We start from the raw sequence: 59,404 nt of genomic DNA, 5'->3' as shown, positions 1-59,404 counted from the left end.
GATTCCATCAGGAATTCGACAGAGTCATTTCAGCAGAGGTCACAAGAACTTTTCCTTCAATAGAGTCAACTTGCATTAGCTCAAACAGATGTCAAGCCACCATTGTTTAGTCATACTAACCCAACAAGACCACTGCTGCTCTCGGTGAGTAAATCCTTGAAGATGACATGTCAGTCAGATGAGTGACTACAGCGTTGCTGTCCGGAGTTGTGTCCTGTGCTGCCGTCAAGTCCACATCTTACGTATCTTTCTGCTTTCCTGTCCTACAGATAACACAGTGATGTGTAGCAAACATCTATTCAATGAGATGACAGTGTGAAAAAAGCAGTTTAACTGCACCACTCTGCATTTAAAAGAGGATTACTGCATTTCTTCACATTTATGTAGTGAGAGGAGACTTTATTAGGTCATGATTTATGTGTTTCTGTCAATAAATAAACGGTTTTACCCAACAAGTATTGTACTTACTGTGTTAATTTTGCTCCTGTGCTCCTGAACAAACTTCCTGAAAACCTGAGATCTGCAGAAACAGGTCTGAAAATAGCAGTGTTCACTGTGGCTCTTCCATAAAGGTTAAAGATCACTTTCAAATTAATTATGTCATATTTGAATTATGCATTTATCATGCGATAAATTTCTTGTTTTGAATACGATTGTTTTTGCCTTAGCCTCGCTCCTGTACTCCACTGTCTTTTCCATTTATCTGTAAAACACTTTGAATTGTTTTTTGTGTGAGTGTTGCTGTACTAACAAACTTGCCTTTCCTCTACTTTCCCTGAGCCTGTATGTGATTTCAGCAAAGACTGTCATTTGTAACTCTGTGTTCAATCAGCTGTCATCATTTCTTTTCTGCAATATTTTGGCTTGTGCATCCACTTTTAAAAAATATAGTGAATCTTCCTCATGCGCTTTCTTCTTCTTTAACTTTTTTTTTCAGGAGCTAAGCTTACAACCACCGAGTTCAATGCACACAGTGCATGATTCAGAACAATTGAAAAGACAAAAGGCAATTATTCTTTCATTTCATACCGACTTGCTTATCACATTTTCCCCACAATGACGGAAGGAAATAGGGACATACAGACACCTGGTAATTCATTAGTGGAGCTGGATGAGCTTTTTATGCAGTGCAGACAGAGGAACAAATGGGGCTGTACAGTGGTTCATCTAGCCATTACTGCCATTCTTATTCCACATTCGGTCCTGCCTGTAATTACCCTCTCTGCTTCCGATAGGCTCCATTCTCTCTCTCTCTCTCTGAATTCTTTCCATCGCTAACTGGAAGATAAACACAGAATGAAGCAAAATGTGGAGCTCATGTATTAGAGTAGAAAGGCTTTGAAGCCAGCCATGTAATATTGATGAGGTGAACTCATAGAGATTAAATCCAGAAATTTCGCTCCCTTCCTTTATTTTTGCATCATTAAGGTCAAATGCTTTAGAAGCGTGGCAGTTTGCTGGCATTTTCCAGTTGCTTGATCAGCAGACACGTTGCAGAGAGGGAAGCATTAATACCTAATGAATGACATCACATTTATCTTCTTTCCTTTTTCGATGTTTCACGAGATTCACGTGGAAGGAGTCGCTCAGGTTCTACAGAGATATGGGTTTTCGTTGAGGTAAACGGACACTTTTAGCGTCTTTTGACTGCCTTCAGTTTTAACCTGAGCACGACATGTTCTCTGACAAATAGAAAAGTTGTTTAAAAGTCCAGGTGAAGTAAACTTTCTGACGTTTACAGCGCTGTGAAAAGGTATCTGCCCCCTTAGGCATTTCTTCTGTCTCACTGAGGTGTTTCAGATCGCCAAACATATTTCAATGTTAAATATAACCGGAGTAAGATAAGCAATTCACATCGGCAGGGTTACAAAACCACGTCTAAGGTGATGGCAGTGAACCACAATGAGAGCCATTATTCACAAATACAGAAAATGTGGTGTTGAACCTTCCCAGGAGGGGACCATCTTCTAAAATTGCTTAAAGAGGACACTGAAGTCTCATGCAGGGTGTCACAAAAGAATCCACTTTCTAAAAGGTGCGCTCGGCTACGTCTCATATAAAACGTAATAAGGTATTTTAGAAAAAGAACGTCATATTTACTCTCAAAAGTAGTGGCGGTATCATGATCTGGGACTGTTTCGCTGCATCAGATTTTGGTTAACTTGCTGTAATTTGATGGAACCATAAAAGCATCACATGAGTTACGCAGCAGGACAGCGATCCAAAAGCACACTTAGCACACAATCAGAGCTAACTGGCTCTAAATGCAACGTGAAGGACTCACTGACAGGTATCCCAGTCACACTGTTGCTGGTTTAATTACTTTTTTATATTGGAAATTGCTGGTTTGGATAAATTTTTTTGTTAATATATGAGGTCATTATTTGAAAACTGACTTTTGTGTTTACTCTGCTTTTTTTTTTTTTTGTCTGATGTTACAGCTTGTTCGATGATCTGAAACATTTAATTGTGTGAACAAGAAATAAAATCAGAAAAAACTGGGTGCAAATACTTTTTTTTTTTACATTACTATAAACCTGAGCTTCTCTTCACCAACCACAGCATAGTTTCTAAAGGTTTTAGTCGGGTTTGTTCACAGCAGTACCACAGAGAGGCTCTTCACGCATTGTACTTCTTGAGCAGGTCGTTCTGCCAGTGCCTCTTGCGGTCTGGAAACACCGTGGGCAAGCGGATCTTTTTGAAGTCCTCAATGCATTTTTTTAGATCCTCTTCCAGCAGCTTCCGCTCATCCTCATCATCGTCGACCCGATGTGGAGGGCCACCATTCTCCCTCGCAGTGGAGCGCGGAAGTGTCTTTATGTTGAGCGTGGTGGGACGCTGGGGGCTGTCGCCCAGGGGCGGCACTGGAGGGGGAGGAGGGCTGGAGGTGGAAGCCGACTTGGTGGAAAGCGGAGGGGGAGGAAAGATGGGGGGTGATGGAAGAGGAAGGTCAGGAATGTCTGCAGCAGGAGGAAGAGGTGGAGGAAGGGGAGTCAGAGGAGGAGGGAGAGGTTTATGGAGGTCTAGCGAGGAGCTGCAGCCGGTTTCTGGGAGGCTTTTGGTTCTGCCGGTGCTGCCGAGTTCCACAATGGTTGATTCGTGAAGAAGGGCGGCAGGTTTGGGCCTAACGGCTTCGTCAGGAGCTGGTGGATCTGAGGCTACTGCCTCAGGAATGGTAGAGGAACTGCCTGCAGAGGGAAACAAACATGTATTAAGTAAAACTTTAAAAACAACATCACTGAAAGTATTTCAGCTCCCACCTTACACGTGGAAAGTTGGAATATGTGTTGAAATACCGTATGCCTGTTTGTTTTCATAAAATATCCTAGCTTAGGCTCATCTATTACAAGGTAGAAACAGCACTTCTGGCGCTGTTAAAAATAAATATAATTAGCCTAATGGTGGAGCTTTCTGTGAGCCAGCTCTGGTTCACTCGTTATAAACCTGGCTAGCCTATAAATGAGTGGACATAACTTGCCAAAATAAAATTGAAAGCTAATTTTGACATTTTAAAACAACAATCTGATTAAGTTTCAGCCAACAAAATAACCTGGATAACAGGACGCTACCCGTCTTTCACAGTCTACTCGGTCCCTGTTACCTTTACCATATAAATAAAACAGCTAGAAACAGTATCTCTTTGAGTTTTACATTGCCTCCATGTTGGAGCAAAACCTTTCAGCATGTTAAAGCTCAACAAAATAGTAACATTTTGACAAAGTTGTACAAGATTTCAATAAAAAATATTTAACTATTATGGACATCAGGAAGTATTGATTGTCTTGCAAATTAAATGCTCTTACGATAAATGCCACTGGTACATTATTACACCCAAAATATATAATGAACCCGTAGTCGATCAGATTAGGTTTCAAGATTATTAATGGCTTTCTTTTTTTTACTAAACTGTAGTGTTGTACTCATAAAAACATCTTTAAAGCATATTGCATATTTTTTGAATAGGGACTCTGTTTGGGGATAACTTGATAATACTCCAGGTGTTTCATTTTAACAAAACAGGAAGCAGTTCTCAAGCTAACAGTTCTCCAAACAACCCTTTAAAAAAAAAAAAAAAAGTTTATGCTGTTCAGGTGAAAGCTACTTTACATTTTTAATTCCTTCAGAAGGTTACTGATATGGAAACCCCTCGTCTTGGTTCACTGTATGTAACGAGGATTTCTGTTACAAAAGCAAAGTTGAAAAAATAACATAAAGGTTCAACTGGAAAACAACTTTGTTAGTCGCAATCAGTTACTTCTGGCCTGAAAGATATATCTTGTTTTAATTTTGTAGTGTATGTTTCCAAGGGTTAATGATATTACTACTAATTGGAGACCAACAAGGTCACAAACTTCCTTGTGCATAATTGACTAATGTGACATTAGTGTAAAATGTTATGAAATACTCTTTTGGTAGGAGCAAAAGAGCATTATATATAAATAAGTCAATGTCTACCCCTGTTAAACTCGTCTGGAGGCTGAGGCTGTTTGATAAGTCTCTGACATTTCTTAGCTTATACCTGCTTCAGTAAGTAGGAGGTCTGCTTTGCTCTTCATCTGTATCACCACTGTGAGTATTTTATCAGTTATCTACTGCAAGAAAGATACTGATTGCGCTTCACTTCTTAAGTAGGATTCTTAACAGAATCCTACTTCAACCTTGGGGTAAATATAATTAACCTCATGTTACTTTTACCCTGCATCTTTAGAGGGACTGGCAGCATTAAAATTACTACATTACGCTCTGAAAATATTTATTTACATTGCTGTTTTTCATTAAATAATTACAGTATTTCCTATACACTTTTTCCTAGGAGCACTTTACATACACTGCTTTCCTGCACCTCAGTATGAGAGAAAGCTTACTGGGCATATTTTGAGCTTTATACACTATTTTGAATTTGTATGGGTGAAACTTTCATTTTACATTTCCTTCCAGCCTCTACAGTTTGGCACAGCTACACTTTGCTGATAATCCTCTACTTTCAGGAGAATACAGGTGCTGAAGTCTCGTTTATTATTTTGCAAAATACACTCTTTCCAAAAAAAATGCCATACTTTAACTCAAAAAAAGTGAAGAAAATAGTACCGAAATTGCTTTCTGGCTCACCAACTACCATCTGAGCCTTCAACTTTACAATTGTCTGAGTACAAAAGTAAGCATGGTGTTGGAACAGTGTGTAGAATGGCAGCAGAAATTAGCAGAAAAAGCAGCTCATGATGAGGAGATAGCAGATGAAAGACAAGAGGAGCGAGAGACAGTTTCAATCTGTTTTCCAACCCTCTTCCCTTTTTGCTGGCATGCATATTATATCGGATGGAAAACTGTGGCTCCATGGTTGGGTTGAAACCTCCTGACCAAAGCTTGACAAATCATTTTTTACAGCATGTTGATTTCTTATCTCCTCCCTGTGTGAGAACAGAGGTTGCTGATGAGGGACTTCTCAGAAAGAGAGGATTACATATATTCTGCAACTCGAGATATGTGAAGACCAAAGTTCATGCTGTCTCTGTGTTTCTAAAATACTGATTTCAGATCAGCAAGTTAGTAATGCAATTCTTTCTTTCCACATATGTTTTTTTATTTTCTCTAAGGTGACACATGTCAGACTGGATCCCTGGGTCTTACTTTGCATATGTCACCTCTCTAAAGTAGAACTTTAAGAATACTTCTCTTATATTATTTTCATCCCAAAAGTAGGTCCTGGATGTGAAATGACAACAAACACCAAAAATATTCATACCCCTTGAGTTTTTTTCACATTTTGTTACACGACAACCCCAAATTTCAATGTATTTTACTTGAATTTTACACAAAATACCAAACACTAAATATTATACAGTGATATGAAAAGAAAAGCACACATGCCTATTAAATGTTCCTACAACTACAACTCTTAAAAGTGTGGTGGGTATTTGTATTCAGTCCTGGTCTTGTTTTACAGCACCACATTTTGTTGTAATTACAGCTGCATGTGTTTTTGCACATCTAAACAATTGTATTTCCGTACATTCTGGTTGGAAAATAGAAGCTCAATTGTATTGAATGTAACATATCCGTGAACATCGATTTCAAGTCTTGGCATAAACTCTGTTGGCTCTGGCTGGAAAAATTTAAAACAGTCATGTCTATAAGAAAATACATTGTAACATAGCAAAAGTGAAACAGAAAAAATACTTTTGAGAGGCGCTGTATGTTTTTCACTGTGGGGACAGTTTCAGAACTGTTGCTGTAAGGAACTTTAATTACATTTTTTTGTGCGTGTAGATTCTTTTTCCAGAAGCTTTGACCCAATTCATAAACAACTTCCAAGTCATTCACAGGATTTTGGTCATGGGGTGTAGACCTAGTAAGCTGCTAGCATAAGCATTGTTCATTCATCGTTCGTAAAGTCCCAGACATGCAATATTAAATCACAGACGTGACTCTCTGTGAAGCAGTCACACAGAAATTTGCATGCTGCATTGTGTAGAATGCACACAAATAGCTAATCTCTGTCACATGCTTTCATGGATGTTCATGCAGAGACGCAATATGCCACAGACAAAGCTGAGGGCACCCTACGCGAGCACAGGAGTGTCCTGCTTTCCTTTAAAAGGGCTCATCAACCTGCCTTATATAAGAGGAAAAGCTGCTTGTGTCCAACAGAAGTGGTCAAAGATAATTCTCCCCTCTTACTTGGATTTCTGAACACCTGAAAATGACAGAGGTTCTCAAGCCAGTGCATCAGAGTAATTGACTGCCCTGTGTGTGTTTTCTCAGGCGTGCACAGATAAACATAAGCCTGCTTGCTGTATGTGTTGGTGTGGTTGCGTGTGGGTGGCTTGGAGCGTACGACGGGACAAATAAAGGCAGAGTTGCAGAAAAAAGATGCAGATGAAGGAGGGGGTTGAATTGAAAGATGTTCTCTGACGTGTGTTTGCCTGCATGTTCGGTGCATTAAGTGTCTCTCATAATGAATACATGTGTTTCAAAACTGCCTGGACGTGGGAGTATGGGGGGGCTTAACAGTGTGCCAGAGGAATAATCCACCTGGGGATGGGCTCCGCGCTTTCCTTCTCTGTTAAGCCTTATGGAGGAGAACAGAAAAAAAAAAAGAGTGCACTCAACTCTTTTTCCACGGGCCACTTCTCCAGGGATATACGCAAAAGCTAAAGCCTTTTCACACACACACACACATACACACCCCCTGCCCTCCCTTTTTTGCCTTGCTTCTTTTAGTCTCCCCCAGCTGTTTAGCGTTTCAGAGCCCTTCATTACCATCATTACTGCTAATGGTGACGCTAACGTGTCCCTGTTGCCATGGTTTAACACCTCTCAGTATGAAAATGTGTCCTCTGTGGTTCGTAATGGGTTTACCTGAAATTATTGCAACATGTATTACATGTACAGTACTCTCATGCACGGAGTCATAAAGTATAACATGGGACATAAATGAGGCGCTTTTTAAAATTGGCATTCCATTCATAATGAAACCTGACAGAAATGGAACGTCAATCTCAGGAAGGCATTATTAGGCATGTAACTTTGGAAGACATTGTGACGTACATTTAATGGATATTGTTTGAAAGAAAGTCCCTGTAAACAATTTAAGAGTCAGCAGGGGTTGGGACATGAAGAGTGGAAGAGTGCCAAAGTTCAATAAATAAATAACTTATGAAATAATTATTTAAAGGTGCCATTAAATTACTAAACCTGAAAGTAAAAAAATATATATAAAAAATTGTTCTCCGCTTCAATAATCACTGACTTAAAAAAAGCACGAACATGTCCAAACATGACAGCCTGTTGCGCTTTTTTCATCTGCACCAGCAATCAGACTAAACTCAGCATATGTCTTCAACAAGTGGGTCTTAACCAAGACACCCAAAGAGAAACAGGATTGATCCTCTGAACCGTAATTAAATTACCATCTTTGTTAGTGAGGAAGGAGGAATAAAGATGAATGTGGCTAAAGAATCTAAGGCCAAACTGATAAAGACAAACTTGTATTTCTGCAACTTTGTCAACAAAAAGCCCCGTGGAAGAAAATCCATGAACTTACATTGTGGTTAATAGTTGTTGACTTTACAGCAACCCCTCCTACTGAGCATGCATTTAGCAACAGGTGAGAGAAAAAAAACTCTCCATTAACAGGAAGAAACTTCCAGCAGAACCAGAACCTGGTTCAGAGCAAGCAGCCGTCAGCGACGACCGACCGGGGATTTGAGAAGACAGAGCAGAATACACAAAAAGTAACAGATGATGTGATGTAGGATTATTTCTTCCTGCCCTAACTCTTAATATATTTATGTTGTAAAGACTTTAAAGACTTAAAAAAAACAATAATAATCTCCGTCACACAGTTATGATTGCTGTTATTTAATCATAACAGCAAACCATTTATTTAGTTTAATATCCTTTCAGTTGTTCTACACCTGTCCTACTCCAGTTTTTGGCATTAACCAGAATTGGTGCAAGGCTTCATCTCCTGCATGGGAAAGATGTGCTGCCAGAGATCTGCGCCTGAAAGTGCTGGGAGCAGAGCTTGGCAGATTATGGCCACTGGAAGCACATGGCCCTGCAGCAGAGCATGGGCTGAAAAAGCTTTGGTGGAATGGGGTTAGGAGAGAGTAGCTTGCACAAAGGAGGAGAAGCCCCTGCCAGCAATAAAGGGAAGCGGTTCCAGGTCAAATAGTTCTTTACTTTTTTTGTGCAGCTCAAATGTTTAGAACAACAAATTGGAGCTTTTTCAGTGTTTGTAAAAAAGGTTGCTTTCATCATGTTAGGACTTGGTTTATTTCAGGAGAAGTCTTGTTGCTGGGAAGACATTTTCATTTGCTTCAGCCCAGACTTTATATTGTCACCTGCATCGAAAAGACTTGTAATGTGCTGAAACGTGTAAAAAGCCAAGCATATTTTTTTCAAACAATTTCAAGCTTAAGTGTGAAATTCAAATATAAGCATCGTATTAATATGGACTGTAGTTGAGTCAGTATGACCTGATCAATGACGCTCAGGTTACTTTTTAAAATTCACTCCCATCACTTACAGGTGATGTGGCCCTCGAAGGGGGAGACATGGCAAACAAGAGGACATTGCCATCGCCATGGTAACGCCACCATGAAGTGCACCACAAATGCATAGCAATGTTTCACTGAGTAGAAGTAGAATTTCATGTGAAAGGGTAAGTAAGACTCTTTCCTGTGGTTGTGGAAGGAGCTCAGGCTGCAGTGTTTTGGTAACTGCAGCCTGTCCCCAAACTAATCACAACATATTCAGCTCGAATTCCCAACCCTGCTTTTGAGACATGATCTGTGCCTAATGACAGAGCGAGGCTCGCCTCCTACAGCGCTCTCATTCATTGTCTTTTCGCATTCATTTCTGTCAAGCAAATGCATACGGGGAGGGGTGGCGTGATAAGACATGGTAATAATAATAATAATAATGTTTTCCACAGACTCACTTGACATGCTGGTGTATGAGCACAGTTGCCCGTATCAAAATCTCGGGAGTGCACTCACAAGTCTCGGAGCAATTACAAATCTGTCATTCTACATAATGTGGAGGAAATGTCTGACGTAAACAGCTGGAGAGCGAGTGCAGCTGCCAAATGGTAGAAAGCAAACACGAGAGGGACGGTCGGAGGAAATGTTCAAGGAAATTTGTGAGCGAGACATGAATGACTAACAAACAAGCATGAATTGTTTTATTTTAAAAATATTTAAATATAGATATTTAAATATTTAAATTTTAAAATATTTCAACCTATGAAAAAGTGTAGCCTCCTTATTTTACATAATTTTAAGGTAGGATCATTGACAGCAACCTACTATAGCTCTTCTATATTCTTTACAGCAGCAACAAGGAGAATCCTGGCTACACAGATTACCAATAATTAGACGATCAGATTAAAGCCTAAGGCTCCAGATGGCCGAGGTGAATCCCGTCCTAACAACACCTCTGACAACATCTTACTCCTTGGTTACACCACAGTACAAAAGACATATAAACCTTTTACTTATAGAGATTGATGGCATACAATTAAACTGTGTGAAGTTGATGTCATTGCCCACTTCAAGATCTTTTTTAGAGTGGAACTCCACAAATAAAACTATTCTATTTGAGACAACTTTTGGACACTTCATTTCCAAAAGTATTTGCGCATTCATTAAATTCAGTTGTTATTACCACTTCCATGCGCACAGGTGTATAAAATCCAGGCATGCAGACTGCTTCTTCTTTAAACATTTGTGAAAGAATGGGTTATTCCAGGAGTTCAGTAAGTTCTAGCTTAGTACTTGATGGTATTTTTATTTTTAAAAACTGAGTGAAAGGAAATGTGTGGTAGGGTAAGGTGCACTAGCAGCAAGAATAACTGCAGCCTTAAGAGGATTGTTCAGAAAAAAAAAAAAATTCAACAATTCCTGAGATTTGCTGCAGGAATGAACTGAGGCTGAGTCATCGCATAAAGAGCCACTACACACAGACAAATCCTGCACATAAACAAGTAACTTACCTAAAAAGAAAGAGAACTGAACTATTGTTCTGTGGTCCAAAGTGCTCTTTTCATATGAAAGTGAAGCATTTTTTTCCCTCCCCTCCAGGGGGTCTTTTGTGGGCTCTAGTGTCCCTTATATGAAAGTAGGCTGACAGCAAAGGAGAGAGGGGAAGACAAATATCACCGGGTCCGGGAATCGAACCCGCAACGGCCGCATCGAGGACTCAAGGCCTCCAAACGTGGGTCGCGCTATCCCCTACGCCACCACAGCACGCCCGAAAGTGAAGCATTTTAATTGAAAATCAAAGTCCCAGAGTCTGGAGGAAGTGTGGAAAGACCCAGAATCCACATTAGTTGAAGTCCATTGTGACGTTTTCACAGAAAGTGAGAATTTGGGGTCCCCTGGTTTTTCTGAAGCTCACAGTCGATGCACAGTCTATATTTTAGAGCATTTTGTGCTTCCTTCTGTATTGAAAAGCTTCATAGAGATGCTGATTTCATTTTCCAGCAGAACATAACACCTGTCCTTAAAGACAAAAGTACCGAAAGCTGATTTAACAGCAGTGGTGTAATTGTGTTTGGTCAGCAAACTAGCCTGACCTGAACCCCATACTCTATGGAGTATCGTCAAGAGAAAGATGACAGACCACAAACCCAACAATGCAGATGAACTAAAGGCCTCCTGGGTTTTCATCACACTACAGCTGAACCACAGGGTGATTGCCTCGATCCCATACCACATTCATGCAACAATTTGTTCAAAAAAGAAAAAAAGTCAAGTGGTGAGTGCATAGAAATTGACATATTTTTTTATATGACTGAATACAAGACTGATGGTGTAATCTACTAATATTTAGACTCTGAATTTTGGGTTTTGCTTATCTGTTAGCCATAATTTCAAAGAACAAAAGGCGTAAAGAATTTCACTCTATGTGTAAAAAAACTTTTTATGTCTTATGAGGAATATCGGAGATTATGTTATCTTTTTAAGAGTGAAACAAACAGATTTCTATTTTTCTGTTTTAGCCAATTCTCTTGGGGGTTGATGGGAAATGATAAAAACATGCAGAGGTTATGCCTGTAGGGTGACCTGGCTAACCTGACCCTGTTCCCACAATGAAAATAAAAATATTTTGTTCTTTGATCTATTATAGCATCATTGTGACATCCTAACTGGAATCTGCATGAAAGCAACATGTTGGCTGAATTAAGCAGGAAAAACTCAACAAGCTTCCCCAATGACCACACATCAAATTTTATATCCAGTTTTATTTTTAAACAGTAGATTTCATGTTGTTAATTTCCTACACTTTTCTTCGTGTATTCATTAACCATTAACTGCATTGTCTCTCCAAAACAATGAGGGCTGATGCCTCAGCTGTTTTGGGCTGCAGTCCGTTTTGTGACAGTCGCTCTTCGCAGGATGTGGCAGTGAAGTTAAGGTGACAGAACATCTGTGTGCGCCCAAGCCGCAGACAGAACAATATGGTGACTAAGGTTCACATCTGGCCCAAATGCCCGACACACTATAAATAACCGACAGTGAGATGAAGATGCCTCAGGCTAGAGCTACTGTACTGTGCGTGTAGGGGTGCGTGTGTGGGCGTGTGTGTGTGTGTCCTTACATGGCAGCATGGCTGAAACATGATATTGCTAAAGCTCATGTAAGGTTGCATACATGTGCAAATTAGAAATCACACTGCGGTGATGATGAAAGGTTTTCTGAGCTGTATGCTTTCGTCTCATACTCTCCACGTATCCTCATTGGCTTTTGCTAGTTTTACGTGTTTGAAATCCTTTTCTAGAGAAGACTGAAAAGAAAGCAGCCAATTACATCCAAAAACTCACAGCTCCGAGTCATTTGATTCACAACGGAGGCTTGGTTCTCCTAGCAACTTCCCTCCCTTGATGCATGTTTGTGTCGTTTGTTCAAGATTAGAGATGCCAGCTGCCTGTTCGGCTTGTTTGAAAGTCAACATATTTCTGCCCCGCTTCCCCACCTGGCTGTCCTACAACTCCAGCTCTGACCCTGTGTGGGCCACACACCCGTCCAACCTGTTCAGCAAAACCTATGTAAGCACAAACACGAGAACAACAAAACAAGACGGAGCTGGAGCATGCTGGTATACAGATCTAAAAGCAGACAAGGCATTGAGATCGACAGAAAACATAGGTAAGCAACGAGTCACAGATGGTCCGCAGCCGAGTGCTCTGACAAAACATAAACAACAGCGTGCAGACAAATCTGACTGAACAGCCGGAATAGGAGGCTGGGAGGATGACTCACTCTGCGTTGATACTGTAACACGTGCTGCGTGCATTCATGAAAAAAATATGCAGCAAGGGAACCTTCAAAGGCACATCTCAGTTCACTCGCAGATGAGGCAAAAGTGCGATTTCATCACAGTGGTAAAATCCTTTTCACTCTTTTTGATGTAAAACAAAAACAGAGAGCTGGACTTTGTGCACTTGAGCTTATGTGCCTCATTCATTGGTGGTCAAGTTTCAGCCTTCCTTACCTTGGCCGTGTCTCTGAGCATTGAACATCTTGTACTTGTAGATAACTTCAGGGAGGTTACAGGTATGAAATGTGGCAGAACTGGAAGATAATGGGTTAATGGTGGCTTCGTGCTTGATTCTTCTCAAATCTTTGGCAGTTCAGTTACATCTCTTTTTTTTTTCTTCAACACGTTTCCTGCCACCCTGTTGACTATTAGCCACAAAACATTCGATGATTCTGTGATCACACCCTTAGCTTAGCAATTTAGATAGTGTTCCATCCTTCTAGGAGACTTTTAATGACTTCTGACTTTTCACAGTCAGTTAAATTCTCTTTTTTGGCCAATTTGCCTAAAGAAAAGAAGCTGTCTAATAATTATGCACACCTTGATAGAGCGTTGACCTCCTTAGGCCAAACTCTTCCTCATTGCACAGATACACATTCCCTGCTATGCTTAAATGGAAAAAGCATTCAAGTTTATCTAGCTTGTTAGAAAATATGCCTAAAAATGATGATATGGTCAAAATACTTACTTGCCCAGTAATTGTGCAGTAATATGTTGGCTGTTGATGCTGTTTGTGTTTTCAAGGTAACCTTGATTAACTCTGATTCAGTGGAATTGCTTATATACTCTACAAACATTTGCTGTCTTTTGAGTTTGTGGATCTTGTGTTGAAACATTTGGGAACCAATGCATTGAAGGAAGGTTGTGCACAAAAAATCCCAAATTATTCAAAGATCAGTAGCAATAGCTGCGTTTCCAAAATAAATTTGTGCAAATCTTTGCCTATCCACTACTAATGTAGAAATAACACAATTTTGCAATTGCAGTGTAGCCACTAAATAGAAAATTTAATTAAAATCACACATGAATAAGCTTGTTCACGCAATAAGTCATTAAAAACCTGAGCATTGAACATCTTGTACTTAGTTAAATAGTTACATGACATGTAATCATAATTCAGCCGTATTGCTAGCGCTAATTTATCATCCATCAAAGGAGACGTCGGTTTCTTATTCAGGGGTTAGAGTGACAAGCCGCTTATATTTGAAAGTGACTACATATGCATCGTTATAAGGAGAATATAGTGGATGATTTTACAGAAGAGCTACGGATTCAAGACGTTTAAATGACTTTTTATGAATTATGTGATGCTGTGAGAGCCAGCTGCACATTGTCCAAAAACACAAAAACAAAAATAAACCACCATCTTCCTACTACTTCCTGTCATCTTCTTCGTGGCTTTCGCCAGTTGTAACATCCAGCTGATGATCATGTGGCTCATGATGCAAAAAAGTTTTTTCATAGCAGGTCTGTGAATTACGTCTATTTCGATACGGGTGAAAAATCACCTCATCGCAACGCAACAACGTTTATTGGAGAAACTTTACTTTTTTTAAAAAATTGTCATACTTCCATTAAGAGTATTTATTTTTTGTAATATCAAGTTGTGCAATTTTATGGTCAATAGAAACACAGCAAGTGTCTGAAATAACATTTCATCTTTAATTCTGAGGAAAACTCAGCCACCAAAAATATCCAGGCTTATAAAATAAATGAGTCCTCTCAGTTATAAAATGCATAGGGGTTTGGATTTTCTTCATAGTAAATCTCAAATTTGGTTCTCTTTTATTTGGGCAACATATAAATCCACTCATTTATTTCACTTTAGCAAAAATAAAATTTTAATTTAAAAATCCTATTACACAGCCTTGCAGCATGTAGTGTGCCATGTGTTGTCGAAAACAGAATCTTTACGTGCTGACGGAAGTGGCAAACTGGAAAAAAGAAAGAAAAAAAAACGCATTACAGAATTGGTCCTGAGAGAACTTTATCAGTACAATGTCTCCAAACAAAAGGACAGCTAATGCTGGGGCTGTTAAGACGGCAAGATCAGCTGGGAGCCGCAAGTCTTTGTCAGTTAAATACTCTCCCAGATTCCTCTCGCGTCGACTCAAGTATTTGGTTTAGACTTGTCCCATTTTCCACTTGCTTTTCATTCAAGGGATGTGCATGCCTTCCTGTTCTCCTCCTCTATCTCCCTTTTTCTGCGGCAAATACAGGAGAAGTGACCCAGCTGGCTAAGAGTCAAGAATCAGATGAAAGGAGTGAAGCTGGCCACAGTAACGATGGGTTCAATAACAAGAACACTCTAAAACAACACTGTGTTACATTGATTTGGAAATGCCTTCACACCTGATGAAGTTATTTTCAATTCATCATATCAGAACTGCAAACCTCAGTTTGTTTCATTGATTATTTGTTTGACTGACCAACATAAAGTAGAAGGAAAAATAATGCATCCTTACTTAAAAAATAACTTACAAATAAAAATCTTTATCTATTTGATGCCCCTAAATGAAATCAAAGAGGTACACTGATACCAGCCGTGTGTAATTTAATCTCCTCCAGAGATGAAATTGCTAAAAAAAAATAAAATTAAAATTAAAAAAGGCCTCAGTTTGTAAGAGAACATCAGTAAACAAACAGCATCATAAACACAGCAGACAGGTGGAGGAGGTTAAAGAAGGGTTGGGTTGCAAAGCAATATCCAAAGCTTTGAATGTCTTATTTATCTATAGAAGATGGGATATGCAAACCAGCTGGCCAACCAGCTACATTGACATGCTAGGGTAAGAAGAACATTAATCAGAGAAGCAGCCAAGAGGCCAGTGGTAACTCTGGATGAGCTGCAGAGAGCCAGTTTTTGGTTTGCCACAAACTATGAGGAGGGTCACCCTACAACAGGGCAATAATCCAGAACATAAAGTCTGAGCAACATGTTATAGAGATAAAGGCAAATTCACCAGCAGAACTAAATCCAAGTGACTACCTTTGCCCTCATGCTCTATTCTGTGCCAGTCTATCACATTAAAAACAACACAATACATTAAAGTTTTGAACTTTCAGGTGAAATTAGTGTCAAAATGTGAAAAGGTTCTAGAAGAATGAAGGTATTGCACACTTTCTTCCTTTTTTATACATAATCAATTTTTATAATTTTTATAAATTTCCCTTGATTGTTGTTTTTAAGAGAATAATGAAGCCAACATGTCATTGTAAAATCCCTTTATTGAGACACTCTGGATAGAGACAAAGAGAGCCTGCCTCTCACACGAAGGTATGCTTCACTTTTAAGCTAAGTTTTGCAATAGCTCTGAGAAACGCAGTTTATCATCAGTGTGGCCTGTGTACATCGCTGCTGCTCCTGTTTAACGTCTAACTGCCAACACTCCTCACTCGCCTTCTGTTGAATGTTGAACCTCAAGGCCATTCTTGGGTGTAAAGGCAGACAGTGGTGCCTGGAATTTTACGCATGAGGCTCGTCTTTCCATGCGTGTGCTAATGGCCGACTCTGGTACCCCGGTGTTGCCATAGCATGCTGGAGAGCAGTGCCAGAGGAATGCTGCCTGTGGCTGTTTTTGTTTGGGAGACTCTACTGTCCTCTTCTCTGAGGACAAAATATGGCCTCATTCAGAAAAATAATCTGTTATCCCAGAAGGGAGCCACTTCTATGTTTCACAACTTTAATGGGACCCATCAGCGATGCATTTATCTAGGCCACACTGAGATTGGTTTAGAGGTGTTATACTGAAGCAATTGGCATTCGATAAGGTCTCGATGAAAAGGCAAATATGAGTCAGAGTTCATGAAATGACATTTGAGTGCTTCACTGACACAAACATGCCCCCGATTGTTATTCAAGCGTAATCTGTCATAGCCTTGTTGTCTGTGAATGCGCTCCTGAACACAAAATCTGTTCTGAGTCTGCAGAAACAGGCAAACTGTTGCTCCGCAGGAAGCCTTAAGCAGCGCAGGCCTTCGCCAGTCCTTAACTTTGAATCTAGTCGACTTCACAGTTTGGACTGTGTGGTGTAACTGGGTCAATTATTGGCAACAAAACAAGGGTTTTGTAATCTGCTTTAAGAGAGCTTGTTATCTATGCATGTCCTCAATTCTGTCTTGGCTCTGTTTTCTGATCAAGTGTTCAATATGTGACCAAGCTGAGAAAAACAAAATGATAAAAAAAAATTGCAAAAAAAAGAGATTAGCAGAAGGGAAGATGAAAAACAAAGCCTGAGGGGAGAGAGCTAAACATTTAATGATATATCATTTTATTGTGAAATCTCGTTTCCTTTATTTTACGACTGAGAATCATTTCTAATGAAAATGAAAAACATATACGGTAATCGTGATGCAGGTGCGCTCTTCACTCATGAACAGCACTCTGAGAGTTTTGTTTGTTTTCAATGAAAATGAACCAGAAGAGAGTAGGGTTTCATTTAATATATCAGTTTGCCTTCTGCTAATCCCCAATGTAACCTACATACTGCAACAGGTTCAACACACTGATTTAGGGTGTCCAAAACACTGTATCACACTGAAACACAATGTTATGTTGTTAAAATCTTTCATAAAACACTTTTTGTCACCAAGACATTTAACTACAACCTTGCTTAGACTGAATAATGCTTGACTTTTGATCAAACCATCTACAAGTTAGACTTCTTCTAGCATTTCACATAATCAGCTGGATGCTTTATTGGCTTTAAATGTGTTTTAGTCTGAGGTAAATGATAGAGTAGGCCTGTCCTGATGCCAGACCCAACACTCTAGTAGTAAACTTTAAAGTGATGTTTCAGGATTTCTAAAGTGGGGTTCTGTTCAACGCTTATGAGCAGTTAATATCTTACCTTATCTGAAGTAGATAGCTTTCTTGGTGTCTTCATTTATCATAACTCCAGAGGAACTGGGCCAGAAGGCTAAAGATAAAGGCTAATCTGAAGACCAAGTCCAAAATGGACTTCTTCCTCCTTAAAATAACTCCAGTCTTTAAAATGTCTTCACGGTTTATGTATAAGCTGTTTTTTGAACCTTTAAACCAGCATCACCTTTGCTGCACGTGACTGTTTATAAAGAAGCAGAAAACTAATTACACTAGAAATTGAGGTGCATAAAGTGCCAATTTTCTTCTACATACTGAGAATGGAACATGCAAAACGCTTCAAGTCAGACAGTCTGACTTGAAGAGTAAGACAGTGTAGGAAATAGTGTTCACATAAAGTCATATTTTTAATTTTCACACTGATTCACTTGTATTTCGATCCAAAACACTAAATGTTCTGTGTATGTTTCAAACAGGAAGATCATTGATGGTGCACAACTTCCAACCTCTTTTTCCAGCGTAAATAACCATCGGCTTCTTTGTAAATAACCAACCAATGTTTAAAGGTTCATAAAATAGAGTTTGAATAAACAGCTAATACATTTCTGAGGTTGTGTTGTTTTAAGACAGTACAAATCTGCCTTGAGCGATATGTTTAAGACATTTTAACAGAACCCCAGTAAAAATGAAGAACTATCCTTTTGTCACGTCCCCGTTTATAGCAGCTGTATTTACAGCAACCTTTGCTTCAGTCATGAGAAGACAATTGGCTTTGCATGCAGACAGGGTACTCCTACCCTCTCTACTAGGTATTCATTTACAGTAAGTGAGCACTATCAACACAGAACCTTCAAATACTGAATTGCTTATTGAGAATAATATTAATGTTTTTTTTTGTTTTTTTCTCAAAACATGGCCAGCTATGGTGACTACAACAGGAAGCAGGCCTTTCACAAGACATGACTTGTAGTATGAAAAAACCTTTTTAATGTTTTAACATAAAAGTAAAGCAAACGACAAACAAAACAACATACATTTCTTTCCACTCTATCAATAGATCAGTAAATCTTTTTTTATTTTCTCTCACTAGAAAATCTTTTGATGCTTAAGCTTCACCATGCAGGTTTTGTGCTTGTATATTTGCCACATAACCAGCTTCTTTCTGAAATATAAACTCCACGCACTGTCAGCTTTCTATTTTCCCTTCTTTCAAAACAGGTTTGCTGCATTTTTTCCCCCCAGGTCCGCAATGCTGTAGCAACTTCATCCATTTTAAAACAACAACCGCACAGGTTAGCTATGGCACATTCCCAAAGCACATGGTACTGGACACATTTAATAGAATAAAGTAAAAAGAAAAAAAAAAATGAAGAAAATTAGATTACACTTCTATCTTGTGCTGGGGCTGCTCGTGTCCCTCAAGGCTGATAAGATGTCCAATTATTTGGTAATTTAGTTCAGAGAAGCTGGAGAGAGTCCGATCTGCTTGAGTAAGCAGGGGAAGAGTAGCTTAGTACATTACTACAACTCTTTCAGCCCTTTTCTTTATACCTTTATGACTGCGTTTAATAGCCACACTCTGGCTATGTTTTTAGGAAAATACAGTATTGTGCTTCACCAGGGCAAATTTAGTAGATATTTATATGCAGGATACAAAGGAGAATAATACATAGAAGGCATCAGTCTCAGCAGAGAGGGGTGATGGATTGCTGTGGCTGAGTTTTTGGGGAACTACAACTAGACGGGCGGGCGACAGAAGAGAGGGCAACTTGAGGATGACTGGGGTGGATTTGGGGGTGAAAGGGAAAGCTTCAAACAGGACTTGCAGAGGGAGGTATGAAGAGTCGGAGCAGCAGCTGGGTAGTGTTCAAAGGAAAAAAGCTGGAGGCCGCAAAGAAAAATGGGGCTGGGAGGGGGACACAACATCTACAGTACATCTACTGGAACAAAGCCATCAGAGAGATAAGACAGGATGGCTGGAGGCTGGAGGAGAGGGGGGTGGTCTCTTGGAGACAGGGTGAAGGGGGCCAGAGGAATAAAGCCATAATCTCACTCACGGTAGAACACATATTCAGTGTAGCTGGTCCAGATCTTGTCGTCCGTCTGTTCATGGGCAAAGGCGCAGGTTCCTGTGGAGTTGCAAGCCACCATGTGAAAGCCTGCATCTGCCAACTTGTCAAAGGCCTGCTCCAAAAAGGTGAACTTCAGATAGTAGCGGGAGGTGTAGCGTTCTGGGGGGCGGTCCGGGTCACGGCTCTCGTTTAGGGTCTCTCCGAACACCTCCTTGGCCAGGGAGGTCTTCCCACACACCATGATCCGTGCCACCCGGCGGAACTTGGCATCGGTGTGGCTGTCGCGGCCGAGAGTGTACGACCCCCTGTAGCCGATGGTGATGAACCCTGAGCGCTTCCCGTCCATGGCACTGGGCACCAGGCTGGCGCAGGCGGCCGCCGCGGCCCCCAGGGAGCCCAGGCTGCGCGCTGAGTCGATCCCGGGTGAGGAGTCCTCCGGGTCGCTCGGACACCCCTCATCCCCCAACGAGTTCTGCTTGCTGATTTTGGGCGCCAGCAGCTTGACGAGCTCCGGCAGGTTGAAAAACTCAGCCTCCCTCTGCAGACGCCCGCGCTCCGGGAAGTGGTCCGGGAGAACCAGTTGCTGGTCCCGCATGTAGTCCAAGATGTAGCGGAACAGGAAACCATCGCGGTCCACAAAAAAACGCCCCTTGGTGTCCCTGGCCAGCCCTTTGGTTGACTTCTGACTGAACATCTCCCACAGCAGAGAGTCTGGCACACTGGTGAGGGTAGAGTAGCGCGTTATGTACACCTGGCCGCCAACATTGAGCTCTATTATTTCTGGGAAAGGGATCTCCTCTCCAGATATGCCACTGTCCGGCAAAGCCATAGGTGCAGCTATAAAATAAAATAGTTGCAGAGAAAAGTTCAAAAGCTTCACAGTTCCAGATCCCGACCGCGGAGCAGCTAAAACAGTGGTGCGTAATCTGTCTGCACGCACAAGAGAGAAATAAAAGCTCTCACAAACAAAACTCTCTACACTAACTAAGGAGTCAGTCTGTAACTGCTAGTACATTGCGCCAATTATTTCACTTAGTTGCAAACAGCTCCGTCGCATCGATGTCCGTTACGCACAATGAAAATGTTGTCCTCAGGATGAAATTGCAGCCTCTGCACAGGAAATCCTCCGCTTACACACTTGCTCATAACGACTTCTCTCCTTTCGCTAAATATCACGGGGATGCCCTGGCGCAAACAGGATCGGGTGGCCCAACTTCAATTAAGCAATCCATAGTTGGAGAGAGCCGCAGTTCTGCTGCGAAGGAGACCGAGAGCGGTTTTGATGATGCAGTGAAAAACAAGATGACGCCGTCAAAACAATGCTCTTCGTGGCTCTCATCACCCGGATCCAGACCCAGACCCAGATGGACAGCGGTTCTGCTCCGTTACTCTCGCCTTGAGTCAGGCTGCACCTCAGACTGCAACGTATCGGAGCGCACAGGCGTTATCGCTCACGGTTAGCCACGCCCACCGCGGTGACGCGCCGCTACTTTGATCCAGGTCAAGGGATCCAGTCCGCCCAGAATAGCCGCCTTTAACCCCGTGCAGAACTTTCCCCAGTGAAGAAAGTGTAAAGTTGGCCAAGCTTAACCAGACATAAAAATGGAAAGCTATTTAATTCGTTTTTCTGATCTCCCGACCAAATATTTTTTGAATATTTCATCGTAATCTAAAATCTCATCTTTCTGCACCGCCTAATTGACATTCAGATTATGTGTCACATCCATTCACAAATTTAGAAGCGCTTGAAATGTTAATGCATGGCATATATATATTTCGCAACTTTTGTTGACGGTGATTAACGGGAAGATGGAAGAACAGCGCCATCTAGAGGAAACTCGAGAGGTACTTTATTTTTTAGGATCATTCCTGATCATTTATCGTCATTAAAGCTGTAAAATCATAATATTCAGTATTCAAGCTGACATAAAAAGAAATATTGTAGCTGATCAAAAAGCTCCAGTCAGTTTTTATTGTTACCCTGAACTAGAGGGGAGCAGGTGCATCACAATATGATTAGAATATCAATGAGTGAATTTATTTCAGTAATTTAAAGGGAAACTCAAATATTATACAATTGGATTAAACGTAAAATATTTAAGGATTTAAGATTGCAGCTTATAGCTAATAAAAACTAAAATCCAGTTATCAGAGACCACTCAATGAATTCATTTACACATACAGTTCATGAAGCTACTTTTCAGTAAAAAATAAGTAACAAAAAAATTCCCAATAAATTAACAATAAACTGCACATTTGCTCAGAAACACATATCTCTTGTTTACTTTACCTGCATGTTTGACCTTTTGGGTGCAGAATTATTTATGAGAGACTGATACTGCTGCAGAGCTCCACTTCAAATTCATATCCTTAAGTAGAGGTTGCTTTGAGCTCCACACCTGAAAGGCATCAGTGTTTGTATGGTATAAAGATACAGCTTTAAAAAGTATGATGAGGAAACTTACAATCCTTTAAAGAATTCATTATTTGGAACCACTTTATTAATATTTATTTTAGGATTTTTGCTTTTTATGGCGCTCAATTAATGCTTCCTCTTTCTGGTGCCGTTATTCAGCCTATTCTGGGTGAACCCAAAGTGATGCCAAGTCCATCATATGTCTGTCTGCCATGATGTTTAGTTCTAGTAAGATGTTCCTGGAAGAGTCTTTTAACATTTGAAAACTAAATTATTATAAGTACAGCAAGCAGTCTTGAAAATGGCTTGGCATTAGTTGGATTTCAACCAAATGAAGACAACAAGGTAAGCCATTACTGCAGCTAATAAACTCAAAGTTTCTGAACTGTCCTTTTAAGCCAGCTGCCTCTTATGTTTTTGTTTTTTTTTACCCCGTCATGAATTTCTCCAACACACAGGCCCCTTCCTGGCTAGTAATTGGACACGTTTTTCCCCCATCAACCAGGCCAATCTGGCACTGATTTCCCAGAAGACCTCAGTCTCCAGCTGGTTTGCACCACTGCAGCCTCGTCATTAGCAACCTGCATTAAGCGACGGTGGTTATGTGGGCCATCATAGAGACTGGATGTGATGTGGCAAAGCTTTCCATCAGTGAGACGAATTGATGACATGCTCCCGGCTCCATTTGCATGTAGTCTTTACTGAAATAAGAATGGTCGACATCAAAATCTCACAAAGAAAAAGAACATGCTCCACAGTCGAACAGTGTCACTCAGGAGCAACTAGTAAGTTGCAGCAGATAAAAAAAAATATGTTTAGTAAAAAAAATACAGTAACTGATTCAATGGAAATCAGGGGACTGGATGTTTACTGGTGGCTTCATCATTCTAATCACATCCACACCACTGATACTCAGAAACACGGACAAAATGACTACATCAAATGAATTGGTTTGACCTTCTGAAGCATCTGGATTATCTAAGTACATCTGTCAATTTTCATCACATTGATGGCCTCCTGAAGCTGCTGGGTACATTGTGTGTTTGTGTGTGGGGGGACAGAAAGCAGGCTTGCAACATGTAGGAGATATAACTACTAGGGGGGAGGGGGGGGGGGGGAATTGCTTAAAATTGCAGGAATTCAGAGAAAATAAAAGCAATGTTGAAATGTTAATGCATGGTTTATGCAGTAACGAGAGAACAGTTATTCTGAGAGGGTTTTATGGATATGTCTATGTATTGATTTGCATATTGCCACCAGTTTCTGCTGACAGCAGCACCAACGAGTGATTTATGTGGTGCTTTGTGGGATCAACAAAAATCAGGAGACTGTTGAATCTGTATTGTAAGATTGTTGGCGGTGTCTATGCGGTCTGCAAAGCCTCATTGCCCTCCGTATGAGAAGTAATTTGTCTTTCACTCCAGGTGACATGGAAGTGAAACAAGACACCCCCGCATAACAGTTTAGAGAGATTTGCAGCACAGATTCAGCTGCAACACAACCGAGCCGCTCTGAGCGACTGCAGGTTTAGGGTGTTTTAATAGTCCAAGGACAACTGCAAACATCATGGCTGGCCAGTTACCATCACATACTGTGCTCTCCTTTTCTTTAGTGAATGCATCCACATCCTTTGATGTTTTTCCTTTTATAGTGTGACAAATAGGATCTTCTTCATAAACACGCAGGGATTTTTTTTTTTGTCGAGTAGTGATTTTCCTTATCCCCTACTGCCAGCTTTGAAGATTTTGCCATACATTTGATATTGAAACAATAAATGAGATGAATTTGGTCTGGAAACATTAGTAATTAAACCTCAACAACAAGAAATCACATTTTACTGTACATAAAACTTTCATATTGCAGGTGCTATGAGTGTCAGCTTGTTGCAAACTGTCAATATATTTATTAACTGTATGATGCTTTTATCACTTTATGTTTTTATGATGTAAAGCACTTTGAACTGCATTGTTGTTGAAATGTGCTATACAAATAAACTTGATTGATATTTAAAATTAGCTATTAGTTTTAAAGTATTGGATTTTCATCTATCATAAAATAACTAAAGATTTATAAAAATCGGCAGTATGGCCGTTACTGAACCCCAGTCTATATTGGCCAAGCTTTTGCAAAGGAAGTTATACATAAAATCTGGCACTCTTATATGAAACAATTAGTTCTTGTTTGTATGCAATTTGTGCCAATCATTGTGCATGATTTGTCCTTTTCATTATTGGTTGCATAACAGCCATATGTGCAAATAATAGGCCTTAAAAAACAAAAACAAAACAATTACATTGGCAATAAGTAGAAACTGATGCCAATGTTCCTATTAGCGTAATTGATTTCAGAGTTGTGTTTTTGTAAATATTGCTCATTTGAACACCTGTGTTTTTGTCTATTGTGTTCCACTATTTTGGCTGCTGTAAACCAAATTAAAAAAAGAATAATTACTCTCTTCTTTTTTATTACTACACACTTAAAACAATAGCAAATGAGTGCTGACATAATAAATTCCCTATCAATCTATTTGAATGTAGAATGCATTTGAAGTTCAGAATGTAGACTAAGGTGGGCTAAATACCACATTATTTTGATTTGTACCTTAAAATAATATGAAAATAACATATTATTTTCCTTCTTCTATTTCACATTTATGCACTCCTTTGTGTTGCTGTATCACATACAATCTCAATACTACACTTTTCATTTGTGTAGATACTTACATGGATATATGCACTGCTGACCAAGTCCAACTTTCTTTTCCTTCTTACTGACCAAAACACAAAGCTCCTAAAATCCTACTGTTAGCACCTAAATGCCTCCACCTTTACAGCACTCAAAGCTGAAAGAAGATGCCAATTACTCGGATGGTTGATTTCTAATACTCAAACATTGTTATTGAAGAACCTGAATAGGAATAACCAGCTACATCAAACGGATGAATGACCATTCAGCTTTCTTGAACCTTGGAAACCACAACATAAAATTACAGGTAAAACCACTGTTAAGCAACAGCCAGACAACTGAGGCTGTTTACCACTTTTTGCACTTACTGTTTGTGACTCTCCCAAAATTATGCATTACACTCTTTTGCATATGTAGTTAGTTTGAATAACTTTTCAAAACCTTGTAGAAATTGTATCATATGGACTAAAATATGACACTTGCAAGTGAAAATTACGGATACATGACAGCCAGTTTTTATTGAAAGTGACAGCTAACGATGATACTAGGAAGTACGAATTCAGTTTGAAATTTAGTTTTTAAAGCCCAATCTATTAATACAATTTTTAGTTTTAAATATTTTGAGAAACAACACAAATAAGTTAAAAAGATAGCTGTTTATTTAGTTTTTTGTCCCCACTAGTAGTTTATCCACAATCAGACTCAAAGAAAAAAATATATAGACTAAGATCCACAAAATGTGGGGATTTTTTTAATGTATACCACAATTAATTTCATGAACAGCATATGTGCATACTTTAAAGACTAATGCCAATATAATGACCATTGACTTCAAGGTAATAATCCTACACTTGAGATTGGGTTGAGTTATTTAGGACTGTAGGACTAGTGTGTGGGAAACTTGTTAGTGAGCACAAATAAAACACAAAACCCAATCACTTATCCATAGAACAGAACAAAGTTTCACCCACGTCTTTCAATGACAATTTTTTAAAGTAATGGATCGTGCCCAAGTGTTAAGAAATAACACTGAAGTCTTCTCCTTCACCTGAAGAATGGTTTTTTTTCCCTATAGATATATCTTTATATATACAGATATATCTTTTGATAATTAACTCCCATACATGTCATTAAAATACAAAAACAAAAATATTAAAGTGCTTTCTACTGACTTGAACTCTGAGAGAATGGCATTGATACAGCATGTGTGAGAGTTAAGAATCGTTTGTTTTCTGATTAGCTGTGTTCATCAGTGCTTAAGGGGTAAAAAAAACAGATGTAAGGCATGACTGCAATCAGATGGTTAGCAAAGAGAGCACATCTGTGTCACATGTGTGCAACTTACAACGGCAGTCAGATACAGTACAACCACTCCAGGAGTTACTAAATGTGAAGCCTGCCATCTGTTATGCTCATTTGAGATTAATAATGGTAATAAGAACAATAATAATAATAACACAATGGTAAATTATCAGGATTATCTTTGCAGATAGAATGCTGGATTTCTGTGTGGGAAATATGCAGATTAGAAGTACAATTGAGAACAACCAACTCTTCTTTTTTTCTTGCTAAACAAACTGGCCCAGAATATTTCTGATTAACATGTTTGACGAAACATAATTGATACTGTTGATACAAGATTATTTTAACGGAACATCAAGTGTTCAAGTTTGTGAGGAAACTCCAAGATGAGGAAGGTTGCAATATTAAATAATAAAAAAGCTTTATGCGTGCCACTGACTGAAAACCCAGTTAGATATGGATGGCCCTGATTCTGTAAGATCACGCAACACCGAGCAGAAATGTCAGGGTCGAAGCTGCTATTAGGGATACTAGCTTGTACTGTGGAGGCAAACGTTTCCTGCCTCATCTGAACAACTAGCTGACGATCACAAAGCACTAACAGAGTCATCATCTTGCAGCATTTCAGCTGAGTGGGTATAAAAAATATAGACATTTGAAACCCTGAATATATGTTCATATGCAATTTTCTGCAACAAAAGACAATTTACAGCCATCCCACTTAGATTATACACTGTCCTTTTTCAGACTTCACTCAATATAAAATGTTTTTGTGTGTTCCCCCTGCAGAGCAGAGGTTTAAATCCGACACAACACAAAACAGCAATTACTATATCAACTGCCTGTATCAGCCAGTTCTCTGTTAATACACTAAAATTACCTGTGGATGAGAGACACAGATTGACTTGAGAAAGGAGTGTGTGAGTGTTAATGTGACGACCTTACATCAACATGTCTTTGTGATGCCTTGCTATGTGCTGGCTCTTTTCTGAAGGCCTCCTAAAGCCCTTGGTGCAGTAGTCACAGCGATGGGGGTAGTCCTTGGTGTGAATTGAAATGACATGGCGTTTGAAGCCAGAAGCGTCCGTACTGTTGTACTCACAATACTGGCACTGATAAACCTTCCTACCACTGTGCGTCTTCATGTGCTTCTTCAGCTCTGCTGGCTGACGAAAACCTCGCCGGCAGCGCTTGCACTTAAAGGGCAGATCCTTTGTGTGCAAGGACAAGATATGACGACTCAGGGTAAACGTGTCGGGAGCGTTAAAGTTGCAGTGCCGACACTGATGCACCTTGTTGCCTTTATGTGTCTCGGCGTGCTTCTTCAGCTCCGATGGCCGGTGAAAGCCTTTCTCACACACGTCACACTGATGGGGGAAGTCCTTGGTGTGAACAGAAATAATGTGTCGTTTAAGGTCACTGGAGTTGGTGCTCTTGTGCTCACAGTGTGGACATTGGTGGGTCTTGTGGCCTTGCACCATCTCTATGTGACGTTGGAGTTCCCGTGCATCAGCGTAGGCCTGCGGACAGTGGTTGCACTTAAAGGGCAGGTCTGCACCGTGCTTACTCTTGATGTGAGTCTTAAGGTTGGACTGGTCTGCGCATCGAAACTCGCAATGCGGGCACTGATAGGGTTTTTCCCCCGTATGGGTCCGCATGTGTTTCTTAAGCTCTGATGGGTGACGGAAGCCTTTGGCGCACTCGACACACACATGTGCAAAGTTCTTACTGTGGACCGCTAACAGGTGACGGTTCAGTAGCCCCTGCTCAGCCGTCTCGTAGTCGCAGTACTTGCAATGATGAAGTTTGGGCTCTCTGTCCTTGACGATGAGCTTGTCAGAGCCCAGGGGACTGGACTCGTGATAGCGTCTTGTGTACTCTGTATATTCTGGAGATCGCTCAGTGTTGTGGCTCAGAAGCTTGTGACTCTCCAAGTGATTGTGAAAACTGACCTTCTTGTTGGTGGTAAAGTCACAGTCAGTACATTGGTACTTCTTCTTGAGCAGATGGTCTGGGTGGTTTTTCATATGGCATTTGAGAAATCCCCGTGAGCGAAACTTCTTTCCACAGATGTGGCATGGATAGACAGTCAGAGGCATCCCATCTGGTCCAATGATGACGGCTGAAAAAGAAGTTTGAGAAAACAGCAGGGAGTTATTGTGATGATTCTTCAGAGAAAAGATTTTGAGAGGCAGGGGGAATAAACAAATTTTTAACACTGAAATCAAAAGTTTATTATCATGTTTATTATCATGTTTTTCATACCAGTCTGACATTGACGTGTCTCTCCTTTTTTGTTCTTCTTAGGTTTGGGTTTGATTGCACGATTTGTGCCCAGTCCCTCTCTGATTTGCAAGAAAGGCGTAGCAACTCCATTCTTCACCTGATCAATGGTATTACCTGCACAAAGGTTGTAAACGGCTAGAATGAATATTTGGGAAAAAAATGGGAAAAAATTATTTTACATAAGAATGAACTGCTAAAGGTTAAAATTGCAAGAATTCTTTCAGAAAGCATCACCCTGTTTCAAAATGAGGGAGATGACTTTTTTGTTGATCCAAAAAAAAACAAAAAAAAACTCAGCTGATGACAGGAATCGCATGATCTTCAGCTTAACCAATCAATCAAAAACTGAGAAATTTTACATTCTTCGAATCACTCCCACGTGGTACTAACACCAATGTTCTAAGCTGTAAATAATGTAGTTGAGTGAAAAAGATTCAAATGCATTTTCAGAGAAAGATGATAACAGGAAGGCTGAAGGGAGTATAGAAATCTTGCCGTTATATAGCAGTAAGTTTCAGCCTCTCTCTGTTATAAAATCTGACTGATCTAAAAAGTTGGCACCATTTTGGAAAACTCAGTTTTTAAGATAAGCATCTGTTTTCTAAACGGATACATACAGAATCTGATGCTTTAGTAATGGTGGCTGTGCTAACCATTAATATAACATGCTAAACTACATCTCGAGCACAGCTGTGTCATGTCCCCTCTACTCTTAATATAAAAAGGATTTATGAATGTTTGAGACAGGAAAACTGGAAAGAATGTTTTCTACACTGTTCCTATAGATTATTTTATTTTTCTTAAATCTGAGTTGCCTAAAATTATTGGCAGGTCAAAACCCAGAGCCTGGAAATCAGTGAGCCAACTGCAATCAGTGCATCTCTAATACGTTTTCTGTAAAAGGCACCTGGACAGCAGTTGTGTCTGGTCCCAGATTTATAAACCTTGATAAACCACACTCTCTTTAATTAGGAAACAAAAAGAAAATGTACCAATTTCATCACTATCGTCGTCATCATCATCACTCTCATCATCATCGTCGTCATCATCCTCATCGTCATCATCCTCTGCCTCCTCCTCCTCTTCCTTTATGGTGTTCTTGACTGCCATGTAGACCATCTTGTCACGACCAACACCCAATCTCCCAGATGATGCGGCCTCCAGATCAGGATGGCCATTCTGATAATCATCTTCTGTTATTACCTCTGTTCCACCTGGAAATTTAAAGATAATTGTTATCATAAAGTCAGGATTTAATTTCTTTGCTTTATAATATGCTGCGCAAAGGGCTTTGACATGACTTGCCTAAATCATCATCTGCTTCTGCTTTAAAAATGTAGACTTTTATGACCTCCGAGTCTTCCTCTTTTTTGATTTCCTTGTCTTCCATGACTTCTGTGCTGATCTCCAGAGGTGTGTCTCCTATGTCTAACTTCTCTCCAACCTCATCAACTTCAATGACACAAAAATGAGCAGTTATGACAAAATAAATGCAAACGAGGAATTTTGTTTCAATTGTGTATGTTTATGATGAACAATCTTACGGGAGATCATGAGGTAATCTTCAGAGCTACTTCTTGCATCATCTTCCTCATCAGTCTGCAGAGGAACCTCCTCTGTTGGCAGCTGTTGATGGATTATGGTCTCTGTGTTGGCTTCTGCCACCATCAACCCTTCTGACACCAGCTGGTGATCCAGTGTGTTTCCCTGGTGTTCAGACAGTAGCTCTGCCACAAATACCTGGTCTTGCATGTCATCATGGTGGTGATGGTTAGAGTCCTGGATGAGGTCTGCTGTAAGAACATGGTGGTGATGGGCGTCCAACGCCTCCTCTATAGCAACCTCTGTCCCCAGTATGTTCTCAGGCATGATCACACTGTGACCTGGGGGGACCATGTCTTCACTCGTCAGTTCATGAGCCTCTACAGCCTGAGCCTGCAGACTTTCCACGTCCACTTCCAGTCCTTCAACACCCTCAGCTTCCAAACCATGTACTTCCACTTCTTCTTCGAGGCCTTCAACAACATGTGCTTCCAAGGCCTCAACGTCCACCTCTGCCTCCAGGCCCTCAACCACTTGCGCTTCAAGGCCTTCCACTTCAACCTCGCCTTCCAGGCCCTCAACAACCTGAGCTTCCAACTCCACCACATGTGTCTGCAGGCCTTCAACAACTTCTGCTTCCAAGCCCTCCACATCTGCATGCAAGCCTTCCACCACTTCAGTCTCCAGGCCTTCAACCACTTCGGTTTCCAGGTCTTGAACAACTTGAGTTTCCAGACCTTCTACCTCCAATTCATGCTCAAGGAGGATGCCTTCATCCGTCATCACGTCTGACAGAAGCATGCCTTCAGGTACCGACACCACAATGTGCTCTCCATCAATGTGAGCTAAACCTCCCATGCCTGCAACTGCAAGAAACAGTAAAACAAAATAAGTATAGTAATAAAAACCTTATAAAAAGCTTATTTCTGTTATTTGCTTACAGAAAAAAATATAATTCTACAATGAGACTGAAAATAGCCAATACTCACTGCTCAGACCAAAGACTGTCTTAGTTACTTCACAGCATTTAAAAAAACCCTCAAATGAAAATCTTTCTGAGCAGTTTAGGAAAAATGCAACTTTAGTAAATAATGTGATGCTAGATTGATTTTATTGTTTATTTTTTTTTAACATCTTAATAAACTTTCAACATTTATTCACTACAAGTTGAAGTTACACATCATTAGGTTAAGCTCAATTTGACCTTCCTAACCACCCACCAAAATCTTGCATGATCATAGCATGGGGCATCTTCAGCTCCTGGGTGTGTAGCTCCAATACTCCTCCTCCTTGATCCATGTCTTCACTTCGTAAAAAACTGAAAAAAAAAATTTGTACACATCAAAAATTATTTGCTTTGTTCTGTTTACTTTTTTCAGAAATGTAAAAAGTCAAGATAATGTTTTAGGACATGTTCATTACTAAAACAAAAGTGAAAGGTAGGACAGTGTAACCATGCTCAGTCCTAAATACATACCTTCACATTTAGTAATAACACCTTTACATTAAAACCGACTTGATAGCTGCAGTGCCTTGTTCCATGAAGACAGTCACACTGAGATAGAAGAAAAACAACATAACATTTCAAGGCATATTATTTCAGACTGCTATGTAATCATGCAAACATATCTTCAGTACGTTTGTGTTTATATAAGGTTTTCTGATGTTAAATTAATCAGCTTTAAACAAAAGAAACAAAGTACCTATAATAAAAGACAGTCTTGTAAATTTGGGGGGAAGTTGTTTTTATTTAACACTGGCTCCATCTATTGTTTATCAAGAATACTACATGCAGAAACAATCTGCACTCGTTTAGTTATACACCTGGACCTGGTTGGGCTTGATGGGCAGAGCCCTGCACAAAGGACAGTCCCTCTCAGTTCGCAGGGGACAGGCTGACAGGCAGCTGCTCCGAAGGCTTTTGGAACATGTTGCGTTATTATTTTGCACAACATGCAATGTCTACGCTGATTTGTAATGCGATTAATTTATACTGTCTGAGGTAATGGTTTGTGCACTTCAAGGATATACATATAAATACACCCTTCCGGGATAAAGACGATCATTGGGCTGTCACAATACTCGTTTAAGAAAACATCTTAGATCTCGAGTCGACACAAAAATACAAATGCTCAGACTTTATGGCCACCAATGAAAACACCGCAGTTATGCAATGCATAACAAGGGGGCTACCGCCCTCCACCCACTGAAGCTAGCTAGCTAGCAAGCTAAGGGAAAGTCTTCAAGCGCCATTTTGTTTTAGCACAAAGCTAATTTACTGGATTACTAAGCCCGAATAAAACATGTATTTGCACACCACTACGCGTTAATATAAACTAAGATAATAAAAGAGTAGAAATGAGAGCCACAAATTCATATGTTCCATGTTACTTATAGACAACATTTCGCTCGTATATTCGCGCAGACGGTCGTCCGTTCGGCTACCTAGCTTGCTAAGCTAAGAGGAGCAGCTTGTGCCGCATTATCTTCCATGTTGTTTCTCGAAGGAGGCCCGCTACGTTTGACTGGGCCTTTGCGACCTATTCCCCGTGCCTCTGCGGTCGATTTGAAATATTTTTACCTGATAGCTTCGTCTCCTGTCCCTATCGGTGTGTCTCCCCTTTGACGAATTTGTCTGTTATTGTTTTGGTTTATTTTTGACGGTAAGCTAAGTGCGGCCTGCAGTTTTTGGATTCCCGGCCACTCTTTGCTAGGCCTCGGCCAATCAGCTTGCTCCCTGACAAGCAGAGGGAGGGCGGGGGGCAGACAATGCGTGGCCTCGTTTACCGCTGATCCCTTACTATTTGCGTCATGCATAAGAGAGCAGTTGCATTAAAACAATCCTTGGCGTAATCAAAAATTTTATATTAAACTTGTATCGAGAATTGAATATATAAACAATAAATCTGACTTTTGTAAGAAAATTAAGTTCATGCTTCCACGATCTGCGCGCAGACTTTGTAAGCACAGACGAGGCCTGTAGGCCATTTTTGTCACAAGGGGTGGGTAGCGTAGCACTCTCGTTGGAGAGCGGATCATGCAGCCGCACTCCATGTCTTCAGCCTAGTGCGGCATTACTATTAAGAACATTAAAATCACTTGTGAATCAAAAATTCAAAAGTTATTCTGAGGCCAATGACGCTGGTCAGTTTTAAATCGACAACTTCCAGTTGATCAAAGGGAAACTTTGCACTTATTTCAACAAATGTGTATCACCTTGCAATATCCAAATAAATTTTACTCATTTTACCCATTGTAAGCTGACACACTGAACATGACAACAAATTATTTTTGTAAGGTAGAAACACAAGAACTTCATATATCGGTTTGGGCAGAGCCTGTCAAAGACTGTATAGGTCTCTAGGCAGAACTTGATTTGGGGGTGCCCTCCTCCCACCACAAGGCACCACAACGCCAGTAATATTCCTTTCATATTACTTTTTTCAATCAATATTTTTGCATAGAAGACTAGACGCTATATTACCTTAGTCGCCCTATTATAAATGACACTTTAGGATTTTTGCAATTTTAAAGTGCTTGGTAAAACAACACAAACATGTTTTAAAATAGAATTTGCCAAATAAAAAAAAACCTTGAAATTTACGTGAATTACTGTTAACGCAATATTAGAAGCTCACTTTAGAAATAGTATTGTGATCATTGAGTCAATGATCAAATTGCATAAATACATATACTGTATATATATATATATATATATATATATATATATATATATATATATATTCCTTTATTTAATCAGGTAAACCCCGTTGAGATCTAGATCTCATTTTCAAGAGGGACCTGAGCAAAAAATTTGCAATACATAGCAACCTGGTTACAAGATAAAAACAATTAATACATATGCACAAGTATAAAAAATAAAATGCATGTATGTATGTATATATGCATGTATACATACATACACACACGCATATATATACACATGACAAGTTACTGATAGATACCATTTTTGATACCATGATACTCTTCAGGAAGCAGATATGCTTTGCTGCGTAATACGCAACCCGAGAACAAAAACTAAAGATGGAGTGAAACAAGTCATGCGATGCCATGGACTGAATGGTCATTCAGGGAGGAAGAAGCCACTGCTTCAAGAGTAACTTCAAATGCCACATTAGTTTGCAAAATAATAATAAAAAAAATCCAGGGACACAGAGCGCTTAATCTGTGGTGACATTTCTTGTAGTCGAAAGTATGGAAAAGTTAGGTGTTTGGTCTTAACCATCTTTACATTTGGAGAAAAAAGGGAAAGCTTGCAACTCTGAGAACACAATCTCAACTGGAACGTTCAGAATGACAACCTCATGTTGTTGGGGTGTCTTGCTTCAGGGGACAGTGTGCACTTTACAAAATAGTATGAGGAAAAACTCAAGTTACACCAGTTCTATCTTTATGATCTTATTATTTTAGCTAAACACGCAAATTAATCAAAAAACTACTTTCATATTTTACATTACAGTAAACGCTTACACTTACTTTTCTAAATAAAAAAAAATACAACTAAGTGATATTATGGTCCATTATTAAGTCTCTAAGCTTCAAACTGATTTGTGCACATCGAGTTTGTTTTATATAAATATGCTCTATAAATGAGCTAGACCTTTGTTATTGTTCATTCCTAGATTGCAGAGTAAACAAGTAAATTGTGGTTTAAAACTTTTTAAATGTTTTGGCAAATAAAGCCTAAAAATAACCAGGAAAACACTTACTGCTTCAGGGTCAAGTTTATTCATTTTCATCACAGCTCCCAAATTTCAGAGGCACTCTTTATGAGGGTGCATAGCTGACTAAGGCACGAGGCCTCTGTGCATAAACATGTTTTTTAATACAGTGTTTTACAAAAAGCAGGCCTTCAATTCACCTTCAGATATGCAGTAAAAATGCCTGTGAAGTTCAGTCGTGTTCAGTACCTTCAATTGTTCATAGAATGCAAGAGTTCCAGCTTTAATGCACCTTGGCACAAACTATGTGTTTTTTTCAGATATCAATAAGGGCAGTGTGGTTGAGAAGAGTTGCACTGCTGTGTAGGCATGTAGCAGAACACAAACACGACACAATTCACAACAAGTCACTCAAACATTTGTAAGTTTCCACAGATCATTGTTGAAACACATGGAAGATTTGTCATATTGCAGTTAAGACAACGATGAGAAGACTGTTGAGCAAAGGGTAAAACAACAAAACCCAGCATGCAACACTGTACTTTCATCTAGTTATTCAAATGTACAAACCAGCAATATCTTCATTTTTGTCTTCATTTCAATTACAGCAACAGTGCAGAAATACGACCCCTAAAATTCCAGCAGTTTCTCAAAATCACCATAGAAAAATATGTCAAATTGACACAAACATATATATAGATTTTTTTTTTCTGTAGGAAATCAAGAGTTGGTCCACGTAACTAATGGAGTGTGCCTGTGCAACTCCACGTCGTCCTACACATTCTCTCTTTGTCTCTATGTGTGGGTTGACAATGTATCATGCAAAGGAAGGAGATTAACTACAAATCCAGTGCAGTCCAGGGATCCAGCCTGAAATGAAGGACCTAGAGGTTCTGAGACTCATTTAGGGACACAGTGGCTGAGTTTCTTCAAATACAGGAAAGTGGGGTTAGTGTTCCAGCATCCTCAAGGACGGGAAGAACTCAGTAGCAGCCGTCTTTCCAGGATTCATCTGAGATTTTAGTCATGCCTAAAGACCTGTCAAAATAAATTAAAGGTTAGTCTCCATTTATACTCAGACAAGTGTAAAATTAAAAGTCCCTAAACACTTAAACTCTTCGTCATATCCACATTTCTGAACCCGTTTCCTTTTGGCCACTGACCTCCTGGGAGGCTGGGTGAGTTTGCTTCTTATGGAGATTGATGACACAGCCTGACCCCGCCCCACCGCAGGCCTTCCTCCCCCAACCGAGGCCCTCCCAGGTACGTAACTTCCTCCATTTACAGATCCTGGAGACTGGACCCGGCGACCGCCTGCCACAGGAAGCGACTGGATGACTGGGAGACCTCTGGGAGACTGACGACCAGCTGACATGGAGCCCACAGGGTTGACGGCTTTGACCGGAGTTCGCAACGTGAGTGGAGACTGACCGTTGCTCCGCAGACGACTACAAGCCATACCTTAAGCAGGAAAGAAAAGGTTTCAACACAGTCTTGATATGTACAGTTTATTGAGATTTTAGACAAACTGTGGACAAAGGTATCTATGTGATTGAACTTCTATGGCTTCAATGTTTTTTTAAGAATATTTGCTCAAGCTGTATGATTAGGAAGGCAATTCTGCTGGAAGCTGATCCTCTGTCCCAGTTTCCAGCCTCCAGATGTTTCTTTTTGAGGGCTTGTGCCATTTTTGCAACAAATAGCGATAAAGTTCAATCTTGGTTTCATCCGACCTGTTTTTCATGGCTTTTTACAAACTGCAAATGTGACTGGATGGGTTTCTCTCAACAACTGGTTTCATCTTGTATCTTTTCTATAAAGGTGACATTTGTGAAATGCATGACCAATAGCTCTCCTGTCTACAGATTCACAAACATGAGCAGAGGGTCCCTGGAACTCCTCCAGAGTTACCATGGATCCTGTTTTTTTCCCCTTATTTGGCATTTTCAGATTAGGAGATCAAAAGATTTGCATTACTTTCAGTTGATTGTTTAAACAGCTATCAGTGTATTTATATAGGAGGAAGTGTTCTGAATTAAACATCAAACACTTCACATTTATAGCAGAAGCTTATTTGCTATGCGTATCCCTAGAGCAACGTTTGTTTACATAAAAAAACAAAGAACATATCATGACAAGTTTAATTCAGCAAAAATTAATAATTTGTTCCTCACTTCTCATTTATGCACCTTGCGTTGACCTATGTCATAAAGTCCCAACGAATGAAGTCTGTTGTTTTAACAGGACAAATGTTACAAAATGAAATTGTATGAATACTTTTGGGAGGCAGTGTGAGTGAGACTCCTGTGTTGTCTGTGGAAGCTTTAGAGGAGCAGTTCTGGATTAGCAAAAGAAAAATAAATACAAAGGGCCAAGAATGAGGAAGAGAGAGAAGCATCTGAGATGCTTGTGCAACTGTTTGAGAGTTGCATCATGCATGTGTAAGTACAGTAGTGGCAAATAATGTCTTAAATAAAAGCCGATAATAACTGTGACTACAAGATTTAGGCAGGATTATTTTGTTTTAATATTTCTATTGAAAAAATGACAACTGCAGTGTTGCATAACTACTTTCAGGCAAAAGTGCTGGCACCATCATTGTTCATGATGAGGGCTGCTTATCGTAGCATCCGAAGTGATGTGAGCATGCACAAAATTTGTTTTGCAAGATGTGATGCCATGTTAGATGGATAAATGTAAACAAGCCTGCTACGTCCTTACTAATAGCCTCAAATTTGTAATAATTAATCTATCAGGGATATCTTTCTGTATATTTAATGAATCTTGGAAATATTTATATCTTTAAGTGCATTAATTAACAAGAATTATGTTAATGTGCTTAACACATTAATTAACAAGATCCAAAAAAGATTGGATCTTTTTTATGTTACCTCAGAAAAAAGATCCAATCATACCCCCTGGCATAAAAATAAGAAACCTCCTGTCCATTCGTCTTAGCATTCTTGTGGCCATGCACACATCAAGAGGCGGTGGAACGTTCTATTTTAGGAGTGAGGGAAGCGGGTAAGGAGGGCGGGGTTACCTGTGGAGGGGGAGCGGGTCAGGTGGGACATGCGGTTGCCAGAGCTCTGGAGGTTAGCCTCCATGCTGCGGCTGTTCCTGACTGCCTCCAGGGAACGTAGGCTGGTACGGGGGGCCAGGTTAGGCATGCTGTGTCTCAACTCCTCTGCAACCACACAAAATGTATTCAACAACTGAATAAACCTCATTTTAAACTACAGCAACCTTCCTGGGAGTATTCTTGGCCTCGCACACGATGGTAACTCCTTACAAAGCTTTAGTCTACCTTCACTCTTGGCGAATTTGAGCAGCTCTGCACTGGGACCCTGCAGAGAGCGCCTGGGCGTTCTTGTGCGCGGCGCCCCGAGTCGACTGCTGTACTCCTGCCCGTGGTTGGAGGTGGAGGGAGAGAGACAGCGAGGCGAGCCCAGCGGCGACGGGGTAAAGCGATGCCGGCGCTGGGGAGCCGATGACAACTCGTCCTCTTCGTCCTCCAGGCTGTATGTGTCAAACTCCTGGTCGCTGTACGTACCGCCGCGGCGCAGGGACTGCAAAGACGTCGTGGAGCTGCGGCGAGACGCAGAGGCTGAGCTGGAAGCGTAATCCTGCCTAAGACCTGTCACCAAAGAAGACGTCACACTGAAGCAAAAATTGCCCGCACAGAAGTGATGCAGAGGAAGCACCAACAACTCTGTTTGACACACTAACTTACTCTCTTCCTGTAAGCGAGCCATGATCTGCACGTCAGTGAGATCCTGTAGCTTGTAGCCCATAGAGATGGAGTCATCTGAGGTGCTGAGTTCACTGTCTATAGAGGACTGGGAGCTCAGGGCTGAATGCATGCTGGGGACAGCTGTAATAATAGACAGTGATGCCTGTTACAGCAAAAACTAAATGCTACATAATGATGCTGAAATTTAATATTATGGTGAGTAAATAAAATGCAAAAATCAACATCAGAAAAAGCAAACAGTGGCATAGCAACACATCATTTGTACAAGAATCAATCTGTAATTTGAAAAAATAAATCCTTTGTTAATGTTGTGAACACATCCTGGGTACTTTCCCCTGTTTGCACACAAACTTGAAAAAACAAAAATCACTTCCCAGGATGATTTGCACAACACAGGAGCAGGAAGTTGGCGTAAAACATTACAAAAATTTTACTGTCTTGCTTTGTTTACAGTGCCTTGTAAAAGTGTTCATATCCTGTCAATGCACTACAACAAGTAGTACATAAATGTAAAATGGAAAAAAAGGAATCCCGTAAATGCAATATAAAATACATTGAAGTGTGTAGTTGTAACATGATAAAATGTATGACCTTTGCAAGGCGCTGTAACTTAAATCTCTCCACCGTATTTTAGATTTCACTCTGTTTTAGCAAGGCAGCATTACTCTAGAAAGATTAATCTCCTCATGAGGTCCCCTGGCTGACAAACAAATAACGGATTAAGACAAATGCAAAACATGTTACGTAAAAGATCTCAGACTAAACAGGACCAGATCACTTTGACCAGGCATGTTCAAGTTGATCCAAAAGTCTGTTATTTGGAAAATTGGGAAACATCAATACTGTAGATCTTTGAAAAAAAAAGAAAAACTATAGGAAATGAAATCAGACTCTACAAACTAAGCCACGTATAAATTTCTCCAGTTGGAAAATTACAAGTAAATGTAAACAAAAAAAGTAAGAATCTTTAGACAGCCATATAAAATTTCACACTCATTATAATGCAATAAAATAGCACCTGGTTGTGAAAAACACATCAGTAGTTTTACTTCTGATGTTTTTTGTCTGTGGTGAAAATAAAAAAAAATTTGTTGTAATTAGCACTAAGTTACCAATTACAAATACATATTTAAGGATCTCCTTATTTGGCTAGCTTTCTGTGGTATTAGATGTGAACACAAATCGTTGCCAGGCAGAAAGTAGTAATCAGTCCAAAAAAAATATGCAAAAGATTTTGGAAAATGGTTTGCAGTGCTGGGAGGCCCAAAGTAAAGTGGGTCAACATGCACAGGGTCAAGTGTGGCTCCTAAAAAGCCGACACTTTTTAACTCACACATGTAAACTGTGAATGTTATCAACATTATTCCCACCAGAGAAGCAGTGCGTTAATGTCATGCCATACCTGAGCTGCCACAGGTTAGTACGGATTTGTTAGTTGTTTTGTGGTACCCAGGAGAGATCAGGCCAGAGCTAGTCGAGCCGCCCTCCGACGGGCTGCAGTACATGGTCCTCCATCGAGACGCTGCGGGCAACAGGACAGGACAGATCAGATACCCAACATGAACGGAGAATGACGTCAAGTCTGAAAAAGCAGACTAAAAGTATCGGATTAACACATAAAACGCGTGTGCTTGCTTAAATGATTAACTCTACAGTCTTTGCTATCAGGTTGATGTCGTTTTAAAAGGAGAGCAGCCCTGGGAACAGGGGGAAGGTAATCCAATCTAACCCATGACTGTATGCAGTTGTTCGGCTGTGGTGTGAATGGCTTTGTTGTTCAGGTCCTGCAGCTTGCAGGAAGCCGACGCTGAGCATGTGATAAATAATGAATGTAGTCTGTTGGATCAGATGCAAACTTTCTATCCACGCACAAAAGTGGATCATCCACATTGAATGGCACCATTCAGGCTTCGCCGCAGAGCTCAAACAGACCGATTCGTGTAGATGTCTCGGTGAGGTGAGCTGTAAGTAAGAATACGAGTCGAAGGGGGAGCAGGAAATGAGCTGAAATTTCATTTTCCTAATAAAAAAAATCCCATAGATTGGATTTGTTGCAGCAAAAATATGCATATTTTGTGTTAAAAGCGTACTCTGGTCCAAACGATTGATCAATGTCCGGCAAGCCATTTCCGTCTCCGGGCTGCGGTGGTCGAGGGCCTGCCGACACCACTTCAGCGGTGAGTCCGGACCTTGCTCTGCCACTTGCTTTCTTGGAGAAACATACAACCTGCGCAAGAGAAAACATACGGGACGAGGGGTTACACCTGGAGAAAACCGCAGGTAGGAACAGAAGAAATGAGAGCAACCTTCTTTTCATGACTTCACAGCAAAAAATTAAAGCAACAAGTCGATTAATGAGTCACTAAGGGGTTTAATGACGAAGGAACTTGTTTGAAAGCAAAAAGCAAACGCATCCTGTAACAAAAAGACTGGATGCCCTTCTTTTGTAGTCCGAGACTTTTTCAAATGTGTTGTCTGGGTGGGTGGATGATTGATCAGTTCAAAGGCTGAGAAAACCTCTATTCAGGAGACATCAGCCGCAGATTTCCATGGCTGCTTGTGGGCACTTCTTCTGTGGCGTCTAATGTTGCTCCGGCGACGGCAAACGGCCGTGAAGTCTGTGCGAGCTTTGAAGTGGTGACGATCACATGGGCTGATCTTTTCAGTAAAGATACACAAAGCAATGCTGGATAGACTGGTTCTGTAGAAATCAACAGCAAATCATCTTCCCATTAGGCAAACACAAAAGGTCCCGTTTCCCAGTGGAGCGAGCAACAATGCGGGGAGCAATATTCAGGTCACACACCCTGCCAGAGAGCTGGGAGGGAGGGTAGGGGACATGGAAGGGCAGGTGGCAGGAGAAGCTGCTTTCATACTGAAACTCTGTTTGTTCTGCAACAATGCTCAATCCATTCACACTGGTCACCAGGTGAGATGTTAGTGGGGATTTAGAAGACGAAGAAATCGAAACCACATCAAATGCTAAACCCATGTGGAGAGGGTTAGGTGAGTTTTTGTGCCGATTACAATGTTAAAGCACAAGGAAAACATGGATGATGTAAGAGTGCTTCACCTGCCACATGACTACCAAATCTTTTCAAAAGACTTATCAGAAAAACATGTGGCAGAATTGAAAGTTTGAGGCCCATTTGTGTCACATTAGCACCCAGTATCATAATGTTATAATCAATGTTAAAGAGGTAGACAATCACCCCAGGGGGAAATAAGAATCCTAAAGGGAGTCAGACATTTCTATTTTTAGATTCAGATTACATAAGATCACAATGCGAGACTTAGCAAGAAATATTAGTCAGACAAAAAATAGAAACAGCCCATGTGAATCTGGAAGAGCAGTACCCTGTGGAAGATGTTCTGTCCAACTGTAATTTCTCCCCTACATACAAAACACTAAGGTGGCATATGACGAACACTGCACATCACCTTAAACACATTGTGTTCAATGGAAACATGGTGGTGGGAGCATCCTGCTGTGGTTTCCTCAGCAGGATGGCAGGCAAACCGGTGACAACATTTATGAAGCAAAACATGGGATAATCGTGGAGAAAAATCTATATGAGGCTGGAAAAGACTGGAGGTTCAGATATGAGCAGGACAATGATCCAAAACATACAAGCAGAACTTCAACAGAATGCTTTAAATCTAAACAATAAGACTGAGCTTTAGGGTAAAAAGTTAAGTCTCTAGATGAAAAGGATTTGCAGTTGTATTAGCAGCATTAGGTGGTTCTGGAAAGCCTTTAGTGCAAATGCACACCACACGTTTTAGATTTCTATTCATTAATGTTCCTTTAACTTCAGAATTATTGGGAAAGCTGTGTAGCTGTACCACATGACGTACATAAAAAACACAAAAACCATACAACTATTGTGGTTGAAACTGGACAAAATGTGGAAAAGTTTAAGAGGTTATGAACATCTCTGCAAGAGAATGCAAAGATGGGCATCTCCTTCGGCGCTACACTGCATCTAAAAATAAAACACAGTATCTTTAAATGTGGGGCATCTAATTAATCACTCAGAAATAAATAATAATAATAATAATAAACAGAACAAAACAGTCTTGCCACACGTGGGGCCCCCACCTCAGATCACATGCTGTGCAATCCACCTCAAAGCAGTTTAGCCATACGCCAACATCCAGGCCAGATCAGATTATGCTGCAATGAGGATTACCCCATGTTTTGGCGATGATAACCTCACAAAGCCCATATGGTATGGCTAATAATGTGAAGCTGAAAAAGAAATAAGCTGAGTGGTTTGGCTGTCGAGCTCTATTGGATCAGGAAGACCATTGTTAACCTGTGGAAGAGTCATGCTGCTGATCCTTCTTCATGTAATATAAGATTGAAGGGTAAACAAGCATCAGTTATTGTATGAAACATAATGATGAATTACAATAATGAGGTAGAAGCAATTTGTGTCAAATCGAGCCAATAAGCTTGATTTGACTTGATTCGTGTTCCCTGAAACTGCTTTTACTTATTTTGAGGAGATACATTGAGAATGGCATATATTTTAGGTCAAATTATGCTCACCATAACATGTCAAGCACAATGTTGTTGTTTTTTTGCTCGTCTCATCTTTTAAATTACAGATATATGGCTGTCTGAGCTGCACGAGGTCAGAAAGAAGGCACCAGTTTGATGTTGTGCAGGACTGAGCTTTTCTATGCATCCAGATGCTGCCTAGTTTCTGCCCTGTGGGGGAGTTTCACACTTCACAATCCAGCCATCAAATGGAAAGGTACAAATGACTCATGTGGCTGAAGGGGCCTCCTTTATATACACGCACGCAGACATTATGAAATGAACCGTTAACTGTGACTTGTTTGCATAACTAGAAAACATAGATAACATACAGAGAAAAATGGGACCTACCAGCTGTCCTCGTCCTCCACCTCCAAACACTCATCTTCCAAATCTAGGACATCCACCTCATCCAGCGCAGTTTGGTCCACACCTGAGTCACTCTCTGTGAGCGTCTCTGACTCGTAGCTCTCCTGAGAGGGGCTCTCAGGGGTCTGGCTTTGCCCCTGAGACCGTTCGCTGCTGTTTCTACATGTTAGAGAAAGAAAGCTCCCACACGGGCCCAGATCTTCCTCTTCCACCCTGTCCTCCTCCTTTTCGTCGTCGTCTTCCAGCCTGCTGATCACGGGCAAAGGGGACATATCTTCCCCACTGCTGTTGTTGTCCTGAGGGGGAGACAGTTTGCAATCGGTGCTGCCCGGTTCTCCACTGTGGCCCACCCTGACCTGATCACAGGTCAGCCTCTTGTTGATATTGTCAGCGGCACTCAGGTTGCTATTGGCTCCTCTGGGGATAACAATCTTGGCTCCCCTGTTGCGCAGCGTCTCATTCTGGACCTCCAACCTGCGAACCAGCTCTTGGAGCTTCCGCACCTCCTCCAGCTCTACTCCAGCCAGGTCATGACCCCTCTCCTCGGCCTCTTCACACACGGGATCAGAGCTCTCCGTGAGGCCGGTGGGCCTGCCGTTATCGGGCTCAGGGACCACACCGGAACTGTCCGGGACCACCATGCTGCTACTCTGCTGGGAGACACCGTAACACATGCTATATGATACAGACGCTTAATAATTCTGCCTCTTTCCGTTACATAAACGTATTCACCCAGTACACTAGCTCAAATATAAACACGCTATTCACATGTAAACCCATCGGACTTAGCGTTTGTTTCCACTTATCGTAACGTCACTGCTTCAGATGAGTTATTAGATGCTGTATAAGCTAATTATTAGCCTAAAATTGCGACATTCTGTTGCTACCGAGACAAATGCCTCTCCCTGCCTAATGCTTGCATGCATGCTAACAACAGAACCGTACCGGTGATTCAGCCGTGCTGTCCCTGCGAGCTGGTGACTGAGCCTCCCGCCACTCAGAGCTCAAACCCTCCACAGCGGCACAGGGCACCGCATGAATGGAGACGCTAATTACAACCACGAGAAAACGACCCGCGGACCGAAAGCGACTATCCAAACAGTGAAGCGGGGAAAGCAGCTAGTCCATCTTCTGTTGTTGGTGAGCGCATCGCACAGCTGCTAACTAGCTTGATGATGGAATTAGTTAGCCCAGTTCAGTTGAGCAGACCTGCAGCGGAGCATCACTCGCTCCTCCCCCTTCCACTTATCCTGTTGGTTAGCGCCCTCTATGGGAGAACCTCGCACTGCAGTAAGACACTTGCAATGCAAAATTAAAGCCGCTATGTGTCGCTGTGTCAAACAACGTTTCCAACTGAGGAGACAGAATGTATGTCTTTTGGTGTGCTTTCTCCTGGCTCATAAATAACAGTGACAAAAAACACATCGACTTATGAAATCATCGCTATTTAGCTAATTGGAATAGGCTGCAGACAAAACAAAAGCTGCTGTATCCTTTACCCATTTTTGTCTTTTAATTAAACAAAAAGTGTGTATCAAGATTCACTATTAAATTTAGTTTAGATTTCAGGACAAGAATTTAGGAACTTTCTACACCAACAACCCACACTGGGATCCAAAAGTTCAATTGATAATATGATTCTCAAAGTGTACACACCCCTTCTTATAGTTACAGGTGTTTGTGCAAATATAATGGGTGTGTAACTGGATAGATATTCAGATACACAGTAGTCATTCAATCAGTTACAAATAACATAAATTATTTCTACTTACAAAATGTTCAACAATAAGTGAGTCATTTAAATCATTTAGCATCAAGTTAAGAAGTTTACATGCAGTTTTGCATTTTCAATTGAATGACCCTTGATCTATAGTTTATTCCTACTGACAGAACTGGTATAACCATGTCAGTTTCGTAAGCTGCCTTGTTTACGTGCACATTTTCAGCTCTGCCTATTTTTTATGAACTGAAGTCAGACTTTTTTGATGGGAACTCTTTATTGTCCTTAATCAATCAATCAATCAATCAATCAATCAATCAATCAATCAATCAATCAATCAATCAATCAATCAATCAAATTTTATTTGTATAGCACATTTCACCAGCAGGGAATTTCAAGGTGCTTTACATTATAACAAACACAAAAACACAAAGTCATGCAACATAGAATCAACAATCAAAACATTACATTAAGTCAAGAGCCATCATTAAATTCGTAATTGATTACGTTTCAAATGCAACTCTAAACAGGTGGGAGCCACATCTGTCACTATGCATTCGGAAGACCCATTTTAATCAATTGCTTAACTTTCTAGCTGATATCTTAAGATATTGTTTCAATATGTCCATATATTTTTCATCACAATGGCAACAAGTCCCTCCTTTTACAAAACAGCCTTGTGACATGATGGTTCCAACACTTCCTACAGTTGTGCTGGTGTTCTCAGAATTGCAAGCTTTCCCCCTTTTTACTTTAAATGTAGCAATAGTAATTATGACTAAACACAAACAAATAAATTTTAGTTTCATCAAACCACAGGACTTGCTTCTAAAAAGTAGCCTTTGCTTGAATGTTTCAGACAACTATAATCTGGCTCTTTATGTTGAATTTAGTGTAATGACTTTATCTGCTCTGAGTGGCCTCTTATCCTTGTCAATAAAGGACTTTTGTCACTGTGGATAATGGCTCTCACTTTAGCCTACATCTTCCCTAAGTCTTTAGCTTTTGATCTGGGATTGATATATACATTTCATACCAAAATATCTTTGGGCTTTTCTGTATCCTTACTGAATTGCACAATGGCTGGAAATTATCATGGTGTTTTGCATTAAATAGTCTAAAGAAAATAGGCATGGCACTTTCAGGCATCTTGAAATTATAACCAAGAGGGACTAAGACCTGGTGGACTTCCACAGTTCTCTTCCTACTTCCTTGGAAAACATGCCAAGGAATCAGTGGGATTGAGGTGTTGTTGTGTTTTTGCTAATAAATTTACATATCCTGGCAGAATACAGTCTCCTGTTAATTCTTGGGCTGTCTTCCCCAGTAACTTAGTGCAGCATTGGATGAAACATGAATGGTTTTGGGTTGAGCACAGAAACTCTCTTACTTTTTATACACACGTTCTAATTACAAGCAATAAGGATGGCTACTGTTGATGGCCATTTCTGAGCCTGCAGGCCAAACTGTCCACATTTGTAAACTTTTCATTAGGATCATTTGGGATCATTTTCTTTTGCCATTATGATTAAATAAGGGCATACACAGTTGTTTATTGCCCAATTACAAACCATGAGTGACAGAAATGTTTTTATATCATTTGTATTGTCTGAAAAATAACCCAAAAGGGGCCCTAAGAGTGCCAAGAATGTATCCCCCATACTCTCACATCACTGCGACCAGGCTGTACTGTTGATACAACAGATGAAATGCGGGACTGATATCATACTTTGATGTTTTTGACAACATATTCTGACCCTTAAAAAAGCAACACATTATCTTCCAAGTAAGTTTAAGAACCAATAAGAAGCAAGTCTTTGACGTCACTCTAGAAAGGATTGTTTCTTAGTACTCAATCCTACCAGTGTGAATGCCACCATCCACAGAAAACAGGGAACGAATACTGAACCTTTGTAGCAAAGGCTAATATACGGAGATTATTGCTGTTGGTCATCCAGGACTGATCTACCAAGGGAAAAAAACAGAACATCTAAAGCACTGTAGAAGTCACCTGTCTCAATTGGCATATGTTTTCAGGATTCAAAACATGAATCCTGAAATAAGAAAAGAGAATGACTCAATGCCATTTTTGGTTAGGTGTTAGATGGAAGCTGAATCATTTAGGAATAAAATCTGTCTCCATGGCAGCTTTCCTCAACAGGTCTCTGTATTTCTGTCGGCTGCATTATTTCACGTCGGTGCGCTTTGCGCTGTTTCCAAGCTCAGAGAATTGTGACGCAGAGGTGAGAGGGAAGCAGAGCAAGCTGCTGCTGCGGAAATAATAAGATAGAAGCGAACATATATGTCACAGTTTGCGGGGCAGGTTCTGGTGCAGAATGGGAAAAGCAAACCGGTTCTGATCACATTAACACAATCAATGCTGATGCTCAGAGTGGCAGGTTCGTGGATTTGAGATATGGAGCGATTTTTAGGTTTAATTTGTATTAATGCTTGAATATTGTTTATTAAATGCCCCCTTAAAACCATTGAGCAGGAGTGAATCCAGGAAGTTTTTAAAGAGGGCTAATATGGGGCCAGTGATGATCTTCGGTTGTTGCACCAAACATAATGACTAAACTACAGTGTAAAATATGAAAACGGTAGAGACCACAATACCATCAAATAGGTACAAATCTGAGCCATACGAGTAAATTATCCTCCATGTTTAAAACATGTTCTATATGAGATACTTCCACATCCGCCAGTTTGGAAGACAGAGCTCAAAAGTTCTCTGTATGTCTATGAATTAATTTTTACTACACTTAAACAAGTCTAATCATTGTCGTTTTCACTGACACAGGTGACAGAGCACCCGCTTAAAGACACTTGTAAAAAATTTTATACTATCAGGTGTCCAACTAGAGCATTAAGGACTAAGAAAAAAGCTGTTTCAGCTAGCTATGTGGTATAAAGCTAATCTTGAAATTATTGTGAGGCTCTTTATGGTGATGAGTGTTGTTGCGCAACACCCCCCCCCCTCCTTTCTGTCTCTACTCTCTCACTCTCGTACTTCCTCTTCTGAGAGGGGAGATGTGCTACCAGCTCTCCGTCTAACGGGTACGTTGAGTTTCCTAAATCTGCTGGGATTTACCCTGTCCAGAACTGAAGTAAACTCTGTTTAAGCTGGTTTCGAGAAACGATTCGCCTGGTTATCTGACGGCCTACATGAGCTTTATGAGCTTTTTTTCTTAATGCTGCACTGGTTCGCCATCCCTGACCTAAAGTCTCTCAACCTCTCTGACAACTATTGCAGACTTGTAGCACTAGCTTAAAATTTCACACCTTGCGCTTTTGTCAGTGCTGTCTTCAATGAGTGTGGCGAATTTTGGTATCAAACAGCGACAGATTTGCCAGCCCTGTCTATACCCAGTCTATGGTATTCTGGGGTTTCTTCAGGACCTGGATGATGTGCTGCAGGTGATGGACCCATGAATTCTGCTTGGTGCCAAAAAGTCCTCAAAGTCTGACCATCATTCTGTGATCTTAAGCTAAAGAATTTAGATTGTTAGTTTTACAAAAAAAACAACCCAAAACAAACAATGATTCAAAGCACATGGCAAGTGCACCTTTCAATGTGTCAAAAAAAAGAGAGGCAACAAGGTTTTGGAATGGCCTAAGGTATGGACTTTGATTAATTTGAGATACTGTGACCTCAAACCAGAGGTCCATGTTCAAAAATCTCAGTTGATGTTGAATTAAAACAACCATGCAAAGTAGAGTGGGACAATTTTACTCCACAGTAATGTAAAATGACCAAAGTAGTTTGCATGGATGATTTGTCCTGTCATGTACTTGCATGCTGTGAGAAAAACATGCCCCAACAGAGATGGTGTGGAAAAACCCTGCACAAGTTTAAGCCATTTGCAAAAAGAGTCTGGGAGAAGAAATCAGTCTGGATGAATTCAGCAGAAACACAAACACAAGTTTGCTCTATTCTGTGTATTCCGTCATTTAGGAAGAACAGCAAATGCAACATTCACAAAATATGTCATTTAGAAATTAAAACTTAGATTGGAAAAACCAAGATAAAAATTGTTCTGCCAGCTCATATAGAAATATATTCTTAACCACTCTTCTGTCCCTGCAAGCCCAGACCTGTTGGTTGAGGGACCTTCATCAGAATGTTAACACAAAAACATAAATATTTTGATTCCAGCTCTTGCAAAGGAGATAACCGATGTTTTTAAGAAAAAAAATGTAAACAGAACATGCATCAACCCCAGGATTACCAAACAAGATTATGGAAGGCAAACCAAAACAGGTTTTAAATTGAATCCTGCACCATCTTATAACAGACAGTGACAATTTTGTATGAGATAATTATTTTTTAAATTATTTTACTAAAGTACTGTGAAAAATAAATCTCTGGTCATTGTGTGTTCTCAGTTTACTTGATATTTAGATCTAACAGAACATTTGGTTGAAAGTGTTGGAATGTATAAAATGTGAGGCATGTTTTGACAAAACTCTTATGGTTCTTGAATGATTACAACATCAGACATGGTAAAAGTGAATTTTGAACACAGTGACTCGTATTAGGCAAACCATTTGTCACGTTGATTTTTATTAAAACAAAAATATGTTTTTTTCCTTTATTCTTCTCTACATTTTTATTAAATGCACCATTTACAGGCATACTTTTGGTATTGGTATCAGTGAATTACGTCATTGCAGTACATTTGCATTTTCATTTTTGTTTAAGTATAAGTCCAACACTTACAATTTACTGCCTTCGGTTCAACACTGTGTAAAATCTTGAGGAAGAGCACAAGAAGCACCCATTACATTTAGTTTTAGATACAAGTTGGATTACATTGAGATTATTTAATCACTTTGAGCAACCTTTAAACCCATTTTCATTAAAACATGGCAGACAGCAGTAAAGATGGAGATGTAGAACTCTGAACTGGAAGACAAGCAAGGTGATCGAGAAGGACAGAAGGAGGAAGAAAAATCATGGCAGGAGTGTTTCAGTTGTTCCCCTCTTTCATGGCCTTTTTCTCTTCTTCAATTTCTGTGTGAGCACAAAAGACAGATTGATGAGAATTAAATCTTTAGAATGACTTTCAAACTGTAAAATACAAGATTACTGTCAAATATTTTGTTCACAACCTTCTATCAAAGAAGGTTTATGCAGGGTTGAAAGGAGAAACAGAAAAAAAAAATTATGTCAATGTGAAAACCGTTAGATTTTTCTGAAATGGAGGTCCTGTATCACAAATACATGCACTGCACACAGTAGTGATTGTGGATATGTGGTATAGGTTTATGGTATTTATAATACTCTAGAATTTCAACCAGTAGTAGAGTAGTAATGTTTATATAGCAACTCCCACAGCAGATGTTTCTCCACATAAATTTTCTGAACTGCATTCCAGTGTCAGATGTTTCAACCTCTCAGTTTCCAAAAATTATCAGGTGTGCGTGGAATACAGATGAAGAAGCACTCCTGTAAAATACCACAAACTAGCACTTCAATCTAAAACTGCCGTCCCAGTGTTTCCTGTCTTACTATGCACGCTGGTGCACTGGAAGAAGGTCTAATATAAGGAAATAAAATGGATTTTGAGGAACGTCAGGTTCTGTTCGGTCTTTGAAGCATACATTTCCATTCTGATGTACTGTCTTGCTGAATAGTAGATGCATACTGGGACCAATGGAATTAAATTTACTTTTGTTCATAAGGTTCAAATTGTGCATCAGGTGAGTTCTGAAGTACTGCAGAAGTAGTACTAAAAATATATTTACCTATTTTTTGGTTTTCATACAATATTTTCTATTTTATAGTTGTGGCCTTCCAGTAACCTTGAATACTTAAGTTACATATGTTGGTTTCTTCCTTCTAAACTTAATTTTAATAGTATTTTATCTGAAATTCAGGCAGTCAAAGTCAGAGCAACACAGGACAAATGAAATTGTGGGTACTGACTGAGAAGGGCTTGGTATTGACACACCTATTGGTGGAGAGCACAACCAGGGGTGTGTCAGAGGAAACAATGTCTTCTCAGATAAAATGAAAGACTAGCCAAACAGTCTTCTAGGGTATTATTTTTGTAATGAGTGTTTATTTAATAAAGCAAAAGTAAATGAGTTTGTTATTTTTCTTTTTTTGCCTCTAATAAATGCAAAGCAAAATGTAATACCGGTATAAAAAAAAATACAAAACAAACAAAAGAAAACAACTTCTGAAATTCTGTTATGGCTGTCATTACAGAAAGGCATAAAAAAAAACCTTTCCAAAGGTTTTTGTATGCCTTTCCAAAATTATCAGTGGTCCAAAGGGCCTATTTAACAGAATTTATGAAAGATAGGAACAGAAAGAAAAATCACGTAAAAGGTCATAATAAATTGTTACTATTTAAAGCGAGCTTTCAGAGATTGTGCTAAAAAATAATAATACAAAAATCTCATAAGAGCTGCCACTATCTGTTAGTCTAAATATAAGTTACTCATTCAGAAAAAAACAAAAAAAACTTTGCCTTCAGCTAATTATTACCAAAACTTTAAACCAACCACCAGGCATGAGCAGCATCTTCAATAACTGCCTGGAGGCACATAGAGTTATGAACATCCTTATTAAATAGTTTGCATTAATTACTCTAGTGTCTGTGGTCTTAAACTTTCCATCATCCTGTTTTAAAGGAGGACAGTAAATTAAATGATACCATTGTGCTACAGTGACCATAAATTTATCTTCCTCCTTTTATGAAGTGTTCCAGTAAGAAACTCATAAAATGAACATGTGCCAGCAGAGCCTCCTGTTTCCCCGCTTCCCCTGTGACCTACCAGTCTGGGCTAGATTTAGACTAAGAAAGAGGTAGATCAGCCTCTGGGCCTCTGGTGGCAAAGAATGAGCATTTTGAGACACTTTTCACATGTAAAAAGAGATCCTAAATGAATTACTCTCCTGTATTTACTGCTATGTAAAACAAAAGAAACAAAAAAACCCCAGTACATTTTCTCCTCGTACTTATCAAGAAATAAGGAAGCTCTTTGGGGTTATAAAATTTATAATAATTGTAAAAAGATAAAACAGGCACATATAAATGAATCACTGGCATAGTGCACTTGTGGGTGGCAATATGCATAGACATTTCGTAGAAAGGAGGGAGTTGCTCTCAGGTGGATGGGCGTGTACACTCTTCTGATCTGTGATGCAATGTTTGCCTCTCCTAAGGTTAGGAAGGGAGGAGTTGAAGCACAATGGAGCCAAGTAAAGAAAAGGTAACATTTGAAGCAGGTGTGGACAAGACCAACTTTTGTTAACCCAAGACTCTCACAACTCCCCCTCCGCTCCCCTTTCACTTTTAACACCTACCCTCCTTGGTTGGGAGTCGGTTTTTCTCTTCTGTGTTCGTCTTCTTGAGCTTCTGCTTGTTAAACTGCTCCACTTCTTGATTGACTGGGTTGTTGTCGCCCATTTTGGAAGAGTTCTGTGTGAAAAGAGGGGAATACGAATGCAAATATGAGGTGCATATGACAAGCAATCTGCAGCGCATGCCCATGCAGAGTGGGAAAAAAACTGAGTTACACCTAGGTTGAAAAAAAAATTCAATAGAGGTCTATTTTGAAGGCATAACACGTAGGCTAGTTAGATTTTATGCAAAACCATCAACAGAGAGCTTTTGTTAGGATTCGGTTCACACATTTCACTGTTACAGTGAGGTAAACTGGATGAGGAGGTAAAATGCTCACTGATTTGCATTTGTGTGTGGATATTAAAATGTGTAATTTGAAATGAGGTTAATACTTATTTCAGAAAAACTACACAAGTATTCATTGTGCATGCAAAATTAAAGGCACAACCTTTGTGGGATATTGCCAACCCACTAAAATCTTATCTGCATGACTAAATTCTGAGCCACATGAAATGTACAAACAAGCGGATGCACGATGCGACAAAACAATAGCATTAAGTGATTTATTAGTCAAGCTTCCCTTACAGTGAAGAATGCAGGAGTGTCAGCTTTAGCTGAACGGCATAACCGGGCAATTCGCATGCAAAAACAACACTGCTTTATAGTGGCCTACAGCAAAAATATTATATAACACCTGGCAAAGACTCGTGAGACCTCATAAACATAAAATAATTAATTTCAGATTACACTGATTCTGTATTTTCTTTTTTTTATAAGCCCAAAGTTTAATTTGCCAAATGATAGAAGTGGTAAAAAGGTGTTTTTACCTGGTACAGCGGTGCTCTGTGAGACGGTTCTCTCCAGGTAAGATGCGCTTGTGTGTAATCTGTGCAAAGCTCGGGGTTTAAATAGGAACAACACGCCCTTCTGCACGCCAACATGGACACTATTGCTCTGCTTCTCATTGGCTCCCACACATCCGAGGGAAGCAGTTCAACTGGACACGCGTCATATTACACTGTAGTATACTTCCACCAGCCGTCCTGTTATCACATTTTGTTGCTTAGATAAACCTTTTAAAAAAAATTAAAAAAATCTCCCCTACCTATTGCAAGAGAAACAAGGGCTTTTAGAATTGTACAATCGTACGTATTGTAATACGTACGATTGTAATGTTGAATCTTTTACAACATCTCCATCTAGTGGCCTGCATTTGACCTGACACCACTAGCCGATAATGGATGACAGAAAGAAAATGCAGCAATGCATAATTGATAAGATTAGTTTACTATTGCATCTTGATGAGGAAAAAAGCGAGCATGGTATATTGATCCGATACCAAGTGGTAGTGCTGGTTCACTGTTACACAGCACTTCAATACAGTGGCGGATCTTGCATAAATGCTGCCCTTATCATTTTGCACTTCACACACAACCAAACACACACCAACTCCCCAAAGTTTATGTAGGGAACATTAATATATATTTATGTAATTTTTTATAGCTATAAGAAAAGAATAAGAACAGAATAATATTGATTTAAACAGGTAGCTAAATAATATTTTGGACTAAGTATCCCTTCTTCACAAATGTTCTGTAATCACAGCAGAATGATTAGGTCAATCTTTGATCAGACCATTTTTGTGCTTTTCATTCTTGCTACAGTCTGTGGTAGTTCCAAAGCCAAGGAAATATTGAAAATACTGTAAATCTTTTAAAGAAAAGAAAAAAAGAGATATAAATCTCAAACCAAACAACCCGTTCACCTAAGATGTTTGTTGAGATATGACCTGTAAACATGTAAGAGATGATCAAATGGAGTCCAAACATAAAAACATATAAATAAATAATACACCAACAATTTAAAAACGGTCAAATCATAAACCACAAATCAGACACTATATCAGTGTTGTGCAGCATGGAGACCATCTGCAACAAAGTTTAATCCTTGAGCAGGACTGTGCTCTCAATGTGACAATAACCTAAAACATTCTAGTAAATCTAGCTAGTCTAAAGGGACTAGTCAAAGCCCAGATTTTGCTATTTCAGATATAGGGAGCAACACTCGCTATGAGAAGGTAGAGAAACCAAACTTCCTTCTCAGGTATAATATACACATTTTTGTAGATAATCTTTGTCTTATGAGTGAATCAATGTAGATTTTTGTTGTCTGTTTGCAGGTACATTTCTCTGTTTTTCCAGACTTAAAAAAATAGATCAGATTTTGAATTGTGATCATTTATTGATTAAAAAAAATATTTAATACTTAATGGGGTGTCCTAATTTTTCACAGAAATGTATAGCAAAGTATTTATGTCAGTCAGTGAAAAATGGCTGTCCTTTTTTTACAATATATGTAAATATGTAGTTTTATTTGTACTTCTACATGAAAACTGTAAATAAGGACTAAAGATTTTTTTAAAGGCCAACAGAGTTTATTATTCAAAAATCAGTTGAATGGTTTTCAGCACCTAAAAAGCCACCAACAACAACCATTGATACAAAATGCATAAAAATTAATCATTTAAGATTAATTTAAATTGACAATCTGGAAGACAATAAATAATTAAAAGGTCAAACTGACACAGTTGGTTTACAACATTATGATTTACTGTTAAGTTGTTTTTGTCTGGGTGCCTGTAAACCACGTCTTAAGCTGCTATCATACCAACAACAATAACATTACTTACAGGATAGTGTATACAAGTGTCTTGATATTGCGCTGCATGCAACATTGTCTTAATTGATGTCCAGTCAACATGCATTTAAAGGTAAACTCTTGATTCATTTTTCATTGATACAAATTATTTTTGGGGGATCTTCTGTTACCCATATGTGTCAATTTTTCTTAAATCAGAGGCTTTTTGTTGTACATTTGACGTTAAGTTACTGCATGGTTATCTGATCACATTTGTTCAATAAAGACACCGACTGTGTTCTCAAGCTAACCATTATATTAGTAAAAATGTCAGACTATATTGTTCACAAATATGTAACAGCATTGCAATGAGCACAAATTCCCATAAAAGTCAACAAGAACAAAGGCAGTTTTTTTTTAACCAGCACCATAATCTGCTTAAAACTTGAGGAACGTGAGAAATGTTCACCAAAGCTTCTTGGCAGTAATGATATTAGTTTGCATTGTTGCATATAGTTCATATTTGACATGCAGAACATCATTTTCTTTGTATTTCATTCATTCATAACAAATCAAGATTTCCCAGAGGTTGGAGCCACGTTGGTCCAAAAATAAATCCAATTTTTAATATTATACAACTCCAATGACAAAAAAAAAAAAATACTTAAAAAATTTTCTATGATGTTTCATCAACCATGTTTGCATTGGGTGGTTAAATACAAAGAAACTGATGATTATTTACACAGGAACTGGATCTAGAAGCTGGTGCTCCACCAATACACAGATACCTTGAACAAGACATTTAGCATTGTCAGTCAGAGTAACTGCAGAAAACTAAAGGAAGTGTAAAAAAACAAACAAAAAAAAAACAGTAAAATAACATTAATTTCAATTTCAAGTGAATGTTGTTTCACTTGCAATTAAAATAACATTCACTATTAAACTTTCCTATCCAAGAGTTATTTTGTTGAGAAATACTTTCAACATTTAATTCTCTGTACAAGTTGCACAAAGGTAAGCCACTGCATCAAACCTCAGTTTCCTGTGAAAACAATCATCAGCTTTCTTGCAAATAATGGCTCTAACACAGTCACAGGTCCAGGAGTAATTTTAACTGAGATATGGAACACCTGAGTTTTACTCTGACGAATCAGAATTTCTTCTGTAAGAAAGGCCTAGACTTCAAAAACCTACTAAATCAGAAGAACAAAGTCTTTTATTATATTTGCTCTTAATGAGAAGTAAGGTTGATGCAGAATAACTTTCAGCATCCACGTTCAGGAGGATCCTTTCTGTTGTCTGTCGTAAATAGCTGTGGTGATTCCCCACGTAATGCATGACCTTAGGATAACAAGGGTCCCTCCTCGATACAGCAGAACCAAGCTATGATTCCGAGATTTCCACAGCTGCCTCCAACATGCAATGACACCCTTAACCTCTCCTCCCACCTGTGCTTGCATATTTGCTACCAGCACAGACAGAGGGTACAGAGTCAAGCTGATTACCATCGAGGTCAGCGTTCCTGAGACGAATGAGGAGGTCATGGGAGAGAGTCCCTGTCCCGCCACAACGGCACACACAGGCCCCTTCATGCCAAAATACAGGGAGCTGCCGAGGGCGTTGCGGGCTGCGATGGGCAGGAAGGCTCTGTAATAGCCCTGACTTATCCTTTCTACTTTCAATTTCATGAGAACACTCCTCAAGGACGGTAGATGCTTGTCATTGTGGCCATTCTGCAGCACATTCTGAACTCGCTCGAATGGGGTGAAGACCACAGCTTCCACAATACCTGCCCCAAATCCAGCCAGAGCAGGTAGGGCAGCGGCCGAGGTGGTGGTTGACAGGGAAAGTTGACGGAGGAGTGTGTCCTGGAGGCCGAAGAGAAGCGTGCCATTCAGGGTCCGCATCAGGAGTGGTGGAACCATGCCCCTATAGAGCTTTAGAGGACCCTCTTTATAGAGCTGTCCCACCGCCTGCTGCACTGAGGCGTTGTGGATCTGTTGACGGAAAATGGTCTTGTAGACGGGAAAAACAAATACGGTGGGGACCGTTGACAGCAAGCTGGAGGTTCCTCCGTGTAAGTAGGTTTGAAGGCGAATGATTGTGTTCTGAGGGCCTTCATCCCCTTGTTGGTGATCAGGGCTTCCTGCCATCCCTGAGCTTGGAAAATTAAATTTGCAAATCGTGTTAGTCTTGCACTGATATGAGACGAGCTCAGCAGAAAACACAATATTTATACACCGATTCTATAAAATAAAATCCAAAATTAAAAATAAAAAAAACATAAGGAAGCAATTGGGACAAAATTTTTGTCATCTCAAATAAACAATCGTATTAATAATTTAGACATTGTGTTTCCCTGGGTCGAAGATATTAAATAACATACAGGCCCATTTATTCCACTCACAGCCCACTAGACTGGACAAGATTCATTTTATCACCACAAATCATGTAACAAGGAGTGGCACCAAAAGGATGAAGTCTCCATAACAAGCCTTGCATGCTGTCAATTGTATGACAATAAGTATAACAGGCATGCACTCAGCAGTGATGATTATCAGGAATAAAGACATTTGTAGAAATATACTGCATTTATAAGTTACTCTTTAGAAAGGATAAATAGCATTTCTCATTCTAGTATTTTTTCTGAAATACTAGAATTATACGGCTTAAAATCTTTGGAACTGCAAGTCTGCTGTAATTTACATGCACAAGTGAAACTTGTATGGTTACAGCCGTAGTTTCCAATCCTGATTTTCAGGCCCCTTGACCTACAGATGTTAGGTCTCTGTTCCAGGTGAGCTGGAACAGAGTCACCTGATTCAAATGATTGCATGATTTCCTCTACATGTCATCTAGTGCTGCTGAAGCCTGTTAATCACCCTTTCATTAAAGTTAGGTGTATGGCAACAAGCCAGGAGCCACCTTAGTTACGAAGGAGAAGAGAAGCTTGATGACCAGGGTTGGGAACAACTGGTTGTAGCCCAGCTTCCGTCTGAATTCACCCCTGGTGATGAGTGCTCCCCTTTCCTGTTTTATCAATTGATTCTCTTAGTTTTTTAATCAATCTAAACACATACTTCAAAAAGTAAATATCGTTAAAGGTAACGTACAATACAGAAACGTATATTTAAAGATTTTGAATTGTGGGCAAAAGAAAGAAAAAACCCCATCACGTTAAGTTGCATGTCATGTGCATGAAACAAAACTGCTTTCATTTTTTATGAACGCGCTCACAGTCGTCAGTCACACAAAAGATGGTAGTGGCTAAATGTGCTCTCAGTTAAATCCTGTACCGTTATTTTTATTTTTATTTTTAAATTAAGGCCGAAACAAACGTCTGTTTCACTTCCAGTGGACAAATTTTAATATTTCAGCATTTGAAAACAGAAAGAGACTTACCGTTTCTATATGAGGCGCGGCTTTAAAAAATAACAAGATGCTCGAGGTTTAATCCGCCGGTGTCTCTGGACCGCCCACCTCGATTTACGGATTGGTTACGTCACCAATCAGTCAATTACATCATCGCGTAATTCACCAGCGTGAGACACAAGATTTGTGTTAATCTAAACCTTTTTAACTGCCTTATGATGTAGCCGTGGAGAATGATTGCATTTGCTTGCTTTAGATATTTTACATAACAGTGCCGACAAACTATTAAGGTAATCTAAATGGTAAATTATCAGCAGCCCCGTTTAAGAGCTCTAGAAAATAATGCCTAATATATGGCAGGCCATTTAAACATAAAATCGACTTCACCATACACTCCAGATGTCCGATGACTAGACATATTTATTATTTTTTGAAGACACAAAATGCCTGTTCGAGTCATTTCTAATTACATAATTACATTCTGACTAATATAAATTATGTCAGGTTTAGTTGCAGTCCTATGGAGACTTCAGTTCCAGATTTACAATGAATATCTGTGAATATCTGTGAATTACTGATATATCATCAATTAAATTATGACTAAAGAAAACTTGAGATATCTCCTTTTGATTCTAATTAGTCATAATTCTAATTAGAGATATCTTAGATTTGACTAGTGGAAATTAACTTGCAGATATATTAAAAGCAAAAAATTGCTATGTAAAACTAACTTAGAGATAAATATATCAAAAATAGATTTTTGATAATCCATCATTTTCAGATTGGGAATGGGTTGACAGTATAGCAGCTTCTCAAATTTTAAGTGCAATGAGTACAGTGTGCGTATCGGAAAAGAATGCATAGAAAATTCCTTGGAGATTTTAAGGTTCAGGAAGTTTGCATTCTCTGCATATTCCAAACTAATGAGTTCTTTCTGCATTGTAGCATTGTCTGACAGTTTTGTGCACACCCAAGATTCTGCAGGCAGCTGTTTGGACAGTTCATACGCAGGGAGG

At 39.7% G+C, this 59,404-nt stretch overlaps 4 protein-coding genes across 8 annotated transcripts; all 4 read right to left on the bottom strand.

Moving 5' to 3' along the window:
* Positions 1 to 16,035: 16,035 nt before the first annotated feature.
* kctd12b (potassium channel tetramerisation domain containing 12b) lies at positions 16,036 to 21,195 on the bottom strand. Its single transcript, XM_028008358.1, has one exon. It carries the CDS (start codon positions 20,546 to 20,548, stop codon positions 19,697 to 19,699), a length of 852 nt encoding a protein of 283 aa, XP_027864159.1. The 5' UTR covers positions 20,549 to 21,195; the 3' UTR covers positions 16,036 to 19,696.
* Positions 21,196 to 25,312: 4,117 nt separating this feature from the next.
* znf711 (zinc finger protein 711) lies at positions 25,313 to 32,699 on the bottom strand. 3 transcript variants are annotated; one of them, XM_028008356.1, is made up of 8 exons: positions 32,532 to 32,699; positions 31,424 to 31,505; positions 31,171 to 31,268; positions 29,953 to 30,816; positions 29,714 to 29,860; positions 29,401 to 29,622; positions 28,388 to 28,543; positions 25,313 to 28,244 (listed from the first exon to the last, which is right to left on the bottom strand). In XM_028008356.1, the coding sequence occupies exons 3-8, from the start codon at positions 31,247 to 31,249 to the stop codon at positions 27,064 to 27,066; spliced, it is 2,649 nt and encodes an 882-aa protein (XP_027864157.1). In that variant the 5' UTR covers positions 31,250 to 31,268; positions 31,424 to 31,505; positions 32,532 to 32,699; the 3' UTR covers positions 25,313 to 27,063. The 3 variants fall into 3 exon arrangements, with proteins under 3 accessions (XP_027864157.1, XP_027864156.1, XP_027864158.1); XM_028008355.1 differs by having other exon boundaries at positions 31,428 to 31,505; positions 32,532 to 32,698; XM_028008357.1 differs by having other exon boundaries at positions 28,388 to 28,522; positions 31,428 to 31,505; positions 32,532 to 32,698.
* A 1,977-nt stretch (positions 32,700 to 34,676) lies between these two features.
* LOC114139342 (SLAIN motif-containing protein-like) lies at positions 34,677 to 44,537 on the bottom strand. Of its 3 annotated transcripts, none has more exons than XM_028009238.1 (9): positions 44,247 to 44,536; positions 43,284 to 43,954; positions 40,477 to 40,613; positions 39,789 to 39,908; positions 38,366 to 38,506; positions 37,940 to 38,269; positions 37,676 to 37,819; positions 35,796 to 36,093; positions 34,677 to 35,670 (listed from the first exon to the last, which is right to left on the bottom strand). In XM_028009238.1, the coding sequence occupies exons 2-9, from the start codon at positions 43,940 to 43,942 to the stop codon at positions 35,616 to 35,618; spliced, it is 1,884 nt and encodes a 627-aa protein (XP_027865039.1). In that variant the 5' UTR covers positions 43,943 to 43,954; positions 44,247 to 44,536; the 3' UTR covers positions 34,677 to 35,615. The 3 variants fall into 3 exon arrangements, with proteins under 3 accessions (XP_027865039.1, XP_027865038.1, XP_027865040.1); XM_028009237.1 differs by having other exon boundaries at positions 43,284 to 43,951; XM_028009239.1 differs by lacking the exon at positions 37,676 to 37,819 and having other exon boundaries at positions 43,284 to 43,951; positions 44,247 to 44,537.
* Positions 44,538 to 55,227: 10,690 nt separating this feature from the next.
* Positions 55,228 to 58,505, bottom strand: LOC114138871 (solute carrier family 25 member 53). Its single transcript, XM_028008318.1, has 2 exons — positions 58,419 to 58,505; positions 55,228 to 57,176 (listed from the first exon to the last, which is right to left on the bottom strand). Exon 2 carries the CDS (start codon positions 57,167 to 57,169, stop codon positions 56,294 to 56,296), a length of 876 nt encoding a protein of 291 aa, XP_027864119.1. The 5' UTR covers positions 57,170 to 57,176; positions 58,419 to 58,505; the 3' UTR covers positions 55,228 to 56,293.
* Positions 58,506 to 59,404: the final 899 nt, after the last annotated feature.

Source organism: Xiphophorus couchianus, chromosome 23, assembly GCF_001444195.1.
Source record: "Xiphophorus couchianus chromosome 23, X_couchianus-1.0, whole genome shotgun sequence".
Classification (NCBI taxonomy): domain Eukaryota; kingdom Metazoa; phylum Chordata; class Actinopteri; order Cyprinodontiformes; family Poeciliidae; genus Xiphophorus; species Xiphophorus couchianus.
The sequence above is the reverse complement of the archived record's forward strand: the minus strand, read 5'-3'. Positions and strand labels throughout refer to the sequence as shown.

Coding starts and splice junctions, on each gene's coding strand:
- LOC114138871 (XM_028008318.1), bottom strand. CDS start 57,169: ATGGCAGGAAGCCCTGATCACCAACAAGGGGATGAAGGCCCTCAGAAC.
- znf711 (XM_028008356.1), bottom strand. CDS start 31,249: ATGGATCAAGGAGGAGGAGTATTGGAGCTACACACCCAGGAGCTGAAG. Junction 29,623..29,713: donor AGAAGCAGATGATGATTTAG/GCAAGTCATGTC, acceptor TTAAATTTCCAG/GTGGAACAGAGGTAATAACA. Junction 28,245..28,387: donor GACACGTCAATGTCAGACTG/GTATGAAAAACA, acceptor CTTCTTTTTCAG/CCGTCATCATTGGACCAGAT.
- kctd12b (XM_028008358.1), bottom strand. CDS start 20,548: ATGGCTTTGCCGGACAGTGGCATATCTGGAGAGGAGATCCCTTTCCCA.
- LOC114139342 (XM_028009238.1), bottom strand. CDS start 43,942: ATGGTGGTCCCGGACAGTTCCGGTGTGGTCCCTGAGCCCGATAACGGC. Junction 38,507..39,788: donor ACTAACCTGTGGCAGCTCAG/GTATGGCATGAC, acceptor CTATTATTACAG/CTGTCCCCAGCATGCATTCA. Junction 37,820..37,939: donor CAAATTCGCCAAGAGTGAAG/GTAGACTAAAGC, acceptor GTGTGGTTGCAG/AGGAGTTGAGACACAGCATG.